Source organism: Mobula hypostoma, chromosome 20 (assembly GCF_963921235.1).
Source record: "Mobula hypostoma chromosome 20, sMobHyp1.1, whole genome shotgun sequence".
Lineage (NCBI taxonomy): Eukaryota > Metazoa > Chordata > Chondrichthyes > Myliobatiformes > Myliobatidae > Mobula > Mobula hypostoma.
Genome location: NC_086116.1, coordinates 14,897,764 through 14,969,852, shown reverse-complemented (window position 1 = coordinate 14,969,852; position 72,089 = coordinate 14,897,764). Strand labels below are relative to the sequence as shown.

At 41.6% G+C, this 72,089-nt stretch overlaps 2 protein-coding genes across 3 annotated transcripts in view; both read left to right on the top strand.

Moving 5' to 3' along the window:
* strap (serine/threonine kinase receptor associated protein) overlaps positions 1-16,099 on the top strand; it is a 16,273-nt gene extending 174 nt beyond the window's left edge. For both annotated transcript variants that reach the window (XM_063072124.1, XM_063072125.1), the window contains exons 2-10: positions 790-959; positions 6,415-6,550; positions 7,190-7,271; positions 7,351-7,423; positions 8,253-8,352; positions 11,270-11,407; positions 13,412-13,548; positions 15,261-15,410; positions 15,635-16,099. In XM_063072124.1, the coding sequence (XP_062928194.1) occupies positions 848-959; positions 6,415-6,550; positions 7,190-7,271; positions 7,351-7,423; positions 8,253-8,352; positions 11,270-11,407; positions 13,412-13,548; positions 15,261-15,410; positions 15,635-15,696 (990 nt within the window). In that variant the 5' untranslated portion in view covers positions 790-847 and the 3' untranslated portion in view covers positions 15,697-16,099. The remainder of the gene's footprint in view (positions 1-789; positions 960-6,414; positions 6,551-7,189; positions 7,272-7,350; positions 7,424-8,252; positions 8,353-11,269; positions 11,408-13,411; positions 13,549-15,260; positions 15,411-15,634) is intronic.
* Positions 16,100-21,928: 5,829 nt separating this feature from the next.
* Positions 21,929-71,722, top strand: dera (deoxyribose-phosphate aldolase (putative)). Its single transcript, XM_063072123.1, has 9 exons — positions 21,929-22,065; positions 27,756-27,853; positions 32,611-32,758; positions 36,296-36,391; positions 37,430-37,564; positions 38,654-38,782; positions 68,009-68,121; positions 70,646-70,795; positions 70,950-71,722. The coding sequence occupies exons 1-9, from the start codon at positions 22,035-22,037 to the stop codon at positions 71,004-71,006; spliced, it is 957 nt and encodes a 318-aa protein (XP_062928193.1). The 5' UTR covers positions 21,929-22,034; the 3' UTR covers positions 71,007-71,722.
* The last annotated feature ends 367 nt before the right edge of the window (positions 71,723-72,089 follow it).

Here is a 72,089-nt window from a genome sequence, read left to right as displayed (position 1 = left end):
GAAGGCCTGATGTAGGGGTGTCGGTGCCGAGGTGGGAATGTTCGGGAAGGGCTGACTGGTCGTGCCGGGGTCAGGGTCGGCGGATTGGTGGGTGGGGAAGGGGAAAGGACTGAAATGTTGGCCGAGACACACGTGAATATGGAGGGAGTTGGGGGAGTCGCGTGTGAATGTTAGGGGTAGATGGAGGAGAATGGTTGGAAGGTTTTGATATTGGGAGGGACATATTGGAGATGGGGAGGGCAGAGGGAGAGTTGTCGTGTGTGTGCCTAGTGGTTGCCAGAGCGGTTGTGGGACGTGGGGTTTGGGGCATATGGATGTAGGTTGTGTTTTGTATAGAGATAAGGGGTTGTGTAGGTTGTTGTGAAGGGAGACTTCTGGGAGAAGGTTCTTGGGAACCGAGGGGAGGGTGTTAAGCAGTGGGATGGATGTGGCATTGTTTGTTTGGGTGTGGAGTGTGAAGAAAAAGAGTGGCAGTGTGGCTAATGAGGAAAGGAACGTACGTTAGGAGGTGGTGGAATGTCAATGGAAGCTGAATGGTTTGGGGATTGTGATGGTGAAAGTGGGAAGAAAATTGGGGATGATGGCAGGAATGAGCAAGTAAGGCAAAGTGAGAATTGGATGAGGTAGTGAAGGGCTTGAGGATTGATGCAGAGAGGGGAGTGGAGAGGGAGGAGGGTGTCTGGGTAAGCAGAAGTTATGTGGTTATGTATAGAGAGCAAGGTTTGAATCAAGAATTGACCCTGGTCATTCTTGAGGCCAAAGTCTAACTATGCCTCCCTATTTCTGCAGGTTGTTGGGGAGCAGAGTGGAACCAGGCTGCCTGGTAGCTGTGTCCTGAGGAAGGGAAATGGCGATGAGACAAACTCCTCTCACCTGCAGTGGCCACACGAGGCCTGTAGTCGATTTGGCTTTCAGTGGGATTACACCTTATGGCTTCTTCCTAATCAGCGCATGCAAAGGTGTGAATGGGGTAGATTTTCATGGTACTGCTACTGAGGTAGCATCGAGTGTTTACCATACCATATGGGGTGCAGACATCTGCCTCCAGGCATTGTTGAAGCAAAAGTGGCCAGTTGGCTCATTTTCAAGTCTCACCTTGCTGTAACCACCTCACTTTGAAAGGGTTAGTTGGAGCAAGGCCCGACCACAGCCTGGAGTTCAAACTATTGCTGTTCTCATTTAGTTTTGCTTTAACTATTAATATTTGTGAATAGAGTGGAGACGGTGCAGAAAATTCTGTCTTGAGTTCTTTTGCTATTTGATGTGCAGCATAACTTCAGGTAATGAAGGAGTACACACTTAAAATAAGGTGTCCTCATCATCATCAGGTGCCATGCCCAGTTTGAGTTTTGACTGCCATGGCTCACACACTCCTGTTTTGGGTCAAGTGGATCAATTCATTGGTATTCATTTCCAGTTCTCTGGCTGCTGTCTCCATCATCATTTGTCTTTGCCTTCCTCTTGCTTTCTTCCCTTCAATCTTTCCCATAATTACCATGCATTCTAACTCCTCTTTCCTAATCACATGTCCAATGAAGTCACGTTGCCTTTTCATGATCTCATACATTATTTCTCTTTTTGTGCTTGCTCTGTTCGTGACATCCTCATTAGATATTCGTTTCGTCCACGATATTCTTTGCATCCTCCTCAAAAACCACATCTCTGCTGCTTCAATTCATTTCCTCATGTTACTAGATATTGTCCAACATTCTGAGTCATATAACATAACTGGATAAACGTAACACTTCAGTATTCTGAGGCAGGTTGTCATGCCTAGTTTAGTATTGGTCAGTATCCTCTTCGTTCTCGTAAAGGTGTCGTTTGCCATCTCTATTCTTCGTTTGATGTCCAAGTCGCACCTGCCATCTGATGTCACCCAGCTTCCTAAGCAGCAAAAGTTCTGTTCTTGTTTTATGTCTTCCCCATTTATTCTCAGCCTGCAGATCGGATTCTCCTTTTTGGATATCACCATACATTCTGTCTTTTTGCAGTTGATAGATAGACGTATTTTTACACTTCTTCAACAACTATATCAATTAAGTTTTGTAGTTCTTCCTTCATACTTACAATTAACACAGTATCATCCACATATCTAAAATTATTGATGTTTTCACCGCCAACTTTGATTCTCAAGATGTCTTTTATTTTTTTGTACTATTGTTTCACTACATATTAAACAAATCAGGGGAGAAAACATACCCTTGTCTAATGCCTCTCTTGATTTTCGTAAACTGACTCACTTCTCCATCTATTCTTATAGCGGCAGTTTGTTCCCAGTACAGATTTCTGATTAGGCGGAGGTCTTTCAAATCTAGATCTAGAGTTTCCTGTAATATTTGTTGATATTAAGGGAGAGGAGGTGTTGGAGTTGCTAAAATACATTAGGACAGATAAGTCCCTGGGGCCTGACGGAATTTTCCCCAGGCTGCTCCACAAGGCAAGAGAAGAGATTGCTGAGCCACGGGAATGGTACCGGAGGATTGGAGGGAGGTGAATGTTGTCCCCTTGTTCAAAAAAGGTAGTAGGGATAGTCCGGGTAATTATAGACCAGTGAGTCTTACATCTGTGGTGGGAAAGCTATTAGAAAAGATTATTAGAGATAGGATCTATAGGCATTCAGAGAATCATGGTCTGATCGGACAGTCAGCATGGCTTTGTGAAGGGCAGATCGTGTCTAACAAGCCTGATGGAGTTCTTTGAGGAGGTGACCAGGCATATAGATGAGGGTAGTGCAGTGGATGTGATCTATATGGATTTTAGTAAGGCATTTGACAAGGTTCCACATGGTAGGCTTATTCAGAAAGTTAGAAGGCATGGGATCCAGGGACGTTTGACCAGGTGGATTCAGAATTGGCTTGCCTGCAGAAGGCAGAGGGTGGTGGTGGAGGAGAGAGTACATTCAGATTGGAGGATTGTGACTAGTGGTGTCCCACAAGGATCTGTTCTGGGACCTCTACTTTTCGTGATTTTTATTACCGACCTGGATGTGGGGGTAGAAGGGTGGGTTGGCAAGTTTGCAGACGACACAAAGGTTGGTGGTGTTGTAGATAGTGTAGGGGATTGTCAAAGATTGCAGAGAGACATTGATAGGATGCAGAAGTGGGCTGAGAAGTGGCAGATGGAGTTCAACCCAGAGAAGTGTGAGGTGGTACACTTTGGAAGGACAAACTCCAAGGCAGAGTACAAAGTAAATGGCAGGATACTTGGTAGTGTGGAGGAGCAGAGGGATCATGGGGTACATGTCCACAGATCCCTGAAAGTTGTCTCACAGGTGGATAGGGTAGTTAAGAAAGCTTATGGGGTGTTAGCTTTCATAAGTCGAGGGATAGAGTTTAAGAATCGCGATGTAATGATGCAGCTCTGTGAAACTCTGGTTAGGCCACACTTGGAGTACTGTGTCCAGTTCTGGTCACCTCACTATAGGAAGGATGTGGAAGCATTGGAAAGAGTACAGAGGAGATTTACCAGGATGCTGCCTGGTTTAGAAAGTATGCATTATGATCAGAGATTAAGGGAGCTAGGGCTTTACTCTTTGGAGAGAAGGAGGATGAGAGGAGACATGATAGAGGTGTACAAGATAATAAGAGGAATAGATAGAGTGGATAGCCAGCGCCTCTTCCCCAGGGCACCACTGCTCAATACAAGAGGACATAGCTTTAAGGTAAGGGGTGGGAAGTTCAAGGGGGATATTAGAGGAAGGTTTTTTTACTCAGAGAGTGGTTGGTGCGTGGAATGCACTGCCTGAGTCAGATACACTAGTGAAGTTTAAGAGACTACTAGACAGGTATATGGAGGAATTTAAGGTGGGGGCTTATATGGGAGGCAGGGTTTGAGGGTTGGTACAACATTGTGGGCCGAAGGGCCTGTACTGTGCTGTACTATTCTATGTTCTCTATGTATTTCAAATAACTTACTGTGTTTCACTTTATCAAATGCTTTTGTGTAGTCGATAAAACAAATAAACAAACCTTTTTGCACTTGAATAGCTCGTTCTGATAGTATCCTTAACATCAATATCACGTTTCTTGTACCAAACCACATTGTTCTTTACCTATTTCAGCTTGTATCTTACTTTTAGCTCTTGTCATCAAAATTCTTAGAAGTATCTTAGTAATATGACTCATTAAACTTATGGTCCTATGTAATTCACATTCTATTGCTCCAGGTTTCTTAGGAAGAGTGATAAATACTGATTTTTTTCATCTCTTCTGGTATTATTCCAGTCGCATAAATGTCATTGATTAAATCAGTAAGTTTTTCAGTTCCATAATCTTCAAGGGCAATAATTTATTCTATTACTAATTCATCAGGACCTGCTGCCTTTCCTTTCTTCATCTTATTTATTGCATTATGAACTTCAGATTTTAAAATACTTGGACCTTCAATGTTGTTCTTAATTTCTGGTTTTTCACCTTGATTGTCTTCAAACAATTGCTGAATATACTCGGTCCATCTGTTCATAATCTCATCTTTTTCCATGATAATGGTACCATCCTTTGCTTTCAAACATCCACCTGAAGAACAGAGGAGCTTTTTACCAGTGATGTTCTTGATTTGTTGATGTAACCTTTTTGGATCAGTAACAGGGATTCTTTCTAATTGCTCACATTCCTGGTTTAACCATTTTTCTTTGGCTTTTTGACGTAAGCTTTTAACTTTTTCATCTAAGGACTTTCTTCAGTCTCCTTTCTTCCATTAGATTTTTGATTTCATCTGTCATCCATTTATTCTTTGTGCTTTTTTCTTTTTTAGGAATCACTGACTTTGCTGATTCTACCAAGGCATCCTTTCGAGAGTTAAACTTCATTTCTACATGATTGCTATCATCTTCAACAGATTCTATTTCTAGACTTTGAGATCTATTCCTTACTTCAATTGCAAATTTTTGTCTTAAGTTTTCTTCTTTAATTAATTGCGAGTAGTCAAGGGATTGTTCCAGATTTTGCTGCTTTGGTTTTTTAAGTCCAGGTGATAACACCAGAAATCAAATTGACTTTATTACTATAAACCAAAGATTTAGAAACTCAGTGACTCAATGCAAAACATATCCAGGTGCAGACTGTAATAGTGACCATAAGCCAGTGTAAAAGTAATGTAAAAGTAAAACTTAAAAAAACTAAGGAAGCAAAAACCTGAACAATAAGGTGTAGACAGCGTTAAGCATTGGCTGATGAGAGAACAATTATCCCCAACAATGGGAACCTAAGCTCTCCTCAACTACCTCCATCTTGAGGATCACCAGTAATGATATTTAATTGAATGGCACATAAAAACTGGCTTCAGGAGCTGGCCAGGGGTGGATCTTTTATTTTGAGCTTTTATTTCCCGAAGGGCAACATTAATATGGCACGACAGGATTGCTCTCCATTTGTTTGGATGAGCACAGGTCCGAATGTACTCAGGCTTTTTAGGGTTATGGATTCTGCTTGACTCGCGCTCCTTCGATCACCCTAAATGTATGCTCCCTCCATCATTGGCATACAGTAGCTTCAATTTTGGACATCTATCGCAGTATCTGCCTACGGTTTCAGTCCCCAAAGTGTCCTACCCTCGCAACTTCCATTACTTGTAAGGTGTACCGCAACCAAATTTTTCTGCTGATTTTTGTAACATTTTTTGCGGCTTCATGTCAAAGTTGAAGAGCAATACAGCAGGCTCTTTGGTTTGAGACCATGCAGGCTGTGTTGTCCCAATTTTCTCTGTTTGGCCCATATCTCTCCAGGTCCCTCTCCTACATGTAGATAACTAAGTGCTGCTTAAATGATACTTGTACCTGCCTCTTCCTCTGGCAGCTCATTCCATGAACCCACTTCCCTCTGCATGGGAAATGTTGCCCCTCATGTCCCTTTTAAAGCTCCCCCCCCACCCTAAATCTATGCCCCTAATTTAGGACTCCCTACCCTGGGGAAAAGTTGTTAATCATCCACCTTATCTGTGCCTTGCAAAATTTTATTTAAACACTTCTATGAAGTAAACCCTCATTTGCCTATCTTCTAATGAATAAAGATCTAGCTTGGCCAAATATTCCCTATAACTCAGGCCCTCTCTTTCAGGCAATATCCTTGTATTTTTCTGTTCTATTTAACCATATCTTTCCTGGAACATAATGTCCTAGCTCTTATACATATGCCCTTTTTTTATTAAAGCGTGTTCTCTGCTCTTTCCTATTTCTACATTGTTCTTAATATCCTCTGTTTATTTTCTCCATCTTTGGCAAACTTCAGCTATTGCTTGATTCTCTAACTTTTTTTGACCAAACATTTGATGATTTTTGCCTTATTGAGTGCAGCGTACTACATTTTGTTCAATGTCTTGATGCACTTTGAGAACACTACAGTAGAGCCACTATGTAAATACAAACAGTGGAATTAATTCTTTCATTAAAATTCATTGTAACATTTGGTGTTCATGCAGATGGGAAGCCTATGATGCGCCAGGGTGACACTGGGGACTGGATTGGGACGTTTCTGGGTCACAAAGGTGCTGTCTGGGGAGCCACGTTGAATAAAGAGGCCAATAGAGCAGCAACTGCAGCCGCAGATTTTTCAGCGTAAGTAGTGGTATGCTATGTGATGGGTGTCAATAACTTGTACAAAGCCAATTAATAACTTACCATTATCTGTATTACAAATGCTTATGCAGGGAAAAGATTTATGAGAGAATATTACTTGGCTTTATTTTTCCTTGGCTTTCCTTTCCATTTGCTCAAGTATTGCAGTCTGTCTGTGACAAATCATTTGATTTGCTTCTATTTATTTGGAAAGGCAATAGAATATTGGCTGGAGATGTGAAGCATAGCTTCTGACTTGGGTCATTTGCCTGGCCAGTCCCAGCCAGCTCTTTTTTTTTTGCCTCATCTCTTTTTCTGCCTTGTGAATGTTAAGAGGTTAGAGAACTTTTATCTCAGGCAGCTCTAATATTATGCATTGAAAAAGTGACACAAATTAATAAGGGTGTATATGTAAACTTGAAATGTGAGTTGATCTGTCTCGTGATACTTGTGAGCCTCATCGAGGCGATTTCCCTTTCAGAAGGTTCCTGATTTTCTAGCCATTTTAGCAGGCTGTATGAATGTAATAATCAGATTTGTCTTAAATTAAGCTTGAAATTGAATATTTGTTTAAAACCTTTTCACACTTGTATTTTTTTGTGCATTGAATTATTTTCATATGGCTTTTTTTTCCCTCAGGAAAGTATGGGATGCTGTGACGGGTGATGAAATGATCACCTTAGCCCACAAACATATTGTCAAAACTGTGGACTTTACTCAGGTAAAATCTCGTTTTAATTATGGCAATGTTTCTGCACATAATATTTGCAACAAAAGTAACTTGTTATTTCTTTTAACAGGATAGTAACAACTTGCTTACGGGTGGTCAAGACAAAGTTTTGCGTATTTATGATTTGAACAAATTTGATTCAGGTAAGGCATGTTGCTGTACAGAGGATTTCCTGTGTCAAGCATGGAGTTTTATTTTAAACAACCCCGGTCTGCTGCTGAAGGGATTGCATGAATTGTGACTGTACAATATTTTAGTGTTTGGGTTACAAAAGATTAACTATTCTGCAGTAAGATGATGTTTAAACTGGTGATTAGGAAATGTCCACACTAATGGAAGAACAGTACACCTTGACAGGTTTTAGCAGCTGGTTTGTGTTCATAATTCATGGTAAACTTGCACATTATTAGGAAGTTGCCAGTTAATAAATGCCTTGTAACCTTGTTCACCTAGAATATGAAGAAAGAATAAAAGCCACTTGCACTTTTATATAATGCTTTTCATGAGCTGGTGCCCCAAAAGACATTGAAGCTGCTGGAATTCAGTGCTGTAATGTGGGAAAAGCTGCTATCGACGTATGAACCAGAATCCATGAACAACTGACCTGTGTGCTTCTGAGCTTTTTGAAAATTGGTTGGGGAAGTCAATTGATGGGATGTGAACATATTAAGTGACCAAAGGTGGGAGGGGAGTCGTGTGTCAAAAGGTCCAGCAATACATCCAAGTAGAATTGTGAGCGATTACTCGATGACAGTGAAAGAATAAAGGAATTCAAAATTGGAGTGAGAATGTCAACAGTGAACTGTTGAGAATGGTGCATGGAAGTAATACCCAGGTGGATTTGGAACTGCTTGATTCTTTAAGAACTGTGCTGATGAAAACTGTTATAGTTTCAGAAAAAAATATAGTCACTTCTAATATGTTTGTCATTCATTCATGAGAATATAATTTTGAGCATTCTTTTTGTAACAGAGCCTGTGGAGATCAGTGGCCATAGTTCTGGTATTAAGAAAGCACTGTGGTGTAATGGAGATAAACAGATAATTTCAGCAGCTGATGACAAAACAGTAAGGTGAGAATTTTTAAGAAATGATCAAGTTTGGAATAACAAGAATGTTCATTTAGATGTACATCTGGTATGCAAATTTGAGTGATTTTCAGGAGGGTGAACCCTCGGAAGGCAATAGGTACATAATTGCCTACCGGGACCTATCTCGTAGGGCTCTGAAAACCTGTGCCAATTGACTGGTGTTCAAAGACATTTTCAATCTCTCATTGCTGCATTTGGAAGTTCCCACCTGCTTCAAAAGGGCAAAAATCATACCAGTCCCCAAGAACAGCAGGATGAGCTGCCTTAACAACTATTGCCTCGTAGCACTCACATCTCTGGTGATGAAAGCCTTTGAAAGGTTACTTGTGGCTAAGATGAACACCTGTCTCAGGAAGGACCTGGACCCACTGTAATTTGCCTATGTCCACAATAGGTCTGCAACGGAAGTGATCTCATTGGCTCCTCATGTGGCTTTGGATTACCTGAACAATACTAATACTTATGTCAGGATGCTGTTTATTAACTACAGTCCATAGTTTAATACAATCATTCAAAAGGATTCAAAATACATTTATTATCAACGTAGGTATGTAATTTACAACCCTGAGATTCATCATCTTCACAGACTGCCACAAAACAAAGAAAACAATAGAACTTGTTAAAAGAGAAACATCAAGCCCACATAAAACAATTTGTGCAAATGGAACAAGAATATCAACCCCCTATTTGCAGAAATAACAACAAATCATGCAAATGGCAACAATAAAGAAGGAGCGAAAACACAGAAAATGAAACACAAAATTGAAGAATCCATGTACAGTTCATTGTTCATTAGTCCAATCCACAAACCACAGGCCCAGAGCCAGGTACCATCCTCGAAGGAGAGAGGGACCATTTGAATGCAGGGTTCTTCCCTTGGGAGTAGTAAGTGAGAGAGTGTCACCTTCCTTTGGTGGCAGCAGCAGCAAGTGAGAGGCTGGTAGCGCTGAACACTTGCCTTCTGCATTTGCCTCAATGTTATCTTACTCAACGCTTTAATCAGCAGGAAATGGAGTTGATTGTGGGCTTGCACCCCTGCGGTTTTGATCGGAAAATTCCAAACCCTGGGCTATTGTACCTCCCTCTACAACTGGATCCTCGATTTCCTCACTGGAAGACCATAATCTGTGCGGATTGGAAATGACATCCCCACCTCACTGACAACCAACACTGGCGCATCTCAAAGTTGTGTACTTAGGCCACTGCTGTACTCTCTCTACACTCATGACTATGTGGCTTGGCACAGCTCAAATGCCATCTGAGTTTGCTGATAACACAAATTTTGTTAGCAGAATTTTAGATGGTGACAAAGCGAGATCTATCAGCTGGAGTGGTATCACAGCAACAACCTTCCACTCAGCCTCAGTAAGACCAAAGAACTGATTGTGGACTTCAGAAAGGGTGAAACGAAGGAACACACACCAGTCTTCATGGGGAGATCAGAAGTGGAAAGACTGAGCAATTTAATGCTCCTAGGTGTCACCATCTCTGAGAATCTATCCTGGGCCCAGCGTATCAATGCGGATACAAAGAAGGCCGGTCATGGTATGTCACCAAAGCCTCTCACAAATTTCTATAGATATACTATGGAGAGCATTCTAACTGGCTACATCTCCATCTAGTATGGGGGGCAACTACAGGATCAAAATAAGCTGCAGGAAGTTTTAAATTTAGGACTAGTTCAAGGAGCAATGCCTCAGAAAGACAGCATTCATCACACAGGACATGCTGCTTCTCATTGCTACCATCAGTAAGGAGGTACAGGAGCCTGAAGGCACACACTCAACGAATTAGCAAACAACAGGAATTCTGCAGATGCTGGAAATTCAAGCAACATACATCAAAGTTGCTGGTGAACGCAGCAGGCCAAGCAGCCTTACTCACTCTTCCTTCAGTTAGTCCTGACGAAGAGTCTCGGCCTGAAACGTCGACTGCGCCTCTTCCTATAGATGCTGCTTGGCCTGCTGCGTTCACCAGCAACTTTGATGTATGTTGCAACGAATTAGCAACAGCTTTTCCGCCTCTGCCATCTGATTTATGAATGGACATTGAAGCCATGAACACTACCCAGCTACTTATTTAACTATTTAATGTATATATTGTAAATCAGTTTTTTATGTATTGCAATATATTGCTGCCACGAAAGCAACAACTTTCACAACATATTCTGGTGATATTAAACCTTGTTCTGACTATTATGTTTGCAGAAAGTTTGTTCACTTTAAGGCTACAGCATGGACATGGTCAAATTTGTAGAGATGATTTCTCAAAAATGATATTGAGAAAATGTGTCCCATTTCAAAATGTTTTGGGAATTGAGCAAGTGAGGTGTTGATGAATATTCTTTGAACTACATGGAAATTCCAGCTCCAATGCAGGACCTATGGCTTCCATTAAGACACATTATTGTAATTTTGTCAGTAGATGAGCCAGCTATAGCAAGCAAGTTTTCATGGAGTTTTGTTGATCTGCACACTCTTTCTATTTTGATTAGGCTCCATCTCTGTTGCCTTTCTGCTGCTTGTGTATTGTCTTTGCATTCTGACTATTTCAGGATTTGGTTCATGTACATTAAGCTAAATTTGGAAAAGACCCTGGTAAAGTAAACAGCAGATGGGGGAGATGTTAGTTGTTGGTATGGATGAAAGCAGAAGGAGAAATGTCTGAGACTGTGAAGGGGAGAAGAAGAAATGTGCAACCAAATTAAGGTCTGGATCAAGGCAGGTTTAATACAAACTCAGGACCTGGGCATGAGTGAGGTGGTGAGTCAGAGTTCGCACCTTAGGTTGATTGACAAAACTTCATAGTTGGAAAACTGCTTTCGTCAAATAGTATTATTTACTAGAATGTAAAGCAATGAAATGTATATTTAATGTGAAACTTTATTTTGCTTTTATAGGCTCTGGGACAGGACTAGTATGACCGAAGTGAACACGCTTAATGTAGCTTCATCTGTAAGCAGTGTAGAATACATACCTGATGGGGAGATCCTGGTTTTAACCTATGGAAAAACAATTGCTTTTCACAATGCACTCAGGCAAGTTAAATTTTATAACATTTGTAATTTCTTGGCAACTTAAATATACTATTTGTGTAGTTCAATCAGTGAATTTTGAGTTAAATTTACTAAATTTGGGATAAAATGTAACAACTTCATAACATGGAAGGTAAATCATGTTTGATAAATTTGCTCATTCTTTGAAGATGTCACAGGGAGACCTGATAGTGAGGAATCTGATGTAGTATATTTCTATTTGGCGCATTGCTAAGTGGTTAAGGCTAGTGATCTGAAGGTTACTAGTTTCAAGCCTTGGCTGAGGCAACGTGTGTGTCCTTGAGCAAGGCAGTTAACCACACATTGCTCTGCGACGACACTGGTGCAAAGCTGTATGGGTCCTAATGCCCTTCCCTTGGACAACATCGGTGGCATGGAGAGGGGAGACTTGCAGCATGGGCAACTGCCGGTCTTCCATACAACCTTGCCCAGGCCTGTGCCCTGGAAACCTTCCAAAGGCACAAGTCCATAGTCTCACGAGGCTAATGGATGCCTAAAAAAAAATTCTATTTCTAGAAGGCATTTGACAAGGTGCCCCACAGAAAACTGCTGCATGAATTAAAGGCCCATGGTAATGGAGAAACTATTAGAATGGATTAAAATGTAGCTGCCTCACAGCAAATAGAGTTCAAAGCTCAAAATAAATTTTATCAAAGTAAATGTATGTCACCATATACAACACTGAGATTAGTTTTCTTGTGGACATACTCAATAAACCAGAGTGCAGAAGACAACAAATTGCAAATACTAAAAGAAGAACTAATAATAAATAAGCAATAAATATCATGAGACGAGTCCTTGAAACGGAGTCCATCGGTTGTGGGAACCTTTCAGTGATGGGGCAAGTGAAGTTATCCCGTTTGGTTCAAGAACCTGATGGTTGAAGGGTAGTAATTGTTCCTGAGGCTCTTGTACCTTCTTCCTGATGGCGGCAGCAGCAGGAAGAGCGCATGTCCTGGGTGGCGAGGGTCCCTGATCCTGGATGCTGCTTACCGGCGACAGCATTTCATGTAGATGCGCTCAGTGGTTGCGAGGGTTTTAACCCTGATGGACTGGGCTACATCCACTACTTGTAGGATTTTCTGTTCAAGGGCATGGGTGTTTCCATTCCAGGTTGTAATGCAGCAAGTCATTATACTCCACTACACCTCTATAGAAGTTGGAATAAATTTTTAGAGTTGGAATTTACAGGCTGGGTCTTTGTTACTCAGTGCTTAAAAAAAATTGCTACCACTGATTCAGTATGGCAGTAAATTGTACTGTAGTACTGGGGTCCAAAAGGCTTTATTTTAAATAACCAGCTTGCTTTCGCTTTTTTTTGCTTTGAGTTTTCCTTAGAAATTATGGAAATTGGCTTATCCTCAAGTGTGCAAATGCAGAAGCCCCAAAACTTATTATTTGTTTCTACTCTATTAAATGCCACTTGTAGTCCAGTGCCAAATTCCTGACATTTCCCAGCAGTTACTTTGGGAAAGATGTCTTTGCTTGGATGGGAATCTTTGTTTCAATAGAGTGGAACTGCTATGATGGAGGAAGGAAGCGGGGGGGGGGGGCGGGGAGAGGAGGAGGGGGAGATAAGTAGGAGGTTATGGATTCTCTTTGAATTAATTGAATCACTTTATTTATTTTTTAATATTCAGCAACCATTTGTGTATTTGATATATTTATTTGGTTGTGTCAGATCAGGTCAGAACCATTTACAGGATTTAAGTTGCTGCCTGAAGATCTCTGGTTTATTGGTCTCTAATCTACCACTTTCCCACTCCCACCATCCTCTCTGCAAATTTCCATAGGCCAGAAGAACAGGTGGTGGTATTTTTGGGTACAAGCTACTGGGGTATAAGCAGGCATGGTTAGGAATGTAGTTTTGCACTCACCCTAACAATATTTTCACATGTACAATCAAAGCTTATGAGTTGCATCTATTTGCATTTGGTCTCAAGATCTGGGTGCATTGTGATATTTGGTGCTTTTTTTGTTTTACAGTCTAGAGTTGATCAAATCTTTTGATGCACCGGCTTCAATCAACTCTGCTTCTCTTCATCCTGAGAAAGAAGTTTTTGTTGCGGGAGGTGATGACTTCAAATTGTACAAATTTGACTACAATACAGGCGAGGATTTGGGTACGTCTTCATACTTTAAGTTAGTTCCTTTAACTATAAATTTTACTTGAAATGGCACCTTGCCATTTTAGAGCAGAAGTGACTTTTGCCTGTTAGACACTGCCAAATGTCAATTCTAGAATCTAAAATTTCTTTATGGAAATTTGTATTTCTGCCCCTTGTCAACATTTTGAATGATCTAATGGCACTGTTTGAGTCTTGAATTGTTTAATTGGGATTTCCATTCCATTTTCTGATTTGCATCCAAAACTAGTAATGATTCTCAGATGGAAATGACTGGTTTCCAGGCTGTTTATTGGTATTTGTTGTGTGATACAGGATTGTATTCTTGATTGGATAGACCAATCTTGGTAAGGAGCTGTATAAGCTGATTGTTTTCATATGCTTATAAATATTTGATAACATTGTCCTCATTAGGAGCTTAGAGAATTGAAGTGGAATTCATAATTCTAATTATGATGCATGTCATTAAGCATTGTTGTACAATTTTCAGGCCGGGCTGGGGTGTAGTATGTTACATTGAGTAGGCTGGTAACAATGGCCGATCACAGCACATAGCTAGTTATTTCTGTATGTGTATCAGCACAAGTATTAACTTGGACTGTTCTCAGGTCAGTTCTATGGAGGTCACACTTTAGCCATGATAAATCATGATATTTTGGATTGAGATCTTATTGTTCCAGGACATGACAAAATATATAATTTGCTCCATAATTTTGTAGATCTGGATTTCCTAAACTTTGTTATGCCATGGACCACTACCATTAACTAAGGGGTATGAATCCCTGGCTAAGGTGGAAGGTCCTTGTAATGCGTTTTGGGGTGTTTTTTTTGTCAAGGATCTCTAGCTAAGGAAATAAGTTAACTGTGCCTGATTGGGGTCTGGTGTAAGAAATGCCCTGGAATGAGTTGTGGCAATTGAAGTTACTTAGGTGTACTGTTGACAGTGATGGTGAGTATTGATCATTCTTTATTTAGCTTGTTTCCACATTGGGGGCACCGACTATTATTGTAAATTTTACAGTTAAAAAATACCTGATAACCTAAACAATTTTAAATTGTACCACTAAGAATGAAGACAGTATATTGTATATTTTATACTGATAGCTGAAAACTTTGTACATTATACTGGAGTATCTTTGAAAGCTTTCCCTTGGTAATTCCTTTAATTTTTCTAGATGTCACTCTGCTATTTGAAGACAGTGTTTGCTGCTTTCTAAAAGTACATTTGAATAAGTGGCAAATTAGTAATGACTTAGAGTTGACTGGCAGATAGGAAGTAGGAAATGGCATGTTGTGAGTACCTAAATAGATTGTCTGTTAACATCTGTACATTGAAGTTCATGTTTAGCCAATTTCCCCCAGGATCAATAAAGTATGTCTTGCTCATTATTGGAACTGCCCATGGTTTTGCTATTCAGATGTGTTGGTTGAGACATGAAAAATTCCACCAACACGTTCTGATGGTATTATTTGGCAGAATCTCTGAAGAAAGCCCTATTGCCTACAATTTCAGTGTTCTAGACTTGCAATGCACTCGAGTCATGGGTTTTAATATCTTAGATTTAGCTATACCTGACGTACTATCAATACTGCCTTTACATGAACAAATGTTAAATCAAATTACAGGGAAGTTCCACCATGTGAATATATTAGTTATTAAATTGGTTGTATTTCTTTCCAGTGGTCACTATGTTTGTTTTCTTTAACAGAGTCATACAAAGGCCATTTTGGTCCAGTTCATTGTGTACGATTTAGCCCAGATGGAGAGTTGTACGCCAGTGGTTCTGAGGATGGAACGCTTCGTCTCTGGCAGACAACAGTTGGCAAAACCTATGGATTATGGAAATGTGTACTCCCTGGTAGGTACATACTGGTATTTAGGTGCATTTTTTTGCAAATGCATCTTAAATCTGTAGTTTTCTGATCCCTAGTTATATGCAATGACTTAATTTTTTTTTTGACAGAATTGTTATAGGTAAACTCTCAGATGTATTTGATGTGTACATTTTTCAGACAGCTGAAATACTTGAAATTAATCATTTTGAATTGCATATATTTCACTTCTGCATATTTTTAATTACAGAGGAGCTTAGCTCTGAAAACTCTGATTCTATATACGGCACACCTCCAGAGGTAAAAGCATGAACTGTTAACTAGAAAGAAACCACCAAGCAGGATGTGGAGCAGAAGGGCATGCCTTCCAGTGTGTGGTTTTTGCAAATGCGGACAACTGGATGGAATCGTATCGATAACTCAAATGTCTGAAGACTACTCTAGTTAATAGTCTAAAAGACGAGTACTTGTGTCTACAAGTAGTAGACCTGTCCATATTCAGTGCAAGTGCTTTGCATCTTAGTGTTTAATTGAATCTGCTCAGCAGCACCTGTACATATAAAGTATCAGCAAAGATCTTTTCACAAAGTGCTGAAGTTGTAACATCATGGATTCAAACTTTTCCTTTAAGAATGCAATCTTTTCGTATAAAGGTTCTGTGCTAATATTTGGTTTACAAATTAAAGCTATTCAATTTGTCATTCTTTCATTTTAAGTGGTCTGCAATTTGTCGTCATTTTCAGCAATTTGTGTGAATGTCTTCAGCAGTCTTAAACTGGCCCTTGCATATTATCATACAAAACATCCCTACTCCTGGAATATTTGCATCCAATTAATAGTTTTGGAACTGAAAACATACAGTCAGAAGTAGTGATGTTGAGTTCTTATGAAAAGGTCCTTGTGCCTGCTTTGTCCTCTCAAACCAGGGACGTTAATCATTTGCAGAAATTGCACAAGTGCCTTGGCTGGTTTAGGAATTGAATTTGGTTTTACACCTTGTGACTGCAGTGCATACAGGCAGTGTTGTATTGTTCAAGAAGTCAGCTTGTTTACATAATTAAATTCATATCTGACTTGTCAATGTAAGCCTGTGAACCTGTAAATTTTCAGGCTATCTGACCATTACTGAAACTCCTGTCCTGGCTGCTTAATGCAGTAGTGACCTCTCATTTTGACACTGGTGCATGACCCATGTGTCTTTGTGTCCAAGGTTACACATTGAATCCACGACCATCAAGAGCTTTCAGATTTTTTGCTGCTGGCCCAGGATTCTAACATTTTCCCCCTCAGAGCCAGGACCTATCGGCTTTGTGTGAAGAGAATGGGCCATATGAATTGGTCAGTGTTACTGATTAGCTTATTCCCCGTGTCTCCAGTTTGCGTCATCATTGAGTTCTGCTTTTAAGAAAATGGTTTGATAAACCAGTGGGTCAAGATATGAAATCTAATTTTGCCTTGACTGTGTATTTTACATGTGAATGACAAACTGGACTTATAAACCATTCATTTTCTCATTTGTGAAGGCTGCTTCATAACCTCCTGAACTATCTAATCAAATTGCTAGTTATTAGCATCTGCCAATGAAACATGTATGTTGGCCAAGCCTTCCTGTAGAAAGAGTTAGTGATAATGGTGGAACTAATTACAATTCTTTCCCCACCCCCACCCCATATTCATTCTGTCTTGAGAGAGGAAACTGGACCCACCTTATTTGTTTCACTTTGGGCAAACTGGAGTGGATTCCATAGAACAAAAAACTCAACAATGAGGTTGGGTAACAAGGATGGGGAGTGTAGTGAATATGCACCTAGAAATGACTACATGGACATGGGTAGGAGTATGGTGCACTGTATCAATTGTAATTGTTTTTAATGCCAGAATATTGATCAGGTGTCTTCATGAGCCGTGAGTAATATTGCAGATTAAATTAAGTTCACTACTTGATTCTTTAAGTTAAAGGCCCGGCCACAAAATTCAAGAATAGCAACAGAATTGAATGTAGCATAAATTTAGTATACTTGGAGGAAGATGGATAACTTAAAAAGCAGCTTGGGGCAGCAGATTGATCAGCATTTCAATACATTTTCAAGTCGATATAATTTCTCAGCTGTGAATTGGTTAGAAATTACTTTAATACTAGTACATTATGAGAGAGATGACAATAAAGTTGAATCTAATCTAATGATGGCCCAGATTGGCAGGTATGGGTGGTGGCAGTGGTTGAAGAGATGCCCAGGTAACTAAGGGTAGGAGGTATAGCAGGAATGAAATTGATGCTTTCAGAGGGCGTAGGATTTGGATTGGTCATGGGTGAGATGGAGCTGGGGTTGTGGTTGTGATTGATGATCTTGCAGCATGAGAGAGTGTAGTGGGGGGTCATCGGTAATGATGGAAACTTAAAGCTAACATTTACTTGAATGTGATTTAGTGATATGTGTGTCTGTGTGTATCTCATGCAAAAGACTCCCAATCAGAAATGGTTACTGTTTTAGGTTGAAGGTCTGCAGGTCAGGGATCTTTATTCTGAAACATTAACTTTACACCGCTTAGATACTCCTATGCCACATCTTGACTCTTCTCTTTCAGATCTGTTAAGCCACACCCAGACACATCTATCACATCTGTTTGACCATGCCATTTCCACAATGGAGCATACTCCCATTTGCCTCTTCACCTTCAGCACATTCCTTGTGTAATTATCCCTTCCTTCCTTCCTTCCCTGGTCTCCATTCACCTACACTATGCTAGGCCAACATACTTTCACGTCTGCTTGAGCTCATCCTGTGGCCAAAGTTAAAGTGCAGTATATCATAATACACAAGTACACAGGGGTATTGCAACAACAGCCTTGCACGCAATGGCAGTGAGACTGAGGAACTGATTGTGGACTTAGGAAGGGGAAATAGAGGGAATTCCCACCAGTCCTCTTGGAGGAATCAGCAGTGGAAAGGGTGAGCAGTTTCAAGTTCCTGGGTGTCAACATTTCTGAGGATCTGTCCTGGGTCCAACGTATTGATGCAAAGGAGATGTATGTTGCAAAGAAGGCATGCATGATCATGCATGACAGTAGTTATATTTCATTAGGAGTTTAAGGAGATTTTGCAAATTTCTACAGGTGTACTGTGGAAAGCATTCTAAGTTGCACCACTGGTATGGAGGGGGAAAAGCTGCAGTAAATTGTAAACTCAGTCAGCTCCATCATGGACAATAGCCTCCCCAACATCCTAGACATCTACAAAAGGTGGCATTCATCAGTAAGGACCCCCATTGTCCAGGACATGCTGCCTTCCTATTGGATGAGGATGAGATGGTACAGGAACCCAAAGACATGCACTCAAATGTTTCAAGAACAGCTTCTTCCCCTCTGCCATCAGATTTCTGCAAGGTCAATGAACACTACCTCACCTAATTTTTGCTCTTTTTGTACCATTTTTTTTTGTAGGCTATAGTTTTTCTAACAAGTTATGTTTTGCAATGTAGTTCTGCTGTGAAACATACATTTCATGACATATGCCAGTGATATTAAACCTGAAGCACAGGTGCAATGGGGGGGGGGGGCATGTTCTTGCAGCGTTATAGACATATAGTACATGAGCAGCAATTACAATCAGAATCAGGTTTATTGTCACCGGCATGTGACATGAAATTTAACTCAGCAGCAGCAGTTCAATGCAATACATAACCTAGCAGAGAAAATAAAATAAAACAATAATAAGTAAACAAGTAGATCAATTATGTATATTGAATAGATTTTTTTTTAAGTGCAAAAACAGAAATACTGTATATTAGGAAAAAAAGTGAGGTACTGTCCAAAGCTTCAATATCCATTTAGGAATTGGATGGCAGAGGGGAAGAAGCTGTTCCTGAATTGCTGAGTGTGTGCCTTCAGGCTTCTGTACCTCCTATCTGATGGTAACAGTGTGAAAAGGGCATGCCCTGGGTGCTGGAGGTCCTTAATAATAGACGCTGCCTTTCTGGGACACCGCTCCCTAAAGATGTCCTGGGTACATTGTAGGCTAGCACCCAAGCTGGAGCTGACTAGATTTACAACCTTCTGCAGCTTCTTTCAGTCCTGTGCAGTAGCCTCTCCATACCAGACAGTGATGCAGCCTGTCAGAATGCTCTCCATGGTACATCTATATAAGTTTTTGAGTGTATTTGTTGACATGCCAAATCTTTTCAAACTCCTAATAAAGTATAGCCACTGTCTTGCCTTCTTTATAGCTACATCAATATGTTGGGACCAGGTTAGATCCTCAGAGATCTTGAAACCCAGGAACTTGAAGCTGCTCACCCTCTCCACATCTGATCCCTCTATGAGGATTGGTATGTGTTCCTTCGTCTTACCCTTCCTGAAGTCCACAATCAGCTCTTTCGTCTTACTGATCTTGAGTGCCAGGTTGTTGCTGCGGCACCATTCCACTAGTTGGCATATCTCACTCCTGTACGCCCTCTTGTCACCACCTGAGATTCTACCAACAATGGTTGTATCGTCAGCAAATTTATAGATGGTATTTGAGCTATGCCTAGCCACACGGTCATGGATATATAGAGAGTAGAGCAGTGGGCTAAGCACACACCCCTGAGGTGTGCCAGTGTGGATCGTCAGCAAGGAGATGTTCTCACGAATCCACACACACTGTGGTCTTCCAGTTAGGAAGTCGAGGATCCAATTGCAGAGGGAGGTACAGAGGCCCAGGTTCTGCAACTTTTCAAGCAGAATTGTGGGAATGATGGTATTAAATGCTGAGCTACAGTCGATGAACAGCATCCTGATAAAGGTGTTTGTGTGTTCCAGGTGGTCTAAAGCCGTGTGGAGAGCCATTGAGATTGCGTCTGCCATTGACCTATTGTGGTGACAGGCAAATTGCAGTGGGTTCAGTTCCTTGCTGAGGCAGGAGTTCAGTCTAGTCATAACCAACCTCTCAAAGCATTTCATCACTGTTGATGTGGGTGCTACGGGGTGGGGCGATAGTCATTAAGGCATCCCACATTATTCTTCTTAGGCACTGGTATAATTGTTGCCTTTTTGAAGCAAGTGGGAACTTCCACCTATAGCAGTGAGAGGTTGAAAATGTCCTTGAATACTCCCGCTAGTTGGTTGGCACAGGTTTTCAGAGCCTTACCAGGTACTCCATAAAGACCTTCCGCTTTGCGAGGGTTCAGACTCTTTAAAGACAGCCCAGCATCAGCCTCTGAGACAGATCACAGGGTCATCAGGCGTAGCAGGAATCTTCAAAGCTGTAGTTGTGTTCTCCCTTTCAAAGAGTGCGTAGAAGGTGTTGAGTTCATCTGGTAGTGAAGCATCGCTGCCATTCATGCTATTGAGTTTCGCTTTGTAGGAAGTAATGTCTTGCAGACTGCCAGAGTTGCCGTGCATCCGACGCCGCCTCCAACCTTGTTTGAAATTGTCTGTTCGCCTTTGAAATAGCCCTCTGCAAATCATACCTGGTACAGGCCCGGGTTGCCAGACTTGAATGCCACAGATCTAGCCTTCAGCAGACAACGTACTGCCTGGTTCATCCATGGCTTTTGGTTTGGGAATGTACAGTAAGTCTTTGTGGGCACACACTCATCCACACAGGTTTTAATGAAATCAGTAACAACTGCAGCATACTCATCCAGGATGGAAGATGAATACCTGAATACAGTCCAGTCCACCGATTCAAAGCAGTCCTGTAGGTGCTCCTGTGCTTCCCTTGTCCAAACCCTCTTGGTCCTCACAGCTGATGCTGCAGTCTTCAGTTTCTGCCTATACTCAGGGAGTAGAAGTACAGCTAGATGATCAGACTTCCCGAAGTGAGGGCGTGGTATAGCACGGTAGGCATTCTTGATGGTGGTATAGCAATGGTCCAGTGTATTGTTTCCTCTGGTCTTGCAAGTGATCTGTTGATGGTAGTTGCTTAGCCATTTCCACTACTTGGTGTGCTAGCTGGTCACCTTGTGCCTTGCCTCTACCTTTTGTGATCTACATCCAGATACTCTGTTCTCTTTGCTTCATCCTACGACTGATTAATATTGTGCTTTCTTAACAGTAGTTTACCGGACAGTCAACTGGGCTACCACTTTTCAGGTCTGTTCTGTAATTAAGCTGACGGTCAAGGGCATGGGTTGATAAACTGGTGGTGCGATTGGACAGACTGGCCAGGGCTGCTGTGATAACAGCAACCTCGCGGGGTGCTTCTTGTAGTCTGGCTGGGGCAAAAACAAATAAACTGCTGGAAGAACAGTGGAGTGAAGCAGAATCTGTGGCGGTGTCTGGTCGAGATCTCTTCATCCCAAATCCATTTGGGGCTGCTGTGATTGGTTGTGCTGGGGGAGAGTGTGCGTGAGCTGGGGATGAATGGGCCGGGCCACATGGTGTTCCGAGGGTTGGAGCACTTTGCTCTGATTGGGTGTTCCAGAGGAGCCTATGGACGATTAGTGAAGCACCTGATCTAATGTGATTGGGCTTGTTGAGGGAAGTTTGCTCTGATTGGCTGTACGTGAAGCCGCTAGGGAGTGCTGTGATTGGGTGTGTTGGAGGCAGCTTTGCTGTGGCTGGCTGTACGCGAGGCAGTTAGGGATGCCGTGATTGGCGCGCCACCACCTCTCCCGGTCGGTGGTAACGATTGGAGTTCATTGCACATTTCTCATTGGGGTCCGGCGTCATGGCAGCGGGGAACTGCGGCACTCGGTTGGGTGAGGAACACGGAGGGCGCGGGTGGGCGTCTTGCGGGGCGCTGCGGGAAGACGCGGGGCTCAGGCCGGGTAACAGTTTGCTGAGTTTGACAGGAGGCTGTGAGTGCGGTGGCTCTTCTCCTGCCGCACAAGGATTGGGTGGAGGGGCATCGGAATGGCTTTAATGTTAACACATGGTGGAAGCACGGAAGAAGTTTGTTCACACAGATCAATTTATTTAAACAGTGATTCGAGGTAGTAGCAGGTAAATCAATAACAAAATGGAGAGTAAAGTGCATCAGATACGGAAAAGTGCAGTGCAGGTAAACAGGTGCAGGATCGAAACGAGTGTGAGGTGAATATGTTTTCTTTAGTTTACACTAATCATTTTGATCACTAACGTGACCGTTTCTGCATTGTTTCTTCCTTTGTGTATATTAGTTTTCATTATGAATAAAATCTATTTCTGGAATTAAAAAACATCTGAGTACAATGGTGCTAGTGGCCGGGGCGAGTAACTGCATTTGGTTCGCGGTTCACACTGGCCAGTGAATGGTGTGCGGATGGAGTTGGGGAATGGATGGAGAACCAAGCAAGTAAGCTTACTTAATAGCTGTTAAAGTTGTTTTCATCCAGGAAAGTAGGAAATATTCTGTCACAGGGTCACAAATTACCTGCCGTAGCCACACGTTTACATGCCAGGTTCAATTGAGTTAGGAATCAAGTGATCCAGGTTATGCATTGGTGAGGAAGTTCTGCTTATGAGTGAAAGGAGAGTGACTGGGCAGTTATTAGCCTGTTTGGATTTGCCCTGCTTTTCGTGAACATGACCTTCTTAAACATTTTTCCACAATATCAAGTAGATGCCAGTGTTGTAAGTGAGCTGGAACAGCTTGGCTGAAGAACAGTGGTTTGGTGCACAGGTCTTGGCGGAGCTGGGGTTTATCTGGTCCTCTTTCTTTGCAGTATCTAGTTCTCAAAGGTGAATCAGATTAGCTGGAGACTGGTGTCTCTGATGCTGGGAATCTCAGGAGGAAGCCTTGTTAGATCCGTTACTTAACATTTCTTAATGAACGTGGTTCTGAGGGCTTCACTTCACTACACTTTCTGAGGAGATTGGTGTGCAAGGCTTCTCTTCTCCACTCTTAACAACTTTCTGGAGGAGCACCATTGAGAGTGTTTTGTCTGGCTTCTTTGTTGTGTGGTACAGAAGCTGCAAGACCCTACAGAGGATAGTAAAAACTGCCCAGAGGATCACTGGGGTCTCCCTCCCCCTTGTTTGTGACATTTACTGGGAGGGTTATATAGAAGGACCCAAAGCATTGTTGATGATCCCTACCACCCATCCTACAATCTCTTTGACTTAATATCGTCAGGGAGGAGCATCAGGATTAGGACTGGCAGACTGGGTAACAGCCTCTTCTCCCAGGCTTTGAGAATAATGAATTCCCTGCCACCACGGAGGTCTCGTTACTCGGACAGAGAGCTGTTTATTGTTTAGCTGCACACTGCACATGCATTTATTTTTGGTACTATTTTATGTGTTGTGTGTGAGATATGTATTGCAGATGTACTGTGGTCCAGTGGAATGTTATATTATGTACAGTTAGATGACAGACAATAAACTTAAACTTCAGTACAATCTAGGTTCTGTCATTGAGGAGGATGGGTATGCTCTTGGCATCAGCAGAACTTCAACCGAATCTGTTGGCTGTGAGAACATAAGAAATAGGAGCAGGAGAGGCCATCTGCTTGGTTGTACCTGCTCTGCCATTCAACAAAATAATGGCTAGTCTGACCATGGACTCAGCTCTACCTACCTGCCTTTTCCCCATAACATTAATTACTCTGCCATTTTTTTCTGTGTTTTAAATATATTTAGTGAATTAGCTTCTACTGCTTTCCTGAGTAGAGAATTTCACAGGTTCACTGCTCTCCGGGAAAAGCAATTTCTCCTCATCTCCATCCTAAATATGTTCCCTGGAATTCTGAGGCTATGTCCCCTTGTTCTAGTCTCACTTCTGGATCAACTTACAACGTAAAAGGGGATTTAATATCACACACAAACTTCATCTACCAGCTGTCAGGCAGAAAAAGGCTCCATTTACAGTGCAAGTGCAATATCAGAAAGAAAATCTCCTTGTCACATTCAGAATGTTCCAAACTACTTCATAACTGCTGAGGAATTTTAAAAATATAGTCACTGTTGTGGGAATATTTGCTAATCAAACTACAAAATACTGTACAGGGTACTGCAAAGTCCAGTTTATGTTTGCGACGCTTGCTAGGTGATAAATATTGAGCTGGTTACTGAGGACTACCCTCTGCTTTAAGCAGTTACAAAATTTTTTATAACTACTTTGACATTGAAACATGCCCTTTGTTTTAATGTGGAATTTATCTGAAATAATGCCAATAATGCACACTCCCTCAGCGATGATTACAATATCTGTCAACTCTAGAATTTTGTTCTAAATCTCTGGAGGAACAATTGACATGATCATCAAAATGGAGCACTTTCAGGAATGCTAATCAAAATCTGGACTCAGAAAGCAACCTAACAAGGGGATGATTTGGAGCAATCACTTCAAACCAACACTACCTCTTTGGGGCTTTAATGTAATTTGAGAACACATCTGATTAGCAAGAATGTAAAACAAGAAGTGCCACGTTATTTACACCATATTTGCTCAGTAAAAGAAAGAAGACTTCCATTTGTGATGTACTTTCTCAAACCCAAGGCATCCCAAAGCACTGTCACTACAGTAAAGAAGGAAACAGAATAACTTGTAAATTCATTTGCATTAATGTTGATCAGCTAACAAGTTCAGGTTTTATTGCCAATCAGAAGAATATCAGTGTGAATCTGTAGATACTTTCTGGCAAACTTTTATACATGTTTAATTTCCTTCCATCATCTAAACCAGCTCAGAGAACTATCCTGTATCATACCTCATCAAAAATAAAGTGTATTTTGGGAAGCAGAAAAAATAGTTAGGAATCTTCTCATTTGCTGAACTGCATCACAAATGAATTTTTCTCCTCTCAAACTTATTCTGGTCTTCTTACAGATTTTAATGAAACTTCATTTTGTGCAATATTTCCATGCTGTTGAGAAACAAATGGATCTTTCAGCATCATAATAAAATATACCATAATTTAGGGCACATGATGAGTTGACATCAAACTTCAGTCTGTGTCTGATGCCAACTTATGTAAATAAGTAGGATTTTGAACTTCACATGAGTATGGAAGGAAAAGAGAAAAAAATTTCTAGTTTCTTCTGTAAGCCTGTTATATACATTTTCTAAGCACACAGAACTGCCACAATTCTACTTTTCAACAACTTTGAAATCTCCCTCTTGTGTACAACGGTGGTACTGCAACATTTGTGTTTCAGTCAAAGAAAAGTAAAGGGAGATTTAAAGAAATTAGCTTTATTTGTGTCAGGTATATCGAAAAATACACTCAGTGGCCACTTATTATCAATCATGAAAAACTGGCAATCTAAGTTCAGGTTCCTCGTTATGGCTGAACACAAAATTGCACACAAGAAAGTTGTTCTAAATACAGAGAAGATGTAAATAAAATTACAAAATTTGAAAAATAAATTAATGAACTAAAATTAATTCTAGTTACTTCTTTGAATGTAAACTCAGTTTCCTCCTCCTCAAGTCCTGCACAACCAGTGGGGTGGTTCATCATTCTTAAATTTATTTAAAATTTCTGGTATCTCCATTATTTTGATATTGTTTCAGTATATTTTTCTCTTGGTAGGCTTGGCTAAGGCAAGTGCAGTGAGGTCAAGATCAGTTTCTGTCTAACTGAATGGTGGAGCAAGTTTTTATGGTTGAGGATCCTAATCCTGTTGCATTTGTCCTTTTATCAATTACTGGTTGTACACTAAGTGGCCACTTTATTAGGTACCTACAGTACTTACTGAAGTGGCCATTGAGTGTACGTTCATGGTTCTTCTGATGTAGTACCTGATCCACTTCAAAGTTTGATGTGTTGTGCGTTCAGAGATGCTCTTCTGCACACCAGAGTTATTTGAGTTACTGTCACCTTCCTGTCAGCTTGAACCAGTCTGGCCGTTCTCCTCTTACCTCTCTCATTAACAAGGCATTTTTGCTCACACTACTGCTACTGTCTAGATGTTTTTTGTTTTTCTCACCATTCTCTGTAAACTCTAGAGACTGTTGTATGTGAAAATCCCAGGAGATCAGCAGTTTCTGAGACACTCTATCTACCCTGTCTAGCACGAACAATCATTCTATAGTCAAAGTCACTTAGATTCCATTTCTTCCCCATTCTGATGTTTGGTGTGAACAACTGAACCTCTAGATTAGGTCTGCGTGCTTTTATGCATTGAGCTTCTCCCACATGATTGGCTGATTAGATATTTGTGTTAACAAGCAGGTGTACCGAAGAAAGTGGCCATTGTGTATACAGTGAAATGTGTCATTTCCTTTTAAAAACGCAGGGTAGCCTGCAAATGTCACCAAGTTTCTGAAGCCACAACTTACTACTCTTCGGCTTTGGAACGTGAGAGGAAACTGGAGCGCTAGGAGGAAGCTCACGTGGTCACAGAGAGAACATGTGAACGCCTTACGGACAGCGGCAGAGATTGAACCCTGATCTTACAGCTGGCAGTGTTATAGTGTTATGCTAATGGCTTTGTTTAAAACAATATAGCAGGTCGTATAACGTGTTTAAAAAAAACATTGCCCAATTCCGTTTTGGTGTTGCTTTATGTTGGAAATGCAACATGCTGCAAAATGATTTTAATGTTGGTCTGAGAGATCTGCAACCATTTCTCTACTTTCTATCAGCATGTTGAATTTTTTTTAACACTTAAGTTTTAACTTGACATGGATTGTTGTGATATTGTGATGAATATAATAGGAAAGTTAGGTGCTTAGAAATCCTGTGTTGGAATTACTTTGCCGCCTTCGTTAGGTGGAGAGGAGTGAAATGAAAATCACATCATTCATGCATGGCCTACTACTTGTAGAAATTGTAGCAAACTCTTTCCAAACTGACTGAGTGAGGGTCTGTGAATGGCAAAGAGCTTGTGTAAGGAATATCCAGCTGTACAAAGCCACACTGCCATTTGTAAATCAAGGGTTGAGGAATGAACCTGCAATTTTAGTATTTATATCATTGGATTGCAGGCAGTCAGGTAATAGATTGTACGTCTGGCTAATGCATTTGAAGTGAACTAATGTGGGAAACAAGTCCCGAGGACAAGTCAGCACAGAGCGAATCTTGTGAATTTTCTTATACAGTTGGTTGTTTCATGAGTTACAAGCATTCAGCCTTTAAGGCTGATAGAATTTCGGTGCATTGCTTTGCCAAGCTTCCGGAATCGTAAATACAGACTCCTAAAGCAAACACTTTTTCATGTGACAGGGGTGTTAGGTGGGCTAGAGTAAGGATAATCACCTATAAACATGTCACTGTTCAGTGAGCTTTTCAATGGTTACAGTTGTCTCTGTATTTTTCTGGAAACAACTTGGTTTCAGTGGGGAGTGTTGGAATTTCGATTGAAGTTAACTGTATAAGAAGACCACGCCACCTTTGTTCATCAACCCTTGACAAATTGTATTGTTTAAAGCTCTTTTTTGGCATTGTTAGCCAGGGGGTGGGGTGGGGGATGATGTTGGGAATGACATGGCTTTCATGACCTGACTGTCTGACTGTCTTTTCAGACTTGGGCTGGATCTCCAGTGTTCGTGTGAATCAACCTGCTGTACTGAGACGTGCTGAACAAATTCAGACACGGAGGTGTTTGTCCAAGGAGTGGCAAGTATGTACATAAGGACAATTTTCCTTGAAGGTTTTATTCCATAATTCCATCCAGGCTCAACAGGAAGCTCAGAGACCTCAGCCTTGGCCCTGCCTTGTACAGCTGGATCCTGAACTTCCTGTCAGATCGCCGACAGGTGGTAAGAGTGGGCTCCCTCACCTCTGCCCCTCTGACTCTCAACACAGGAGCCCCTCAGGACTGTGTACTAAGTCCCTTCCTTTACTCCCCATATACCCATGACTGTGTTGCCAGCTGCAACTCTAATCTGCTAATTAAATTTGCCAACGACAGTGCATCGATTGGCCTTATCTCAAACAATAACGAGGTGGCCTACAGGGAAGAAGTCATCTCTCTGACACAGTGGTGTCAAGAAAACAACCTTTCCCTCAATGTCGCAAAGACAAAGGAGCTGGTTGTGGATTACAGGAGGAATGGAGATGGGCTAACCCCTATTGACATCAATGGATCTGGGGTTCAGAGGGTAAACGACTTCAAGTTCCTTGGCATCCACATCACCGAGGACCTCACGTGGTCTGTACACTCCAGCTCTGTGGTGAAAAAGGCCCAACAGCGCCTCTTTCACCTCAAATGGTTGAGGAATTTTGCTCTGGGCTCCCAAATCCTAACAACTTTCTACGGGGGCACAACTGAGAGCATCCTGTCTGGCTGCATCACTGCCTGGTATGGGAACTGTACCTCCCTTAATCGCAGGATTCTGCAGAGAGTGGTGCGGACAGCCCAGCCAGTGTCTGTAGTTGTGAACTTCCCATGATTCAGGACATTTACAAAGACAGGTGTGTAAAAAGGGCCCAAAGGAACATTGGGAACCCAGTTGACCCCATCCACAATTTATTCCAGCTGCTACCATCTGGGAAGCGGTACTGCAGCATAAAAGCCAGGACCAACAGGCTCCAGGACAGCTTCTTCCACCAGGCCATCAGTCTGATGAACTCACGCTGACTTGTGTATTTCTATGTTACATTGACTGTTCTATTTATTATAAATTACTATGATTGCACATTGCACATTTAGACGGTGACATAACGTAAAGATTTTTACTCCTCATGTATGTGAAGGACATAAGAAATAAGGTCAATTCAGTTCATGAAATTGAAGCCTGTGGGTGGTAAAGAGACATTGGTTCTGTGGATGTGAAGTTAACTAAGAAATGGGAGATTAATTTATTGGGAAATAATTGTTTTTAATATTGGAAACAACTGATATAATCCAGCAACCCTATTATTTAACACTAGCCTAATCACAGGAGCACCTACAGTGGCCAATTAATCTACTGACTGGTACCTCTTTGGATTGTGGGTGGAAACTGGAGTTCTCAGAGGAAACCCACAGCAATTCATTGCAGCATTTCTTTCAGAACTTTTTGTTCTGACAACCTGTATGACCTAGAAACCAACGAGATCAGGTGCATTGCAAGTTCATCTTTTGAGTCAGAGATCAACTTGGAAATGTATCTTTCTCCCTTCATTATTATTACGACGGAAACCTGGAACTATTCTTGCTCTGCTGCAACACCTCCTTAACTAATAGCAGTAGCGGCGTAACATATCTCAGAGACAGAACTTCTACCTCATACCTCCAGTGACCTGAATTTGATCCTGACTTCCAGAACTGCCTGTATGGACTTTGCATGTTCTCCCACCAGCTGCATTTGCTTTTTCTGGTTCCTTCAAAGGCTTGCCCCAGACAATTGAGCCAAATGGCTTCTTGTGCTCCTGTGATTGTGCTTCTAAAATAACATCTTGCTCCTCAAAAATAGTGATGAATCCTGTGATTTTCATTACACCATCTTTTCTGTGTGGCAGGAGTGTGAACTGAACTTATTACAGGTGGAGCAACACACATAAAAGTTGCTGGTGAACGCAGCAGGCCAGGCAGCATCTATAGGAAGAGGTACAGTCGAAGTTTCGGGCCGAGACCCTTCGTCAGGACTAACTGAAAGAAGAGATAGTAAGAGATTTGAAAGTGGGAGGGGGAGGGGGGAGATCCAAAATGATAGGAGAAGACAAGAGGGGAGGGATGGAGCCAAGAGCTGGAAAGTTGATTGGCAAAAGTTTGAGCTTAGTTTCTTGAAGTAAAAGTGGTTTTACCATATAATTAAGTAAACTTTCATTTGCATACATGCACACACTTCTGTAAATAGGCCATTATATTAACTTGCACAAACTGACCTGTGCAAATAGGCTTCTTCAGTGGTGCAAGCAAAAAGATCAATTGGATTGAATGGCTTCTAAGAACTAGGGTATTTAAGGATACTGAATTCACTTGTGAGGATTCTTGGACAATATTACAAAAATGTTCCTCTCGCCCAGAATATAATAAATAGCCTGCCTTTCTCTGGGCAACAACAAAGGGAGAGAGAGTATTTTTGAGGGGAGATTAAATTCTCAAAATAATTCTGCAGCTTCTGGCTGGTCTTTCCAGTGTAGTGTGCATCCATTCCTAATTTTAAAGAAAAGAACCCTCAAATATATTTCGATCCCAAAATGTGAATCTTCAAAATTTGAAAACATGACAGATGAACAATCCATGTACTAATTATGGAAGGGGTTTAAAGAATCAAAGCACAGACCTTTGTACACATTTAAGTCGTTAGGTTACTATTAGACAACCAGGCATCAGGTTTCATTGTGAGTGTACACTGAAGAACTTCTGCAGATGACTACTGGCAGCACACATCAAAGTTGCTGGTGAACGCGGCAGGCCAGGCAGCATCTCTAGGAAGAGGTGCAGTCGACGACCCTTCGTCAGGACGAAGGGTCGCGGCCTGAAACGTCGACTGTACCTCTTCCTAGAGATGCTGCGTTCACCAGCAACTTTGATGTGTGTTGCTTGAATTTCCAGCATCTGCAGAATTCCTGTTGTTTGCAGATGACTACTGTTTGTTTTGTGATGTTACCATAAATTACAGGAATTACTTTAGTGCAGCCTTTCTGAGTCTATGTGGAACATTTTCACTAAGTCATCGTATTGAGTTTGTTCCCATCTTTAGGAAAGAGAAGCAGAAAGGAAGTTGTGTAATGGCAGAAACAAGATTGTAAAGTTAAGATAAAATGAGATTTGCTATATTTGTCACATGTACATTGAAGCATGCAATGAAATGTGTCATTTGTGCCGTACACATCAGCTAGGTCTATGCTGGGAGCAGCCCTGCAAGGGTCACCATGCTTCTGACACCAGCCTAGCTTACCCTAACCTAACCTAACCTAACCTACTAGCTTACCCTAACCTAACCTAACCTAACCTAGCCTAATCAGCCTAGCCTAATCCTAACTGTACGTCTTGGAAAGCAGATGTAGAGTGATAACCAGCTTAGTGAACGCTGCTGAAAAATAATGACACTTTTCATCACAAAGTAAATGCACACAAGTACTGCTGCGATTTACTGTGATATGTTTGTATCAAATCAGATTGAGAGTTGACCATGAGGATGGTCTGTGAGTTCTTACTGAACATCTGCAGTCAACAGCATGACGGTGAAGATGTTTTACACAAGCAGTTCCGCACATGGTGGAAATGTGGAGCAACGTGCACAGAATAGCATAGAAACTCAGCAGGTCAGGCAGCATGTATGAAGAGTAATGAACAGTGGATGTTTCAGGCTGAGACCAGAAAAGACCTCTCATCTGGACTCATCTATCACCTGGCAGCTTGTGCTGCTCCCCACGCCTACCTTTTTATTCTGGCTTCTGCTTCTTCCTTTCTAGTGAGGATGTTTATAAAATTTATACAGAAATTTTAATTAAAATGCCTTTTTTTTTCTTGCAGTTTGACCAAATCGGTCAACCAACTTTTTAAAACTTAAACGGGGGAGGGGGAATATTTGTGCACCCTCGCTTAAACATACTCTTGTAATAGTTTCTGTAAACAGTTGTGTGTTTGAAATTTATTTATTTCTAATTTACAGTATGGAGCCTTTGCTACTGTTTTATACATTGGGTAGCTTCAGTCATTTTCTTCAGTGTGTTCAACAGATGGATCAGATTGGATTGGATGCCTTCCGAAAGCCAGACTAGTCAAAAGACCAGGGTTCAAAGCTTTGGATGCTTTTGGGAATACTTAATTACCACATACATTGTAGTGAGAAAATTGAAATTCTCAGTGTGTTACAAGGCGGTGGGGCTGCCTGCAGCCTATATAATAGGATGTTTTTGTTTTCTTTCAACATCTCATGGTTTGTGAATTGGGGAATTGGATTGAAACCATCAAAATGTTCTCTTATCGATATTCAAACCAAATGGCTACTTCTACGATCTGATGATCTTTGTCACAGAGGAGAGAGAAAAGCACCCATCCAGATCGCATGCTGGATCGGGAGCAGAATGAGCAGGGCTGTGTGATGAGAGTTGACCTTGAGGATGGTCTGTGGGTTCTTACTGAATATCTATAGCAGTGTTTCCCAACCCTTTTTATGCCATGGACCCCTACCATGAACTGAGGGGTCCATGTACCCCAGTTAGGAACCCCTGATCTACAGTCAACAACATGAGAGTGAAGAGATTACACAAGAGATTGTGCAGATGCTGGCAATCTGGAACAAAGCACACAAAATGGTAATTTTAACTAGCAGGAGCTGGAGTGCAGTGAGCAGGGACTGTGTGGTGCTTCTGTCAGTCCAAGTGTTCGGTGCTGGTTATAAATGTGCCATCTCTATCTGGTGGCAGAAAATGGTATTGCAGTACTTTTCTCTCACACACGTCGTGTAATTATCAACTCACTTCCTCTCTGCTATTTTGCAGGCTGCATGGCTCTTGAAGGCTGTAACCTGTATTGACCTTACCACCCTGTCTGGTGATGACACGCCTTCAAATGTCCAGAGGCTGTGCCATAAAGCTAAGCACCCCATCAAGGAGGACCTGCTGAAGTGTTTGAACATGCATAATAAAGGTATGTAGAGGCATCCATCATTAAGGACCCCCATCACCCAGGACATGCCCTCTTCTCATTGCTACCGTCCAGGAGGAAGTACAGGAGCCTGAAGACACACACTTAATGTTATAGGAACAGCTTCTTCCCCTCCACCAAATGATTTCTGAATGAACAATGGACTTTATTTTTTGCACTGCTTATTTAATTTACTTTAATATACATTTCTTATTATAATTTATATTTTTTTATTATTAGGTATTGCAATATACTGCTGCTGCAAAACAACAAGTTTCACAACCACGCCTGGTTCTGATTCTGGACTGTAACAATGCAAAATGCTTTTGCTGATGCTATTTATTTTAAAGTAATTTTAGAAGCCTTTGACCTTTTTGATTAAGACATTGAATGGCGATTACTAATCTGGTATGGTATTGTCCTAGGCTTCTTTAAAAGGAACAAGTTTGTGTCTAGTGATATATCATAAGTGACATTTCTATGGAGGTCACAAGAGGGGGTGGTGAACCTTTTTGAGAGTGTGTCCCTCGTCCCTCTTCCCTCCGGGAGAAGGCTCAGGAGCTTGAAGACTCGTACGGCCAGATTTGGGAACAGCTTCTTTTCAACTGTGATACAACTGCTGAACGGATCCTGACCTGGATCTGGGCTGCACCCTCCAAATATCCAGACCTGCCTCTTGGTTTTTTTGCACTACCTTACTTCCCATTTTTCTATTTTCTATTTTATATTTATGATTTATAATTTAATTTTTTAATATTTACTAATTTTAACTATTTTTAATATTTTTAATTTTTAATATTTGTAACCCAGGGAGTGTGAAGCGCAGAATCAGATATCGCTGTGATGATTGTACGTTCTAGTACCAATTGTTTGGCGACAATAAGTATAAAGTATAAATTCTCCCAGGTGCCATGATAATACTGCTTTTCTCATCACTTGGACATTTTTGTTTCTTTGTTGGTGTTTCTGACATTCTGAACAATCCATGTACTAATTATGGAAGGGGTTTAAAGAATCGAGGGGTGGCACTTCATGCTATGTGCTAACAAATTACTTGTACATGCACTCCTGGGCACACATACCCTAGGTTGGCCACTCCTGTGACCTAGATTTCCTGAAACTGCAAATTTTTTAGCCTTTTGCAGAAGTTGTGTTTAATAAATTACTAGACGTGATAGGGAATGCAATTTGTTTCTCCCATCCAACTTTCCCTGCAGCCCTTAGATAAATTGATAGACACGCATCATTTGTAGAGTTAACAGTCAAATTTATGGTACTTCAAAGTAAAATTTATTATCAGAGTACATACATGTCACCACATACGACCCTGGGATTCTTTTTCTATGGGCATACTTAGCAAATCTATAGAACAGTAACTGTGAACTGTAAACAAATTCTGCAAATGCAGATATAAATAAATAGCGACAAATAACAAGCATGAAATGACAATATAACAAACTCCTTAAATGAGTATGGTTATCCCTTTTGGTTCAGGAGCCTGATGGTTGAGGGGTAGCACCTGTTCTTGAACTTGGTGGTTGTGAGTCATGACTCTACCTTCTACCTGATGGCAGCAGTGAGAAAAGAGCATGGCCAGGGTGGCGAGGATCTTTGTTTTTGAATGCTGCTTTTCTGCAGCAACATTTCATGTAGCTGTGCTCAATAGTTGGGATGGTTCTACCCATGATGTACTGGGCTGAATCTGTTGCTTTTGTAGGATTTTCCGCTCAAAGTCATTGGTGTTCCCATGCAATGCAGCCAGTCAGCGCACTTTCCACACATCTATAGAAGTTTGCCAAGGTTTTCGATGACATGCCGAACCTTCACAGACTCCTGAGAAAGTAGAGGAGCTGTTGTGCTTTCTTTGCAGTAATATTTATATGGTGGGTCTAGGACAGGTCCTCTGAGATGATGATACCCAGGAATATAAAATTACTCTCTCCATCTCTGATCCTCCAATGATTACTGGCTCATGGACCTCTGGTTTCCTTCTCTTGAAGTCCACAATCATTTCCTTGGTCTTATTGACATTGAGTGAGAGTTTGTTGCTATTACACCACTCAGCCAAGTTTTCAGTCTCCCTCATGTATGATGATTCATCACCCCCTTTGATACAACGCGCAACAGTGGTGTCATTCGCAAACCTGTATATGGTATTAGAGCTCTACTTAGCCGCACAGTCAAGCGAGTAGAACAGGGGACAAAGTACACATCCCTGCAATGCTCCTGTGCTGATGACATTGTGGAAGAGATGATTTTGCCATTCTGAACTGACTGGGGTCTACAAGTGAAGAAATCCAAAATCCAATTGCACAAGGGGCTATTGAGGCCCAGGTCCTGGAGTTTACTGATTAGTTTTGAAGGATGATGGTGTTAAATGCCATGCTGTAATCAGTAAAGAGCATCCTGATTTATGCATCTTTGCTGCCAGATGTTCCATAGTTATGTGAAGAGCCAACGAGATAGGATCTGCTGTAGACCTATTGCTTTGGAAGCCGAATGGGAGCGGATCCAAGTCGCTATTCAGACAGGAGCTGATGTGCTTCAACACCGGCCTCTCAAAACACTACATCACTGTGCCACTGGACTATGGTCATTTAGACAAGTCACCACGCTTTTCTCGGGCACCAGTACAATTGAAGCAGGCTGTTACCAAACACTGCCAAAGCGAGAGGTTGAAGATATCCGTGAATACATCAGCCAATTAGTCCAGACCAGATGCTTTCCTTGGATTCATTCTTTTGAAGGCAGCCCACACGTCGAAAGGGTTCATCTTTGCATTGACCCGTTCCTTTTCCTTTTTAAACCTGCTATCCATTCGCAACTTTATGTCAAATAGTCACATGACCATTTAATTTAAAAGTTTGAAGAGTATAAAAGGCAAAGTTGCTGTATCATTATAGTCTCATAATCAATTGCAAAATTCTTTTAATATGTTTATATCATGCACAACTTGGACTAGTGAAGCTCCCATAAATCTCCCCAGCCCCTTTTTTTAACAGTTCTGCCAATTCCAACTTAAACTCTACACCTTGAAGGAAGACTTGTGTTTGCAGTTCCTGAGCCTATAGGTAGCCAAATCAAAAGACAGGCTGAGATATTCTTGTTTGTTCTATATTCCACCACTGTCCTTAACCAGTTGCACCTACTAAAAGTGGAGCAGTTCTGAAGTAGAACTGTGTGAACCTGGTGCTCAAAGCTCTTTGTCTTCAAGGACTGTGTATAGTATTGGAAATCGATAATCTTGCTAACTCTGCAGATTTGGATAGTTGCAGTCCGCGGAATTTAAACAGGATGAAAAGTTGAGCGAGAAATACTTGTGAATCGTTTGGATGAGGTGGGCTGGTATTTTGGGGTTTATGACCCACAGGGCAAAGTATTTGAGGTAAAGTAAAGTGATAAATTCACAGAGGACTTTTCATTTAACAGTAGTGGTCACTGTAGTATAGGTACAGTGAAGCACAGGTACACTGAGGGTAGAGTTTATTTTCAAGGAATAATTATTTGCACATCTTTAACCAAGCAATTTTTTGTTTGTAGGTATTACTACTGGTGCGGTTTGTGTTTATCCATCTAGGGTGGCTGATGCAGTACAAACTCTGAAGACCATACAGTGCAATATTCCTGTTGCCTCAGGTATGACATCAACAATCTGGTTTGGATATCATACCTTTATGTTCTGAAGTTAGCATCAAATCTCTTTATCCGGTTCCGCATCCTGCTTCCAAAACTTGTCTCATCTTCCAGTCAGAAACTTCACACTTTTCTCTGTCTTATTCCTAAACCAATAATGTAGCCATCATTAACCCAGGACTTGATTTATTTAGGATTGTGCTGTCAGGTTCCCCCTACAATAATGTTCCTCAAGTAGCACTATACCGTTCATCCATTCATTATGTGCTGTGTCATGTGACATGGTCTTTCCATGACCATGATTGTTCATAGTATATGTTTCAACAAAAATGGTTTGCCATTGCCTTCTGGGCAGTGTTTTTATAAGACAGGTGATCCCAGTCATTATCAGTACTCTTCAGAGATTGCCTGGTGTCAGTGGTGACATAACCAGGACTTGTGATGTGCACCTGCTCCCATGGCTTTACACGACCCTGATAGGAGGGCTAAACAGGTGCTACACCTTGTCCAAGAGTGACCTGCAGGCTAGTGGAGGGAAGGAGTGCCTTACACCTCGTTTGCTAGAGCCACATCTCCACCCTACCACCCAATACTGTAAGCTGTTTATAATACTGTTACACTATACTGTAAGCTATTTATATTATATCTTCCCCTCCAGTAAGTTCCCTCTTCCTCCTTTATCGCACAAAGCTACCTCAGCTTCATCTATCCTGCAGAGTTAACTTCCAAACTTGCAGTATATTTCAAATCAGATCAAGGAAAGGCTCGGTTCCACCCCTGCCATAGCAATGTTCTGTTACCAGACATTTCCTGCATGTATCCTTGCTGCTCCTCTGCCACTGGACCACTGCCTCCTCTACCATTGGGATTCTCTCAGCTGTGCTCCCACTCTCTGATGTTCTCTGCTCAATTTCTAATTAACCCTGGATCTCTTTATATGTTATAATTGTCTTGTGAACTGAAGTATGCTCTTCACCAAGGAGATGATGATGTAAACTTGTTCGTTTGTAATAACTGAAGCCAGGTTTTTCTGTACAACAGTGGCAACTGGGTTCCCTGCTGGCCAGACACCACTGTCTATACGCTTGCAGGAGATAACGATGGCTATTCAGGATGGTGCTACAGAAATTGACATCGTAATCAACAGAACTTTAGTGCTGAAGGGCCAATGGGAAGGTAAGGGCTGGTCATTGGCAAACAAGTAACAGCTGATTTGAAAATGTTTTGTTTAAGAGGTTAGAATTTGTATTCTTGTGATTGTAGTCCAGATACTCTTCTGAGCTTGTTAAAAGGAAAATAGTTTATTTGGTCTATTGTATCAAACATTGTCACTTTTGAGAAGTAGTTAATGACCCTGTGGCATTTGTTTTGTTTCAAAATATCATACTAAAAAAATGCCTTCTGAAATTCCACTCAAAACAATCTAAATTGGGCTGTTGATCAGAACAGAGGAAGGCTATTTTCCCAGAAGCAAGAAAGAGAAGATATAAGTGTGAATCATCTAGGTTAATTTGAAAATTGTTTTCTGCCAGCCTCTTTAAAGAAATGTAACCAGAATGATTTGGTGAGTCTGGAATGTTTATTTCCTCAACTTTGATGACCTTGAATTTGTAACCATGGTGCATGTGGGCTGATTGGGAAAAATTACCACAATTAGCAAAGTAAGACATAGAAAGCTAGTAACTATTTTACATTCTCATCATATTTTGTAAACCATAGTTTGGGTCAATAAAGTTTTGTTAGCAATAGCAACTTAAAACAAAATCAGTTTAGTAATTTTAAATCAACAAAATGATACTCCATGTTTTAAAATTTGTTTGATTTGGAGAAGTTGTTTGATATTTGACTGATTATGTCAAATAAGAAAAAAAGTTACACACTTAGTTTACCGAGCCTTAGCGTTCTCAGATATTTTTGTAACAGAAAGTATAGTGTTAAGAAGTTGGAGTTTGATTAACACTCCACTGCCTTCTAAAGTGTCTTCTTTGGTTGAAACCAATGCAACATTTGGAGTTGTGATAAGCAGCATCACTGCATGCTCATGAACAACTCTATTTCAGAGAGGGACAGTCAGCACCTTAATTGGAGAATACAGGAATTATGCCAAAGTCTGAAGATAGGGGAAGTAATGATGCATTTGTCATAACATATCACAGAATACAGACAGCATATTGGTGATAGAAAATGTGTAGGAGTATTATTGAATACTGTTTGTTAATACTTGTACATTGCAATTTGCTATTTAATGTTTCTATAATGTTTTAGAATTGTACAAGGAAATTCAAAAATGCCGCGATGCTTGTCAAAATGCACACATGAAAACCATACTAGGAACAGGAGAACTGGGATCATTGGCAAATGTATACAAAGCGAGTCTTGTGGCCATGATGGCAGGTAACATGGAATTCATTCTGTGAATTTATGTGCACAATATGTTTATATACAAAATTACTTCACAGAAAATAAAAGAAACTATTCCTGCTGGGAGGAAAATCAGTAATGGGAGAATCATGTGGTAGAACTCTTGCCTATGAGTATGTAGATGGCGACTTCAGATACACTGACTGTGCAAGGGCATTTGATGTTGTCAGTACAAAAGAGACCCATTTAGAGGGAGTACTATGTTCTCAAAAATTTGGATGGGTGTTCAAATTAGGACCAGTCTGGTTAATTCTGCCCTATAGACCCTGTGAATTTTATTGGAAATAAAAAAAAGTATTTTCTCACTTTCTTGATCTACATTTTTCATCCAGCTGAAAGCAGCAAAAACAGTTTGTGTTTTCTTGCTGTCTCCAAATCGCCTCCTAAAGATGATTGTTCATGTAGCGTTCAAAAAATGTCAAACTAAAATAATACATTTAATTTGTTTTTTAATGCAGTTTTGCTACTTGGCAAAAGTTCTTTAAGCAGTCAGCATTTTTTTTAAAAGACTACTTTTAATATGCTGATGTGCTGTCACATATTAACAAAACAGGATGGCAACCATAGTTGTTATTTGCATCAAGTTCCATGTCTGAACCTTTCAGTGAAAGAAAGTGCTTTTCTCTAGCAAGTGAGAGGAAATCATTTGGCTTGTCCCGCAACTTCGAGCAGCTTGCTTATTCTGCATTGCCAGAGGCTCGGGAGGATTTCTCAAGTCCTTGACATTTTGCACAGAAAGGTGTGATTTAAATTAAAAAGGAGTGATAGGAAAGTACAGAAATTTACATGAGCTTCTGGGTATAATGTTGTCATTAGAATGCTGGCTGAACCAGACAGTGAAGACGAGCTCTAATATGTCTCGCCATACTGGCATAGAATCTGAGCAGAGAAGTTAACTACTCAGACCATTGTGCCTCTTTGAAGTGGTATTCAATTCAACCCACTCCACTGCTGTTTCCTTTTAACCCTGCAATTTTTTCCCCTTTCCAACAATATATGTAATTACCTTGTGAAGGTTATCGTTAAATTTCCTTCCTTTACTGTTATAGGGAGTGCTTTATAAATAGATTCTCCTCATCTGTCATCTTCTTTCACCATTTATCTTTATGTGGTGCCCTCTGATTACCGATTCTCTTCCCAGTGGGAACAGTTTCTTTTATTTTCTCTAAAGTAATTTTGAACACCTATTAAATCTTAGTGATATGCAGTGAGTTATCTGGATCTCCGGTTTGTAAGAGAATGTTCAAAACACCGTATAAGAGAATGTCCAAAAGAGTGTGCCAGAGATAGTAGAAAAGGGGAGATAAGCCTGAGGGAGATTCAGCCAGTGCTCTATCTATGTATCCTGGCATAACTTAGAAAGGTGTAGCAACTCGCAGAGCACATAGAATAGAAAAGCAAGGCTTCATCAAAGGAGAGAAAATAAGAAGTGATTTGATGTAGAAATGGAATTTTTGAACACAGTAGCAGCACACTTGGCCCGTGCAACTGTGCCAGTTCGCTGAAGGAACTGGCAACTTTATATCTAGTTTCCCCTCTTCTTCCACATCAGTTGCTTTAGCTCTGTCCCTTTTGAATAACTATTGAACGATATGCTTCCACTGTTGTTCCCACCAATAGCGGAGAAATAGTGACCCCTGTTGAGCAATACAAAGAGTTGTTCCAAACTGCCTATAATATTGACATCCTCTTTGTGCCTTTGGTGAATTGAATATTTTGTGTCCTTTCCATCAAAGTGCCATGTGAATATTACCCACCTTACTCTATTTATCTGTTTATCTGCTGGTGAAGCCATATGAACACGTCTCCAGCAACAACTGATGAAATAAACTCTTACACCAATCCAGATCTGTGAGCTACTCCCAGACTGATTAGGCTCTCCAGTGCTGATTATGCTAATTTCCCGGCATATTACTATGAAATGGCTGCAAAAAATTTGTGAATCCGTCACCATCATGGCTAGAGGAAGAACTAGTGCCTTGGAGGTGTTTAAGCAGGGGCAGAGTCTGGAAAGGAGTTGTCTGGGTATGTCAGGGATCTGCAATCTGAGATCCACAGTGGAATTGGGAACAAAATTAATTTTTAAATCTGCTTGCTTGCTTAAATGTTTTTTCTCCACAAACTATCTTTGATGATAGATTCTTCAGCTGTCTCTCTCTTGGTGTCTCTGATCATGTAACAGTGAAGCATGCTGGTTCATCAGGGTGGCATGTTAAGACATACAGTGGCAGGCAAAAGTTTGGGCACCCCTGGTCAAAATTTCTGTTACTGTGAATAGCTAAGCGAGTAAAAGATGACCTGATTTCCAAAAGGCATAAAGTTAAAGATGACACATTTCTTTAATATTTTAAGCAAGATTACTTTTTTTATTTCCATCTTTTACAGTTTCAAAATAACAAAAAAGGAAAAGGGTCCGAAGGAAAAGGGTCTGAAGCAAAAGTTTGGGCACCCTGCATGTTCAGTACCTAGTAACACCCCCTTTGGCAAGTATCACAGCTTGTAAACACTTTCTGTAGCCAGCTAAGAGTCTTTCAATTTTTGTTTGGGGGATTTTCGCCCATTCTTCCTTGCAAAAGGCTTCTAGTTCTGTGAGATTCTTGGGCCGTCTTGCATGCACTGCTCTTTTGAGGTCTATCCACAGATTTTCAATGATGTTTAGGTCGGGGGACTGTGAGGGCCATGGCAAAACCTTCAGCTTGCACCTCTTGGGGTAGTCCATTCTGGATTTTGAGGTGTGTTTAGGATCATTATCCTGTTGTAGAAGCCATCCTCTTTTCATCTTCAGCTTTTTTAACAGACAGTTGATGTTTGCTTCCAGAATTTGCTGATATTTAATTGAATTCATTCTTCCCTCTCCCATTAAAATGTTCCCTGTGCCACTGGCTGCAACACAAGCCCAAAGCATGATCGATCCACCCCCGTGCTTAACAGTTGGAGAGGTGTTCTTTTCATGAAATTCTGCACCCTTTTTTCTCCAAACATACCTTTGCTCATTGCGGCCACAAAGTTCTATTTTAACTTCAGTCCACAGGACTTGTTTCCAAAATGCATCAGGCTTGTTTAGATGTTCCTTTGCAAACTTCTAACGCTGAATTTTGTGGTGAGGACGCAGGAAAGGTTTTCTTCTGATGGCTCTTCCATGAAGGTCGTATTTGTACAGGTGTCGCTGCACAGTAGAACAGTGTACCAGCACTCCAGAGTCTGCTAAATCTTCCTGAAGGTCTTTTGCAATCAAACAGGGGTTTTGATTTGCCTTTCTAGCAATCCTACGAGCAGTTCTCTCGGAAAGCTTTCTTGGACTTCCAGACTTCAGTTTGACCTCCACCATTCCTGTTAACTGCCATTTCTTAATTACATTATGAACTGAGGAAACGGCTACCTGAAAATGCTTTGCTATCTTCTTATAGTCTTCTGCTTTGTGGGCATCATTTATTTTAATTTTCAGAGTGCTAGGCAGCTGCTTAGAGGAGCCCATGGCTGCTGATTGTTGGGACAAGGTTTGAGGAGTCAGGGTATTTATAAAGCTTTGAAATTTGCATCACTTGGCCTTTCCTAACGATGACTGTGAACAAGCCATAGCCCTAACAAGCTAATTAAGGTCTGAGGCCTTGGTAAAGGTTATCTAAGAGCTCAAATCTCTTGGGGTGCCCAAACTTTTGCATGGTGCTCCCATGCAAACTTTTTTATCACTCTGAAATTGTACAAAACAAAAATAATACACTAATCTTGCTTAAAATGTTGAAAAGAATGTTTCATCTTTAACTTCATGACTTTTGGAGATCAGTTCATCTTCTACTCACTTAACTATTCACAGTAACAGAAATTTTGACCGGGGTGCCCAAACTTTTGCCACTGTATAGTACTATATATAGTGTATGTGTGTGTGTGTGTGTGTGTATATATATAAAAAAATATATATAGTGCCTAAGACTTGCACAATACTGTAGTGATTTTATGTATTGCACTGTACTGCTGATGCAAGAAAAATAATTTTTGACTTATGTGAGTGATGAATCTGAGATGGGTATTTGAAATAGTTTGGAATCGAAGACCTTGCCTGGTGTCTCAGGGCTGGGAGTGTCTGCACCCGCTGCCACCCCCTGCCCCTGGCACTCCTCTGCCACCGGTCCCACACCTCTCCTGCAGCATTCCACCCTCACCATTCCCGACATCCTTTGCTCCCACCAGATTTAGAAATGTGCTGTCTGCTCCACATTGAAAAATACAGTACTGTGCTCCCTTGCATTTTGTGCTTGGAAGTGGACAGTAAAATAAGGATTTGTATTTTGCATTTGGACAGAGCAAGTATTTTACTATGGGGCTGCCCAAGAATTAGAACATGCAATTCGAGGTAATGTACTTTACCAGATTGAGAGTTGTTTAATGGACATAAACTTATCGGAATAAGCTGATCACTTGTGGATTGTGAGGCTACCGCTGGTGGGGTGCCACAGAGATTAGTACTGGGGTCCCAGTTGTTCACAATCTATAGCAATGAGACCAGACGTAATGTGTCCAAGTTTGCTAATAGTTCACATTTCCACCCTGAGGAGGATACCAAGGGTCTTCATAGGGATATAGACAAACTAAGTGAATGGGCAAGAACGTGGTGGGAAAATGTGTAGTCAACTGTTTTATGGAAGGGAAAAAAACAGTACATTTTTAAATGGCAATATGCTGGAAAGTGTTGGCATTCACAGAGACCTGGGTGTACTTGTACATGAATGATTGAAGTTACCATGAAAGTACATTAAGCAGTTAGGAAGAGGAATGGTATTTTAGCCTACATTGCAGGAGGATTTGATTACAAGATTTGAAGAAGTCTTCCTTTGATTGTGTAGGGCCTTTGTGATCTGACATTTGGAATGTTGTGCGCTATGTATTATAGATAATAGACATAGGTGCAGGAGTAGGCCATTCAGCCCTTCAAGCTAGCACTGCTATTCACTGTAATCATGGCTGATCATCCACAATCAGTACCCTTTTTCCTGCCTTCTTCCCATATCCCTTCACTCCGCTATTTTTAAGAGCTCTATCTAACTCTTTCTTGAAAGAATCCAGAGAATTGGCCTCCACTGCCTTCTGAGGCAGAGCATTCCACAGAATCACAACCCTCTGTGTTAAAAAGTTTTTCCTCAACCCCGTTCTAAATTGTCTACCCCTTATTCTTAAACTGTGGTCTTTGGTTCTGGACTCCCCCAACATCGGGAACATGTTTCCTGCCTCTAGCGTGTCCAATCCCTTAATAATGTTATATGTTTCAATCAGATCCCCTCTCACCCTTCTAAGTTCCAGTATATACAACCCCAGTCGCTCCAATCTTTCAACATATGACAGTCCCTCCATCCTGGGAATTAACCTCGTGAACCTATGCTGCACTCCCTCAATAGCAAGAATGTCCTTCCTCAAATTTGGAGACCAGAACTGTACACCATACTCCAGGTGTGGTCTCACTAGGGGCCCCATCCAACTGCAGAAGGACCTCTTTGCTCCTATATTCTCCCTACCCAAGGGAGGATGTAGGTGATGGAGAAGTGTAAAGCAAGTTCACCTGATTGAAATCTGGGAAAGGGTAATTATCATAATAAAATGTGAAACAGGCTGGACTAATGCATTTTATGATGGGTAATCAAGGGATGAGATTATCCTGGACAACAAAAGCAACCTTGAATGTCTTGAACTAGATGTCAGCTAGCAAAAGAATGATTCATCTATTCAGGATTAAGATGGATATTTGGAATTGTCAACTCAAGATGGCTGAGGCGCCTCAGCTGGGGAGTATATTCAAGACAAATTGTGAAATTTTAGGAACAATACACTCTGGAAGAACTCAGCAAGTTGAGCAGCATTTGTGGAGGCAAAGGGTGTAAATCACACTAAGTTCTGACAGCATCCAGACCATGAATGGTACTCTCTCTGGCTCTAATAACCCCGGGTGGCTCCAGACCACGGATCCCACCGCCACCAACCCTGGTTCCAATAACCCTGAAAGCCCTCAGACTGTGAATTACATGGCCTCTAACTCCAGCACAGACCTCGGCCTTCACCACCTTCAGACCTCGGCCTCACTCACTGCTGCTGGTCCCCTGAGATCCCCTTCCTCCTCCACCACTCTCCATCCCTGGCTCTCTCAGAATCCCCCCCATCATCTCTTGGGTCCTCAGAGTCTTCATTGTCCTCTCACCCTGAACACCCTGACTCTGCTCTTCCCTTTGGCGCCACCAACTCTCCTCACCCCTCTGACCCCAGCACTAATTTCTGTTGTGTTTTCATCATTCCATCTGACCTTCCCCTCTCTTAGGTGGAACGTTCTGTCCTCAGTAAGGGCCTTACCTTTGTTTCCCTTCGCCCGCACCTCGGTAAATTCCATGACCGCCACAATGCCGAGTTCTTCTTCTATCGCCTCCATCTCCGAGCCCACTTCTTTGGCAAGAAGTCTCCACCCTGCACTGATGACCCCTTCACCAGTATCCAACCCTCCTCATCTTCTTGGACATCCACTCTGATTCTCTGCCTGCTCTGGATCTTTATATCTCTAAGTGCTGTCAAGACATCAACCAGCTTGACTTCAGCACTCCTGTTTCCTCCTCAAACATTATTCCCTTTGAATGTACTACCCTCCACTTTCAACACACCAATCCCAACCGTAGCATCAAACCCCTAGACAAAGGGAGTGCTGTTGTGCTGTGGTGGACTGACCTTTACCTTGCTGAGGTCAGGCAGCAACTCTAAGACACTTCTCTTATTTGCCTCTTGAAAAGAACCCCACTCTGGACCATCAGAAAATTGTCTCTATCACCATCACTAACCTAATCATCTCTACAGAACTTTCATCCACTGACACCAAACTCAAAGGATACACCAAAGTTTCCTTATTTTGCACTGCTCGTTTCTTCCTCCTACCCAAGATCCACAGGCCTGACCGTCTAGGTAGGCCCATTGTCTCTGCCTGCTCCTGCCCTATTAAACTTGTGTCTGTATGCCTCAACTCCATTCTATCCCACTTGGTTTAACCCTTTCCCACCTACATCTGCGATTCTTAACATGCTGTCAGTCTCCTCACCAGCTTTCATTCCCCTGTCCCTGACTGCCTCATTTTCATCATGGATGTTCCGTCCCTGTACACGTCTATCCCCCATCAAAAAGGCCTTAAAGCTGTCCGCTTCTTTCTCAACAAAAGACGAACCAGCTCCCCTACAACACTATCCTCAGTCTGGCAGATCTGGTCTTCACACTCAACAGTTTCTCCTTCTGATCCTCCCACTTTCTCCAAACTCCTGGGGTGGCCATGGGCACCTACGTGGGCCCCAGCTATGCTTGCTTTTTTGTTGGCTCCATAAAACAGTCCATGTTTCAAGACTTCCCTGGTAATGTTCCTCAACTCTTCTAATGCTATATTGACGACTGTATTGGTGCTACTTCATTCACCCATGTTAAGCTCGTCAATCTCATCAGCTTTGCCTCCAACCTCCACCCTGCCTTTAAATTGACTTGGTCTTTTTCTGACACCTCCCTCTCCTTTCTTGATCTCTGCGTCTCCATCTCTGGAGACAAACTGTCTACCGACGTCTTTTATAAACCTACAGGTTCCCATGGCTAACTTGACTATACCTCTTCTCACCCTGTCTCCTGTAAAAATGCTGTTCCCTTTTCTCAGTTCCTTTATCTTCACCTTATCAGATGACATTAGAGATGTTCTCCTTTCTTTAAAGAATAGGATTTCCCTTTCTCCACCATTGATACTGCCCTCCTGCACCTCCTCCATTTTCTGGATATCTGTGCTCACCCCATCTTTCTGCTGCCATAACAGGGGTAGAGTTCCTCTTGTCCTCAATTACCACTGCCTGACCCTCCACATCCAACACGTCATTCTCCATAACTTCCACTATTTTCAATGGGATCGTACCACCAAATACACTTTCCCCTCACTCACCGCTTTCCACAGAGTTCGCCCCCTCCATGATTCAGTTGCCCATTCATCCCTTCCCACTAATCTCCTGGCACATATCCCTGGAAGGAACAGAAACGCTACACGTGCCCATTCACCTTCTCCCTTACCTCCATTTAGGGTGAGTCAGCACCTCATTTGTGAGTCTGTTGGGGTCGTCTACTGTGTTCTGTGTTCCTGCTGCGACCTCCTCTACATTGGTGAGACCCGACGTAAATTGGGGGACCACTGTCGAGCACCTTCGCACCGTCCGCTAAAAGCAGAATTTCCCGGTGGCCAGCCATTTTAATTCCGATTCCCATTCCTGTTCCAACATGTCGGTCCATGGCCTACTCTTTTGCCATGATGAGGCCAATCTCAGGGTCAAGGAGCAAGACCTCATATTCTGTCTAGGCACCCTCCAACCTGATGGCATGAACATCGATTTCTCCTTCCAATAATCACCATAGCAATCAAGAAGGCCAAAGACAAAACAGGTTGGTATGGAATCCCTGAACAAATATTAGGGGACCACTGCTTTTGGAAAGAAATTCTGTCGTCTTCCCCTTCCTTTTGTTCTGATGAAGGGTCTCGGCCCGAAATGTCACCTCTTTATTCCTTTCCATAGGTGTTGAGTTCCTCCAGCATTTTGTATGTCAAATAATTTTTGTTATTTTAATGACTGATTTTCACTGGAAGGTTATTTTTGTAGCTTCTCTATGTAATTTTTTAAACTTGTGTTTCATTGATTATTTGTGGAAGTTGTACGCTCGCAAGCAATTAATGGCCCCGATCACATTGATGGTTTGGTGCTGTCAGGGACAGTGCCACTCTGGTCATCACTGTGACAGGCAGTGCCTTGCTGGCTGTCCACAATGGGATGGTTGCAAACTGACATAGGTAACCTGGTCCAGGGCTTTCCTTTTCTTAAGGCACTCCTTTAGAAGACACAGCTCTTGGTTGTCTACTATGTATCAATTCTGTTCAGTGTGTTCTTGTGAAACACCTGTACTGTTTTGTGATTCTATTGAATATCGTTGTGTTAATGTCTTGCTATTAGAAAATATTAATAGCAAAAAGTACCTTTTTTCTTTAAGGTACTTAAAATCTACCAGGTACCTTATTATGTGAATTATTTGTTACCTTGGCAGTTATTCCATATTACAGTAGGTGGCAGTGTTTCTTATAATGGCAGTAACTTGATCATATGAAAGTGCTGCATAATGAGCTGAAGCCTTCAAAAAGAATACCGACTGAGGGATTTCATAGATGCTGCACAACACCTATTTATTATTTAACCAATTGACAGTGTTACCACTGCTGCCTTTGTACCTTTATCCATACAGAGGCATGTTTTTGCTCCCAGCTCCCTTTAAGCTCTTGCATTGTACAAGACCTTTGTCACTGCAACTGTTTCCAAAAGCACTGATGTTTTGAGATGGTCTAAGTTAAAGCTGCATCTAGCTGCCAGCAGTAACATTTTTTGTGGATCTGCTTGGTATTGGAATTGGTTTATTAGTGTCATCTGTTCCAACTTACAGTGATAAGCTTGTCTTGCACACTGTTCATGCAGATCAACTCATTACACAATGAGGTAGGACAAGGTAAAACAGTAACAGAAAGCAGAATAAAGTAACAGCTAGAGAGAGTGCAATGCAGGTAAACAAAGTGCAAGATCAATACGAGGCAGATTGTTAGGTCAAGAGTCCATCTTATTGTGCAGGAGATCCTTTCCAGAGTCTGATAGAAGCTATCTTTAAGCCTGGTGATGCATGCTTTCATGCTTTTGTATCTTATGCCCGAGGGTAGAGAGGAGAAGAGAGGATGTCGGACTGAGCAGGGTCTTTGATTATGCTGGCTGCTTTACTGAGGCAGCAAGTAGGTAGACAGAGTCCATAGAAGGGTGGTGAGTCTCTGGATGTGCTGAGCTGTGCCCACAACTCTTGGCAGTTTCTTGTGTCACACGCAGAGCATTTGCCATTCCAAACCATGATATATCTGGATAGCGCAAACACGAGGAAATCTGCAGATGCTGGAATTTCAAGCAACACACATAAAAGTTGCTGGTGAACGCAGCAGGCCAGGCAGCATCTCTAGGAAGAGGTACAGTCGACGTTTCAGGCCGAGACCCTTCGTCAGGACAGGATAGGATCTGGATAGATGCTGTCTGGATAGGATGCTTTCTGAACTGCATTGAGAAGAAATGGTAGGGTTGACAGGGACATGCCAGATTTCTTTAACATCCTGGGAAAGTAGTGGCGTTAATTAGCTTTCTTGCCCCTGAAGTTAACGTGGTTGGATCAGGACAGACTACTGATGATGTTCATTCCTGGGAACTTGAAGCTCTCAACCCTCTCAACCTCAACATCATTGATATAGACAGGAGCATGTGCACCACCCCTCTTCCTGAAGTCAATGAGCAGCTCTTTTGTTGATATTGAGGGAAACATTATTGTCATGACACGGTCACTAAGCTTTCGATACTTCCTTCCCATACTCTGAGTCATTGTTATTTGAGCTATGGCCCACTGCATGGTACCTCTGCAGACATAGATGGAGTTAGAGCACAATCTAGCCAATCTTCATGAGTGTACAGAGAGTAGAGCTAATGTTGTCAAGTTGTACAAAGCACATAGTTCAGAAACGCAGTGGAATTGGTATTAGTACTGTATGTGTGAATTGACATGGACTCAGGTTGATCTTTCAGAAAGAAAAATCCTTGCATTTGAGTGCAGAAATCAAGATTGCGCAGCACTCTTTAAGAAAATTTAGGGAGATCTGGTTTTCTCAGTTCAGTATTTATCCTTTAATGTATATTTTTTGGGATGTTGCTGTGTTCAAGTATCTGACTTTATAGCCAGTGACTGTACATCAGCAGCAGTTTATGATCTGTGAAATGCTTAGGGATTTCCTGAGGGCATGTAAATGCAAGATCCTCATTTTCAACAAAAGAAGTCACCTAATGACTTCCAAGCAAGAAAAATCAAGCACCATTGTCTTCCATTCTTGCTCTTGAAGGGCTCACTGTCATCCATAAATTGTCTGACATCTATTTAGTCCTGTAGTATAGGCAGAATCTGAGTTTCCTCTTGTCTGGTAATTTAACTTCACTTCATCACTTTCACTTAAGTTTGTCTGGAGCCCATTTACACTGTTTTCATGCCATCTGAGGCATTTTAGTTTGTGTGTGAATTAAATTAATTCAAATAGAAATGATAAATTTGTTAAGAAGAAAAATAAAATTGCATTCTAATCCGCCTAGAAATAGAATCATTCCTAAATGGAGCACTTATCTCAGAGTGATAAGTATAGATGAAGGAAGAATGGAGGGCTATGTTGAAGGGAGCAGCTAGATTGATCTTTGAGTAGGTTAGAGGGTTGGCATGACATCATGGGCTGAAGGGCCTGTAGCGTGCTGTACTGTTCTGTAGGTCTTTTGTATATGTGCGATTCGAATCAAGCTAAAAGTTGATCTAAATGTTGTGTCGTTCTCCAAGTTAGTTTTGGGCCTTCCTTGTATATTAAACAAATGGCAATGGTGCCAGGCAAAATGCACATCTTCATATTATGCACCAGATTCATTAATGGAATTTCTGATCTGTTATAAGCAACAAGGGGTCTCTTTCTGCACTACCTGGACTTCCTTAGTTAGTCCATTAATTCCAGGACCTTGTTGTATTAAGTTCAAGTGTGTGGTCATCTGACTGTACGTATATACTACCAAACAAAACAACATTCTTCTGGACCACGGAGCATGCGTATAACATGTATCACACACAGCATATCAAACAAAATATTAGCACAATTAAGTTAAAATACTATTCAAAGCATATGTAATGTACAGCACAGGCAAACAGTAAACAGCTCGCTGTCTTAGTACCAAGACCTCAGTGATGGCTCACAGCCTGAGGGAAGAAGCTGTTAACCAGTTTGGTAGACCTAGTCCTAAATTCCCAAATTCTTAAGATATTAGCTTGTCTCTCACAATTCCACCTCTACCAATAGTGGGTGACATTTTGATCTCTTCTACTAGGTCCCAAAGTGATTCTGTTTCTAATACCTCTCCTTCACTCCCCCCATGTTCTCAATCACCCCCTCCCTTTCTAGCTGCACTCCCATTGCAGCATCACCCATAACCTATTTGTATATTACCCTCCTTTGATTTGCAGTGACTGGGATAGTGTGGAAAAGAACTCAGTATTTATATTCATTAGCACAAAGCCTTTCTGTAACACTTGAGTGATTTGGAGCATTGATACTGACAGATGGAGATTGTGTGGTGGGCAGGTACAGGAATCAGAGTCAGAATCAGCTTTAATATCACTGGCATATGTTGTGAAATTAATTGTTTTGCTGCAGCAGTACTTGGAATGCATCATAAAAACTATAAATTAATTTTATATATATACACATACACACACACACACACACACACACACACATACATACATATATTAATTAAATAAGTAATGCAAAAAGAGAGGTAGAAAATACTGAGGTATTGCTCATGAGTTCATTGTCCATTCAGAAATCTGATGGCAGAGGGAAAGAAGCTGTTCCTGAAATGTTGAGTGTGTGTCTTCAGGCTCCTGTGCCATCTCATTGATGAGAAGAGGGCATGTCCTGGATGATGGAAGCTGCGTTTTTGAGGTATCGGCTTTTGAAGGTGTCCTTGATGCTGGGGAGACTAGTGCCCATGATGGAGCTGGCTGAGTTTACAACTTTCTGCAGCCTTTTCTGATCCTGTGCAGTGGCCCCTCCATACCAGACGGTGATGCAGCCAGTTAGAATGCTCTCCATGGTACATCTTTAGAAATTTGCCCTTGTCTTTGGTGACGTGCCAAGTCTTTTCAAACACCTAATGAAATATAGCTTCAGTCATGCCTCTTTTGTGATTGTATTAATACGTTGGGCCCAGGGTAGATCTGCATAGTTGTTGTTCAGACGCACTCGACCAGCTGATCTACCTCAGTCCTGTATGCCTTCTCCTTACCATCTGAAGTTCTGCCAACAATACTTGTGTCATCAGCAAAGCATTTGAGCTGCCTAGTCATGAGTGTAGAGAGAGTAGAGTAGTGTCTGAGCGTGCATCCTTGATGTGCGCCACTGTTGATTGTCAGCAAGGAGATGTTATTTTCAATCTGTGTGGAACTGTCATCTCCCAGTGAAGAAATGAAGGATTCAGTTGCAGAGGGAGGTATAGCGGCCCAGGTTTTGGAGTTTGTTGATTAGAACTGAGAGTCTGATTGTGTTGAACGCTAAACTGTAAGTAATCAACAGCAGCCCAATTTAGCAATTTCTATCGTCCAGGAGATCCAAGGCTGAGTGGAGAGACAGTGAGATTGCATCCACTGTAGACCAATTGTGGTGATAGGCAAACTGCAGCAGGTCCAGGTCCTTGCTTAGGCAAGAGTTGATTCTTGCCATGACCAGCTTCTCAAAGCACTTCATCAAGCAGACAAAATGCTGGAGGAACTCAGCAGGCCAGGCAGCATCTATGGAAAAAAGCACAGTCAACGTTTCGGGCCAGAGCCCTTCGGCAGGACTGGAGGGAAAAAGCTGAGTAGATTTGAAAGGTGGGGAAGGGGGAGAGAGAAGCACTAGGCAATAGGTGAAACTTGGAGGGGGAGGGATGAAGCAAAGAGCTAGGAAGTTGATGGATGAAAGAGACAGAAGGCCATGGAAGAAAGAAAAAGGTGGGGGAGGGAGCACCAGAAGGAGGCGATGGGCAGGCAAGGAGATAACATGAGAAAGGGAAAAGTGGATGGGAAATGGTGAAGGGGGTGGAGGAGGCATTACTGGAAGTTTGAGAAATCGATGTTCATGCCATCAGGTTGGAGGTGAATCGAAGGTTAGTTCCTCCAGCCTAAGTGCGGCTTTATCATGACAGTGGAGGAGGCCATGGATGGACATATTGGAATGGGGAATTAAAATAGGTGGCCACTGGGAGATAGTGATTGTTTTGGTGGACAGAGCGTAGATGCTCAGCGAAGTGGTCCCCCAATCTATGTTGGGTCTCACCGATATACAGGAGGCCACAGCAGGAACAACGAACACAGTATATGACCCCAACAGACTCACAGGTGAAGTGTCATCTCACCTAGAAGGACTGTTTGGGGCCCTGAGTGGTAGTGACGGAGGCGGTGTAGGGGCAACTTTTGTTCTGCAATCCTGCCAAAGGGTTTCGGCCTGAAGCGTTGACTGTGCTTTATTCTATAGATGCTGCCTGGCCTGCTGAGTTCCTTCAGCATTTTGTGTGTGTATTACTCGGATTTCCAGCATTTGCAGATTTTCTCACAGCAGATGTGAGTGCCACTGGGCGATAGCGTTTGAGGCTGCTCATCCTGCTGTTCTTGGGCAATGGTATGATTGTCACCATTTTGAAGCATATGCCAGCAGAATTTACCTAACTTGACTTTTGAGGTACAGAAGAACTTCTAGAACAGATCTTTAATCTAAATTTTTAGGTTATAAGTCCATAAGACATTGGAGCATAACTAGGGCATTCTGCCCATTGAGTCTGCTCTGCCATTCCATCATAGCTGATTTAATTTCCCTCTCAACCCCATTCTCCTGCCTTCTCCCCATAACCTTTGACGTCCTGTCAAGTCAAGAACCTATCAACCTGCACTTTAAATATACCCAATGACGTGGCCTCCACAGCCATTTGTGGTAATGAATTCCATAGATTCCTCACCCTCTGGCAAAAGAAATTCCTTTTCATCTTCATTCTAAATGGGCGTACTCTATTCTGAGGCTGTGTTCTCTGGTCGTAGACTCACTAACTTTAGGAAGCATCCTTTCCACATCAACTCTTTCTAGGCCTTTCAATATTGAATAGGCTTAAATGAATTCTCCCCTCATTCTTCTAAACTCCGTTGAGTAAAGGCCCAGAGCTATCAAACAATCTTCATCCATTACCCCTTTGATTCCCAGGATCATTCACATGAACCTCCTGTGGACCCTTTCCAATGCCAGCATGCCCTTTTTTAAATAAGGGGCCCAAAACTGCCCACAGTACTCCATGTGCGGTCTGACCAATGCCTTACCAAGTCTCAACATTGCATCTTTGCTTTTATACTCTAGTCCACCCAAAATGAATCTAAAAATTCCCAGATTTATGTTCTATCTCTGACAAAAAAATGCCTCAAACTTGAAACTTGTATTTTGCAAGCAATAAGTAGCTTGTGTTAATAGGATGATAACAGATTAGATTGTAAGCAAACCTAGTTTAATGTACTGCGGGTGATGTGTGATTCTCTTACCCTTTAATCTTATTTACCCCTACTTCCTACCAAATAGTTAATATTTCCATCTGAATGGGAAGGGATTTCACAGGCTTTTGCCCATTGCGGGTGGTTTTCCTTACACCAGCCCCATGATATCCCAGTGGGTTTTCCCATAATGACATAGGTAGAAAAAGGGATGAGGTCCTGAAAGGAGAATATAGGGAGCTAGGAAGGGAGTTGAGAAAAAGGACTGCAAAGGTAGTAATCTCGGGATTACTGCCTGTGCCACGCGACAGTGAGAGTAGGAATGCGATGAGGTGGAGGATAAATGCGTGGCTGAGGGATTGGAGCAGGGGGCATGGATTCAAGTTTTTGGATCATTGGGACCTCTTTTGGCGCAGGCATGACCTGTACAAAAAGGACGGGTTACACTTGAATCCTAGGGGGACCAATATCCTGGCAGGGAGATTAGCGAGGGCTACTGAGGTGACTTTAAACTAGAATGGTTGGGGGGTGGGAATCAAATTAAAGAGGCTAGGCGTGAGGAGGTTAGTTCACAACAGGGGAATGGGAACCAGTGCAGAAAGACAGAGGGGTGTAAAGTGAGGGTAGAAGCAAAAAGTACTAAGGAGAAGAGTAAAAGTGGCAGGCCGACAAATCCAGGGCAAACATTAAAAAGGGCCGCTTTTCAACATAATTGTATAAGGGCTAAGAGAGTTGTAAAAGAGCGCCTGAAGGCTTTGTGTGTCAATGCAAGGAGCATTCGTAATAAGGTGGATGAATTGAAGGTGCAGATTGTTATTAATGATTATGATATAGTTGGGATCACAGAGACATGGCTCCAGGGTGACCAAGGATGGGAGCTCAACGTTCAGGGATATTCAATATTCAGGAGGGATAGACATGAAGGAAGGGGAGGTGGGGTGGCGTTGCTGGTTAAAGAAGAGATTAACGCAATAGAAAGGAAGGACATAAGCCGGGAAGATGTGGAATCGATATGGGTAGAGCTGCGTAACACTAAGGGGCAGAAGACGCTGGTGGGAGTTGTGTACAGGCCACCTAACAGTAGTAGTGAGGTCGGAGATGGTATTAAACAGGAAATTAGAAATGTGTGCAATAAAGGAACAGCAGTTATAATGGGTGACTTCAATCTACATGTAGATTGGGTGAACCAAATTGGTAAAGGTGCTGAGGAAGAGGATTTCTTGGAATGTATGCGGGATGGTTTTTTGAACCAACTTGTCGAGGAACCAACTAGAGAGCAGACTATTCTGGACTGGGTTTTGAGCAATGAGGAAGGGTTAATTAGCAATCTTGTCGTGAGAGGCCCCTTGGGTAAGAGTGACCATAATATGGTGGAATTCTTCATTAAGATGGAGAGTGACATAGTTAATTCAGAAAGGTTCTGAACTTAAAGAGGGGTAACTTTGAAGGTATGAGACGTGAATTAGCTAAGATAGACTGGCAAATGACACTTAAAGGATTGACGGTGGATATGCAATGGCAAGCATTTAAAGGTTGCATGGATGAACTACAATAATTGTTCATCCCAGTTTGGCAAAAGAATAAATCAAGGAAAGTAGTGCACCCGTGGCTGACAAGAGATATTAGGGATAGTATCAATTCCAAAGAAGAAGCTTACAAATTAGCCAGAGAAAGTGGCTCACCTGAGGACTGGGAGAAATTCAGAGTTCAGCAGAGTAGGACAAAGGGCTTAATTAGGAAGGGGAAAAAAGATTATGAGAGAAAACTGGCAGGGAATATAAAAACTGACTGTAAAAGCTTTTATAGGTATGTAAAAAGGAAAAGACTGGTAAAGACAAATGTAGGTCCCCAACAGACAGAAACAGGTGAATTGATTATGGGGAGCAAGGACATGGCAGACCAATTCAATAATTACTTTGGTTCTGTCTTCACTAAGGAGGACATAAATAATCTTTCAGAAATAGTAGGGGACAGAGGGTCCAGTGAGATGGAGGAACTGAGCGAAATACTTGTTAGTAGGGAAGTGGTGTTAGGTAAATTGAAGGGATTGAAGGCAGATAAATCCCCAGGGCCAGAAGGTCTGCATCCTAGAGTGCTGAAGGAAGTAGCCCAAGAAATAGTGGATGCATTAGTGATAATTTTTCAAAACTCGTTAGATTCTGGACTAGTTCCTGAGGATTTGGAGGGTGGCTAATGTAACCCCACTTTTTAAAAAAGGAGGGAGAGAGAAACCGGGGAATTATAGACCGGCTAGCCTAACGTTGGTGGTGGGGAAACGGCTGGAGTCAGTTATCAAAGATGTGATAACAGCACATTTGGAAAGCGGTGAAATCATCGGACAAAGTCAACATGGATTTGTGAAAGGAAAATCATGTCTGACGAATCTCATTGAATTTTTTGAGGATGTAACTAGTAGAGTGGATAGGGGAGAACCAGTGGATGTGGTATATTTGGATTTTCAAAAGGCTTTTGACAAGGTCCCACACAGGAGATTAGTGTGCAAACTTAAAGCACATGGTATTGGGGGTAAGGTATTGATGTGGATGCAGAATTGGTTAGCAGACAGGAAGCAAAGAGTGGGAATAAACGGGACCTTTTCAGAATGGCAGGCGGTGACTAGTGGGGTACCGCAAGGCTCAGTGCTGGGACCCCAGTTGTTTACAATATATATTAATGACTTGGATGAGGGAATTAAATGCAGCATCTCCAAGTTTGCGGATGACACGAAGCTGGGTGGCAGTGTTAGCTGTGAGGAAGATGCTAAGAGGATGCAGAGTGACTTGGATAGGTTGGGTGAGTGGGCAAATTCATGGCAGATGCAATTTAATGTGGATAAATGTGAAGTTATCCACTTTGGTGGCAAAAATAGGAAAACAGATTATCTGAATGGTGGCCGATTAGGAAAAGGGGAGGTGCAACGAGACCTGGGTGTCATTATACACCGGTCATTGAAAGTGGGCATGCAGGTACAGCAGGCGGTGAAAAAGGCGAATGGTATGCTGGCATTTATAGCGAGAGGATTCGAGTACAGGAGCAGGGAGGTACTACTGCAGTTGTACAAGGCCTTGGTGAGACCACACGTGGAGTATTGTGTGCAGTTTTTGTCCCCTAATCTGAGGAAAGACATCCTTGCCATAGAGGGAGTACAAAGAAGGTTCACCAGATTGATTCCTGGGATGGCAGGGCTTTCATATGAAAAAAGACTGGATGAACTGGGCTTGTACTCGTTGGAATTTAGAAGATTGAGGGGGGATCTGATTGAAACGTAAAAAATCCTAAAGGGATTGGACAGGCTGGATGCAGGAAGATTGTTCCCGATGTTGGGGAAGTCCAGAACAAGGGGTCACAGTTTGAGGATAAAGGGGAAGCCTTTTAGGACCGAGATTAGGAAAAACTTCTTCACTCAGAGAGTGATGAATCTGTGGAATTCTCTGCCACAGGAAACAGTTGAGGCCAGTTCATTGGCTATACTTAAGAGGGAGTTAGATATGGCCCTTGTGGCTACAGGGGTCAGGGGGTATGGAGGGAAGGCTGGGGCGGGGTTCTGAGTTGGATGATCAGCCATGATCATAATAAATGGTCGTGCAGGCTCGAAGGGCCGAATGGCCTACTCCTGCACCTATTTTCTATAATACATATTTTGCAGTACATCCCTTTGTGATGGCAGTTTCCATAGATATTGCATTAGCCTTTATTCATTGGTTAGGGCATTTAAGACATTTGGATCTAAATTTTGGGTTCAAACTGATATTTAGATCTTTGCGGTCAAAAGTTAGTGAAATTTGTTTGAATGGCAGCTTATATCTCTCACCTGCCTCAGTGTCCAGATTGTACAGCTTTAACAGTAGACAGGTCATTCAATATATATATTGAAAAAGCAAGATGCTATCTTGGTAAGGCCCTTCTCCTGGATTAAAGTCTGAAAGGAATTAAGAAAAAGAGAAACTGATGCAGGAGTAACACATCAAAAGTTGACCTGTTTTCTCATTGATCCACTGATTACTTAAAAGCTTTCTGAAAAATATCAGCTACCACTATTTGCAGTCTTTCCACTTCTTAGAGGCCAAAACTCTGTCATGTTTTTCCCGGACCATTTTTTTTTTTGCAAATTCCCATTGTAGTGCTTCTGAGGAATTAATCAAACTTGCCTTTGTAGAACTGTAAAAACTCTTGTGTCATGGATTCTCCAGACAACCATTTATGTTCACAATTGAAAGTTCACCAACCATGCATGCGTAGCTTTTAGGGAGCTCAGTCCTGAGTTTCAGTATAGATGAGGCCAGTGTAGCTGTACAAGGGATGGCTCAGATTACGTTCCTTGCTTCCTCACATACATCTAATGGAGACACGAGCATAATTTCCACTTGTTTAATAAACTAAAGCTTACCTGTTTTGTACCAGGGTGCAATAATCTCTCATTTTGGCTCTGTAATACTCTGTTAAATCACTAAGCCAGTTGACTTTAATTGTCTGCTGAATTATCTTGTAATCAATTTTTACCTTTGGGGATTAATACCTATGATATTGAACTTGGTTCTGGCATCTTTGAATAATCTCCCCCTCCTAGTACCTCTTTCCCACCCACGCCTCGGGATTTTTGAATAGGATATTTCTCTACTCTCCAGCTGCATGAGAACAGAATCACATTTTTTAGAAATCAGTTATGTAAAGGAAAGCTCGTCCTCAAAGGACTACAATATAATTTCTGTCATTTTATCATAATTGCAGATAAAGCTGATTATAACTAATTGCATACTGATCTACTTTGGAAATTAATTTAACACTTTCTTCCAAATAATGATTTTTTTTTCATCTGTTCTTTTCTCTTTAAATATTCGTGACTTAGAATTTTAAAATTAGAGTAATAATTTGATACATTAATCTTCGGAGTCAGTAATTTTATATCACTTCACAGTCTTTGGGTTGCAAATGAATTGTATTTTAATTCTCAAAAATGTATTTAAAAAGCATTAGCCATTACGTGATAATTAAGAAAGATGAGTACAAAGGAAATAACACATAGAACATTTCTGTAATGAACTGAAAAATGTTAATCTTGTCCTGTTTAGTGATGAGGTGCAGAATTGCAGCTAAAACCCTTGGAGAATTGAAGCAAATGAATTTGGTAGTGGATGTAATTAAGACACATTGTGAAGCATTGAGAATAAGAATGTTATCTATCTATTTCATCAAAAGCTGATTATTAAATGTCAAAAGAAAAATTCTGGTTATGGGCTGTATTAAACAATCTTAAGATGAATTTGCCTGTGCTGAAATGAAGTAAAATGCCTAACTCGGGCCACACGAGACGTCATCCCATAATTTTCAGTTGCAGACCTCTACAAAAATATCAATACTAATAAGAACTTGCACTTACAAATTGAAAAGTTGTTTGGATTACATATAGGAAGGTGCAATATACACGGTTGTAATATTATAAACATAAGAGATTCTGCAGATGCTAGAAATAGATTCAGAAAAGTACAGCACAGAAACAGGCCCTTTGGCCCATTTAAACTGTGCTGAACCATTTCAACCACCTGGTCCCATCGACCTGCACCTGGACCATGTGCCTATCCAAGCTTCTCTTAAATGTTGAAATTGAGCTCGCATGCCCCACTTGCTCTACCAGTTTATTCCACGCTCTCACAACCCTCTGAATGAAGAAGTTTCCCCTCATGTTCCCCTTACACTTTTCACCTTTTACCCTTAACCCATGAAGTCCCACCCACCCTCAGTGGAAAAAGCCTGTTTGCATTTACCCAATCTTTCCCCCTCATAATTTTGTATACCTCTATCAAATCTCCCCTCTATCTTCTATGTTCCAAGGAATAAAATCCTAAAATCTTGAGCAACACACATGGAATGCTGGACAAACTCAGCAGGCCAGGCAGCATCTATGGAGAGGGAAAAGTTTCAGGTCGAGGTGCTTCATCAGGACCGTAAAGAAAAGGGGAAGAAGCCAGTATAAGAAGATGGGGGAGTAGATGGAGAACAAGCTGGCTGGTGATAGATGAAAACAAGTTGGGGTGAAGGTGAGTGGGTGAGAAAAGAAGGTGAGAAGCTGGGAGGTGATAGGTGGAAGAGAAAAAGGGCTGAAGAAGAAGGAATCTGATAAGAGAGGACAATCAACCGTAGAAGAAAGAGAAGGAAGAAGGGCACCAAAGGAATATGATGGGCAGGTGAAGGAAAAGGAAGGGATGAGAGGAGAACCAGAATGAGGAATGGGAAAAGAAAGAAGGTGGAGGGGGAATAAATTACTGGAAGCTGGAAAAGTCAATTTTCGTGCTAACAGGTTAGAAGCTATCTTGTCAAAATATGAGGTGTTGCTCCTCCAACCTGCAAGTGGACTCATTGTGACAGTAGAGGAGGTTGTGGAACAACGTATGGGAATGGGAAGTTGAATTAAAATGGGTGCCCTCCAGGAAATTCCATCTTATGTGGTGGATGGAGTGAAGGTGCTTAACGAAGCAGTCGCCCAATCTACATTGGGTCTCACCGAGGCCGCTCAGGGAACACGAGATGACTGCTGTAATATCATGAGATTAGTTTGAGTACGATATTCACTAATTCTTAAAAGGAGTTTTGCTCTATTTTGCTGAACACAAGATAATCAAATGGTGACAGGAAGATGCACCTGTAGTGCGATTCAGTATGATCTATAATCTCAGCGCCACTGCTCTGCTGTTATCCTATATCTTTGACTTCCCCAATATATAAATACCTATCAATTTCTGTCTTGAATATGGCTAGCAATTGAACCTCCACAACTCCCTTGAATAGAGACTTGCAAAGGCTTGCTAATCCATTGGTGAAGAGATTTCATCCATCTCAGGTAGCCTGCCATTAATTTTGAGTGGTGAGATGTGGTTCTGGACACCCAAACCACCAAAAGTATTAAGTCCGCATCTACCTTGTAAAGCCCTTTAGAATTTTTGTACATTTCAGTAACACTCCTGATACATGCACATACACACAGATGCACTCCACTCCTGACCCCATGAATGGGATAAGCTGAAAATGGTCCCAAAGTATTTTCACATCAATCATCCTTGGAATGGAGGAAGTGGTGTGAAGGCAAACCATGTGATACTCTTCTCAAGCGAGGATTGGTTACATGCGTGGAATACATCGAAGGGACAACCTACTGTAGGCCTAGTAGGCTTGTTGAGGTTTTCAGAATATCAAATGTCGTGGCGTTAAGTGTAAAAGGTGGATAATCAAATCCAGAGTGATCACTGGAACTTGATTACCTCTTCATTTTCTCCTGTTATCCATTTGTGCATTTCTTCTTCCAAATACTAAACTCTTTGAGTTATGTTCAAAGGCTTATTCTTTCAAATTCTTCTGAAGTCTGTCTATGGTCAAATCAAAGTCATTACTCTCACAATTTTATTCTCTGGAGATCACACCCAAAACTTAACAGCCTTACTTGGCAGCCATTGTGACCTAGCAGACTCCTATGGAGGGACAGTCTGTTGGATGGCATCCAGTTGTATGAGACTTATGAAGGCTATTTGGGAAATGCAAAGCCCCAGCACCAACAAATCTTACCTTTCAGGGGGCAGACATATGCTTTCCTTTGAACAGATGGCTTCTTGTGACCTTGGTCTTGCACACTAAAAACTGTCACTTTGCACTCCTTGCTGCCTGCTGAGTAAATGAGTTTCACTCTCTAGCAGGGGTCCAATAACATATTGCATTTTGAACTTGGAAATGGCTGTTTTAGGATCTCATCCAAAATACTTTACAGAAATACTGTATGATATCTGTAAAGATGGTGCATGGATTTTCCTTGCCCTATATTTTGATCCAGTTGAAAAAAACTTCATGTTGCTAATGCTTTTGTTGTATTCTCTGGATCGACACATAACGCCAAATCCGAGGCACATGCTTACTTTGAAAATACAATTTTTCTCATTTATTTGCTCTACACATGAAGTTCAGTACAGGCAGTAGGATACCTGCATTGTTGCTTTATTCCAAAGTGGATCCTGTTAGTTCACTGTAAGTTATCTACAGTCTATAGTGTATTTTTACTCTGAATTATCAAGTATATGATTTATTAGAGGGTGGGCAAATTACACATTGCCATGCAATTCATTGTACTTCCGTAAATCCTCAGGTCATCCCAGAGTGCTTCACATTCCGTTAGTTAATCTAATGGTGTTGGGGAGGGGGGAGAATGCAAAGTTACAGGTGAACTGTATGTGGCAGCAGATTTAAACACAGCAAATCCATAAACTGGACATTTGACCTGTCTGTACCAGTGTTCAAAGCTTCCAGCTCCTAGCAGTGAATGCCACTAATAGACTATCCTGCTCCAACCACGTAGATGCCATTGCTAAGAAAGAGCACTAGGTCTCTACTTCCTCAGGAGGTGAATGAAATTCAGTGTGTCCTTTCACAAACACCAATTTTTATTGATGCACCATAGAAAGCATCCTATCCGGATGCATCTCGGTTTGGTACGACAACTGTTCTACCAAGGACTCTGTTTATACTTCTTGTTCACTTTGTAAAGCAGCCAACATAATCAACGACCCCACCCACCATGGACATCAACATTTCTTTCCCCTCCTATCAGGTACCTAAAAACATGTACCACCAGACTTATGGACAGTCTTTGTCCTGATAGTGTAAGACTATTCAATGTTTCCCACGTAAAATCAAATGGAATCTTGCTCACAATCTACCTTATGTCCTTGCACCATATCATTTACCTCCACTGTACTTTCTCTGTACTGTTAATATTTTATTCTGCATTCTGTTGTTTTCCATTGTACTACCTGAATGCACTGATGTAACTGAAATGATTTGTACAAGTTGCATGCAAAGTAAAGCTTTTCTTAGTTCTCCATACAAAGGACCATAAAACATGGGAGCAAAATTAGGTCGTTTGACCTTTTGAGTCTGCTCTGCCATTTGATCATGGCTGATTTATTTTTACTCCCAGCCCTATTCTCCTGCCTTCTCCCTGTAACCTCTGACACCCTTACTAATCAAGAGCCTATCAACCTCTGCTTTAGTGACTTGGTTTCTGCAGTCATCTGTGGCAACGAATTCCACAGATTCATCACCCCCTGGCTAAAGGAGTTCCTTCTCACCTCTGTGCTAAATGGACATCGTTTTATTCTGATGTTGTGCTCTCTAGTCCCAGAATCTCTCACTACTGGAAACATTGTTTCCATGGCCTTTCAATATTTGGTAGGTTTCAATTAGATTCCCCCTTCATCCTTCTAAACTCCAGTGAATACAGATTGAGAACCATCAAACTCTGCTCATGTATTAACCATACAGTCCCCATGACATTCTCGTAAACCTCCTCTGGACCTTCTCCAGGGCCAGAACATCATTCCTTAGATATGGGACCCAAACTGCTTACAATTATGACAATAATAAACAAATATTAATATTTCTAAATGAAAGATCTTTAAAAGGGCAGATTTTCTACACATAAGTAACAGGAAAGATAATTTGCTGAAGTCGGAGAGATAAACCTTCCTCTTAAGAGTTGCTGCTAACTGAATCACATGAATTTTCCTTGATTAGTGGAGTGAGTTGGAGATAATTCTTCGTTGGCTTTATGCGCCAGGTTTAAAAAGCGACTGGGAACTTTCGGGACTTCTCTGCCAAGCGGGAGATTGCTGGGGTTATTACTAAATTGGCAAGGGACAGTAAAAGAAGCGAGTTGTGAGTGAAGGGCTATTGTTGGAGTGGTCCAGTGTTCGTGGTTAAGCTTGGTCTCAAAAGGCCTGGATGAGAACAGGTGGAGGCTGGGGGGCTGAGTCATTTAGTTGATTGTAGAACTTAAGAGTTAGAAGTTCAAGTCCAAGGTATAGCAATTATAGGCAGGAATGAGGTGGAATGCTCCTCCTGGAAAATGTGGGATTGCAGAGTACTTAAAGGTCTCCCTGATGACTACATGTGTAGGAGGTCAAGAAGCTGGAGCTGGATGTGCTCAGGATCGTCCAGGAGGCTGAAAACCTCATCGATGAGACTTTGACTGAGGTAGTTGTACCCAGACTCCAGGCTTCAGACAGTTGATGAATGGCCAACAGGAGAAATAAGAATAAACAGTTAGAGTAGGGTTCTCCCGTGGCCATTCCCCACAGCAGCATGTTTACCCCTTTGGATAGTATTGGAGGGGTGGGGGATGCCCTATCCGGGCACAGCAGCTGCAGCGAGGCCAGTGACACTGTGGCCAGCGCAAGGATCAGCAGGGAAGGGTAAAGTCAGGTAGAGCGATAGTGATAGGAGACTCAAAGACTTAGTGGGATAGACAAGAGATTCTGTGGCCATGAATGAGACAGTAGGATGGTGTGTTGCCTCCCGGTTGCTTGGTCCCAGGATGTCTCAGAGTGGCTGAAGAATTCTCAAGAGGAAGAGTGAGCAGCCAGAGGTCATGGTGAACAATTGGCATCAATGACATTGGTAGAAAGGGGGAGGAGGTCCTGTGCAGTGAGTGTAGGGAACTAGAGAAGAGGCAGAAGAGCAGGACCTCCAGGGTAATAATCTCTGGATTACTCCCAGTGCCACATGCTAGTCAGGGCAAGAATAGGATGATAGTACAGATGAATGAATGGCTGAGGAACTGATGCAGGGGACCAGGGTTTCAGATTTCTGAATCATTGGGATCTTTTCTGGGGAAGTTATGACATGTACGAAGAGGAAAGTTTACACCTGAACCTGAGGTGAAACAATCTCCCTACAGGCAGGTTTGTTACAGCTGTTGGGAAGGGTTTAAAATCATTTGGCAGGGGTATGGGAACTGTAGCGATAGGGATCAGGATACTTGGCATACAAGTAGATGCAGTGTGTGGTGAGACTGAGGAAGGACCAGCAGATGATAGGGAACAATTGCAGTCAATGGGATAAGCTGAAATGTAACACGGGAGCAACATTGAAAAGGGGATGAATACAGGACTGAAGGTGTTATATTTCAATGCATGTAGTATACGGAATATGGTAGATGATCTTGTAGCGCAGTTAGAGTTTGGCAGGTACGACGTTATAGGTATTAGTGAGTTGTGCCTGAACGAAGATCATAGTTGAGACCTTAACATTCAAGGATACATATTGATTGAAAGGACAGGTAGAGGGGGTAGGATACTCTATTGGTTAAAAAAAAAATCAAATCTGTAGAAAAAGGTGACATAGGATCAGAAGTTGTAGAATCCTTGTGGGTAGAGTTAAGGAACTGCAAGGTTAAAAGGAACTTGATGAGAGTTATATACAAGCCTCTGAACAGTCGCTAGGATGTGAGCTACAAATTACAATGGGAGATAGAAAAGGCATGTAAAAAGGGCAATTTTACAATAGTCATGGGGGAATTTCAATATGCAAGTAGATTGGGAAAATCAGATTGGTGCTGGATCCCAAGAGAGGGAATTTGTAGAATGCCTACAAGATGACTTTTTAGAGCAGCTTGTGGTTCAGCCCACCAAGAGGAAAGGCAATTCTGGATTGAGTGTTGTGTAATGAACCAGATTTGATTAGGGAGCTTAAGATAAAGGAACCCTGAGGAGGTAGTGATAATAATATAATAGAATTCACCCTGCAGTTTGAGACGGAGAAGATAATGTTAGATGTATCAGTATTACAGTGGAGTAAGCAGAATTAGAAGAAAGCAGAAATTTAATTGAAAGGGAACACTAGCAGGGTATCAGGAATAACAGCAGAACAGAATAGCTGCCATTTCTGGGGGCAGTTTGGAAGGCACAGGATAGATACATCCGAGAGATGAAGAAATCTTTTGAAAGGACGATGAGACAACTGTGGATGACAAGGGAAGTCAAAGACAGCATTAAAGGAAAAGAAAGGGCATATAATATAGCAAGAATTAGTGGGAAGTTAGAGAATCTGGAAGCTTTTAAAAACCAACAGAAGACAATTTAAAAAGCCATCAGGAGAGAAAAGATTAAATATCAAGGTGTAAGCTAGCCAACGATATAAAAGAGGGTACCAAAAGTTTTTTCAGAAAAAAATGGGTAAAAGTGAGGCAAGAGTCAATATCGGACCACTGGAAAATGATGCTGGAGAGGTAGTAATGGGGGACAAAGAAATGGCAGGTGAACTTCATCACTGTCAAAGACACTAGCAGTATGGAAGTTCAAGAGTATTGGGGGAAGAAGTGAGTCTAGTTGCTATTACTAAGGAGAAGGTGTTTTGGAAGCTGAAAGGTCTGAAGATGGACCAGTTGGACTGCACCCCAGGGTTTGAAAGAAGTAGCTGAAAAGATTATAGAGGAATTAGTAATAATCTTTCAAAAATCACTAGATTCTGGAATGGTTCTGGAAGACTGGAAAGTTGTAATGTCACTCTTTAAGAAGTGAGAGAGGCAGAAGAATGGAAATTATCAACCACTTAGTCTGGCTTCGGTGGTTGGGAAGATGTTGGAGCCCATTATTAACAATGAGATTTTGGGGTACTTGGAAGCACATGATAAAATAGGCCAAAGTCAGCATAGTTTCTTTAAGGAGAAATCTTGACTGACAAAACTATTGGAATTCATTGAGGAAATAACAGGTTGGATAGACAAAGGAGAGTCAGTGGATGTTGTTTACTTGGATTTTCAGAAGACCTTTGACAAGGTGCTGCACATGAGGCTGCTTAACAAGGTAAGAGCCCATGGTGTTACAGAAAGATACTAGCATGGATAGAAGATTGAATGACTGGCAGGAGGCAAAGAGTTGGAGTAAATGGTCCTTTTCTGACTGGCTGCCAGTGACTAGTCACGTTCCGCTGGTGTTGGTGTCAGGACTGCTTGTTTTCATGTTTCATGACAATGATTTGGATGATGAAATTTATGGCTTTGTGGCTAAGTTGGCAGATGATATTAAGGTAGATGGAGGGGCAAGTAGTGTTGAGAAAGCAGGCAGTCTGCAGAAAGACTTGGACAGTTTGGGAGAATGGGCAAAGAAGTGGCAGATGGAATATAGTGTAGGAAAATATGGTCATTCTCCTTGGTAGAAGGAATAAAGATGTAGACTATTTTCTGAAAATAAACCCGAAATACAAAAGGATTTAAGAATCCTTGTGCAGTATTCCCTAAAGGTTAACTTGAAGGATGAGTCAGTGATAAGGAAGGCAAAATGCAATGTTAGCATTCATTTTGAGAGGACTAGAATATAAGAGCAAAGATGTAATGCTGAAGCTTTATAAGGTATTGGTCACACTACACCTGGAGTATTGTGAGCAATGTTGGGTCACTTATCTAAGAAAAGATGTGCTGGCATTGGAGAGGGTCCAGAGGAGGTCTGTGAGAATTATTCCGGGAATGAAAGGGTTGAGGTACGAGGATTGCTTGATGGCTCTAGGTCTGTACTCACTAGAGTTTAGAGGAATGAGGTGGGATCTTATTGAAACCTATCGAATATTGAAGTCCTAGATAGAGTGGATGTGGAGAGGTTATTTCCTATAGTAGGAGAGTCTAGGACCAGAGGACACAGCATTAGAATAAAGGGGCATCCATTTAGAACAGAGATGAGGAGGAACTACTTCTGCCATAGGGTAGTGAATCTGTGGAATTCAATGTCACAGACAGCTGTGTAGGCCAAGTCATTGAGTATATTTAAAGCAGAGGCTGATAAGTTCTCAATTAGTCAGGGGGTCAAAGGTTACAGGGAGAAGGCCGGAGAATGGGGTTGAGAGGGATAGGAAATCAAGCACAATGGAATGGCAGAGCAGACTCGATGAGCCGAATGACCTAATTTTGTTCTTTTGTCTTGTGGTCTTATTTCTTCCTCCCCGTCTTCTAACTTCTTTTGATCTTTTCCTTATTGAATCTATAACTGTACTTACAGTTCACATTAATTACATTTCTGTTCAGTATTATTCTATTATTGTCACTGTAATGGAATTCTTGTAGAAAGTCAGCATTTTACCAATGCCATCTATTATTATTCAGAAGTAACACTGTTGGGAAACATATTCTACAGCTATGCACAATTGGACCCACAATACTTTTATTCAAAAATATACAGTATAATGAAAACTTGTTTCTTTAGTAACTTGAAAGGCCATTTTAGTTGATCATATTTCTCTTTTTATTTTAAGGTTCTGATTTTATAAAGACTTCTACAGGAAAAGAAGGGGTAAATGCCACATTCCCTGTTGCCCTGGTGATGGTGAGGGCCATCAAAGACTATTACAGGAAGACGGGCTATAAGGTACAGCAGCAAAAGGGGAAATACTTGCAACTGCAAATTCATGTATAACTTGTTCGGCATAATTCTATGTATATTTTTGGGGGAAATTACTTATTCACTTAAAATGAAAGTTGATTTTAATGAACAGTAGCTAAGAAGTTCCTAAATTCCATGAGAAAGAAATGAGTAAGATATCATTCTGCAACCTAATTGGTTGAAGACTGGGGATCTTTGTGGGCTATATGAGTTGGGGATTGACTGCCAGAAATTTTCCTACTTGTGGATTAGAGTGGTGGGGTTGAGGGCCCCAGTTGGGGTAATAGTGTGATGGTTGTGATAGAGATTGAGTTTTGGCAAACTTCCGAAGAAGAAACCGATATTCATGCAATCAGGTTGGAGGGTACCCAGACAATGTAAGATGTTGCTCCTCCACCCAAAGGGTGGCTTTATCTTGGCATGAAAGGAATCCAAGGACCAACACATTATAATCTGTCTGGGTACCCTCCAACCTGATGACATGAATATCAATTTCTCCTTCCGGTAAACAAATTTTCTCTCTCTCCCCCTTCCCATTCCCCACTCTGACCTTTTACTTCTTCACACTGCCTATTACTTCCCCCTGGGTCCCCTCCTCCTCCCCTTTCTCCTATGGTCCACTTTCCTCTCCTATCAAATTCCTGCTTCATGATCTCTCCCACCCACCTGACTTCACCTATCACCTTCCAGCTAGCTCCTTTCCCCTCGCCCACCTTTCTATTCTGGCATCTTCCCCCTTCCTTCTCAGTCCTGAAGAACAGGCTCAGCCCGAAATGTCAACTATCTATTCATTTCCATAGATGCTGCCTGACCTGCTGAGTTCCTCCAGCAATTTGTGTGCATTGTATTGGATTTCCAGCATCTGCAGACTATCTCATTTTTAAAATTAATGTTTTTCTTATGAATACTACTTGTGTCTCACGTGCCAGTGACACTGCTGCAAGTAAGTTTTCCACTGCACCTGTGCTTACATGTACTTGTGCATATGACAATAAACTTGACTTTGACAAAGCCTCCCTTTTCTATAAATACAACCGTTTTATAATAAAAGCCAGCACGTTGTTTGCCTTTGTAACCACTTGTTGGACCTGCCCGTTAATTTTTGTGATCCATGCACTGGAACACTAGATACCTCAGAAACTCACTCTTTTTTGTGTTTACAATTCCAGATGTTGTAGCCTTTGAACAATTTAAGTTTTCCTTTTGTGTTTAGCTCATCAGTAACCTGAGCCTGATTACAGTTTCTCGTGTTGGATTATAACTACTGGAAGTGATTCAACATGACAATTTTATAAATACAACTTGGATTCATTTGTAAAACTCAAGGCTTTTCATGCTGACAGCTACTCCACAACTTGTAAGCAGAGAGTTAGATGACGAACCAGGAGTTATGTTGTAAAATATGCTACGAGCTTCCAGTTAAAATGGTGCCACCAAACGCATGTGGCAGCTCACTGCCAGTTAAGAAGTTAAGAAATCTCACTAAAAAAACCTTTTCTGAGGTAAATTGTGTTAAATTATCGCCGCAAACAGTGAGGGGGCGAGCAATGGTGAAGCGAGTTCAGGGGATGAGTTGGGATGGTGTGTTGTAGAATCATTGCAGATGGAGTTCCGATGCCCGCACAACTGGCCCTGGTGTGAGGTTGGATATCTGGGCGCCGAGCTGATTTGAAGAGCTTAAGAGCTGCTTTGGGCTGGCTGGTGAAATATGGGCCTGGAGTGATTTGGTGGGTGGCGTGGTTCAAGCCCCAAGCCTTTCACAGCGGCTGGGTCCTCGTATGAGGTACAATCCGCTGTTTAGACAGTTTAAACACCAGCCCAGCTTGAAGGCAAGAGACAATTTTGCTTGCTCACTGCGATGTTCACTCCTCTCTCCAGGATTCCGGAGCCTTTTGTTGTTCTGTTGTTTGGTCAATTTAAATGCTGGCCCAGACAGACTGAAAATACAGGATGTTGGATCAGAGGCGAGAGCCGATTTCGCTCATTCTCCACAGTAGTCACTCTTCTGTCCATGGTGCCGAGGGTATGAGGACTGCTCTGCCTGCTGTGCTCCGTGCCCGCTAACATGAAGAGCTGACAAGCAAGGCTTTGGGCCTACTCCGGTCTACTCATGGTTCGGATCTGAGGGCTCAGTTTGGTTCATAATGTTGTTATTTGTTTCAGTTGTTTGCGTGAGTTGTGTATCTTTTTCTTTCTCCTGCGCATCGGGTGTTGGTCTTTTTTTTCTTGGTTTCTTGCTTTATGGCTACCTGCAAGCAAACAAATCTCAAGGTTATATAATTTATACATTCTTTGATAATAAATTCTTTGAATCTTAAAAATAGGGAAGGTAGAGGGTTAAATGATTCAGGATTATATTGGAGCAAGAATTTTTCCAGTGTGATCTCACTGAATGGCAGGACAGGCTCAATGGACGACACCATTTTGAAATCAGTGTTTTAAAGGGAATCCTTATGTAGAAGCTGACTCTTTGGATGTAGTTTCCTAAGAATTGTATTTTGCTTTGCAGGTTGGATTTAAGCCAGCAGGGGGTATTCGCACAGCGAAGGATGCACTGTCTTGGCTGATACTGATCAAAGAAGAGCTGGGAGACTGCTGGCTAAATCCGAATCTCTTCCGATTGGGTGCCAGTTCTTTACTGACTGACATTGAAAGACAGGTTAGGATTTCAGCAGCAACTTATCTTTCGGTTTCATAATGCTGGTTATGTTTGGCAATTTCTTGTACCTGCTGAGAATGTGTATTAAATGCTTAATCATTTACATCTTTTGCTCGTAGATATGCTGAAATGTGTTTAATTTTTTTTTCTTCAGATCTATCATCATGTAACAGGAAGGTATGCAGCAGCTCATGAATTGCCAATGGCTTAAAAGAACGTGTATTACTGCCTGTCAGAAAATAGCCCAGGATTCTCATTCCTAAATCACTCTTCGTTTCTGATTTTTTTTTCTTTTTCCAGAGTTTTGAAAACACTTCTGTTGCAATTTTAAAAAGCATAAATTTTGCTGTTTTTCATGCCAATTTTTCACATGACGTGTTCTGAACAAATCTGCCTGCTGTGCTAACTTGTATATATTTTAACGTACTTTGGTCAAGTGGGATTTAAGAACGCAAACACGAGGAAATCTGCAGACGCTGGAAATTCATTTTGATAATTTATACTGAGAATTTTCTGAACAATTTAATTTCTTATTGAGATAGTGAAGGGTTTGTCCTTTAAGGGCTATATGTGGCAAATCATTCTGTGAAATAATTTTATTTTATCGCCACTACACAATACACACTATAGTGATGCTTGCATTTGAGGTCCTTCCTCTCAGGAGACTGGGTTAGTGAAGTGCACTGTGAATTCTGATCCCATTTCTGTCAATGGAGGTCCACTGCTGGAATTACAGGATCACAGAACCTGCCTGTGTGTCAGTCCTTTACTCAATTTGGAGGTAAACTTACCAAATAAGTACAGCTTCATTTAAGCATCTCTGTTAGGAGACATCCTGAGCCTTCCAACAGTCTTCTGCACTGTAGATCATGTTAACCTAAGTAACTAATATCAGCAAATGTTAATAATTTTTTCATGTTTAATAAAAATGAGTATGTTTAAATATATATGTATTCTTTGTTTTCTTTGTTAATTTCTCATTTTAATCACAGATATTAAACCTGTTAATTTCAGTGGTATCAAAATGAATTTTATTTGAGCCAAATTTGTCAAGACATCAGGGAGGCAGGTACTATGTGAGGCATCAAGGATTCTTGGCAAAATTGAAACTGGCATGAATTGGAGAAAAAACTCTTCACTTGCTGGAGTCATGCCATAATGAAGGGAAGAAATGGCGTAGTTCTTACGGCTGAGCTCAGTTCAGCCCAGAACATCATTGCAGGGCTTCCTCAATGCATTTTCTGAGACCCAACAATCTTCCAGGGACTCAGTGACATTCATCGTAGTCCAATGT

Bases quoted from the DNA above. Each gene is read 5' to 3' on its own strand.
- dera (XM_063072123.1), top strand. From the start codon at position 22,035: ATGGCAGCGGGGAACTGCGGCACTCGGTTGG. The intron at 38,783-68,008 runs GTAACATGGAAT...TTTTATTTTAAG, and splicing joins TCTTGTGGCCATGATGGCAG to GTTCTGATTTTATAAAGACT. The intron at 68,122-70,645 runs GTACAGCAGCAA...TTTGCTTTGCAG, and splicing joins ACAGGAAGACGGGCTATAAG to GTTGGATTTAAGCCAGCAGG.